General features: G+C 40.4%; 2 protein-coding genes and 1 non-coding gene across 3 annotated transcripts; 2 read left to right on the plus strand and 1 right to left on the minus strand.

The window, feature by feature from the left end:
* Positions 1–11,884: 11,884 nt before the first annotated feature.
* Cd200r1l (CD200 receptor 1 like) lies at positions 11,885–36,291 on the plus strand. Its single transcript, XM_032899648.1, has 5 exons — positions 11,885–11,948; positions 29,398–29,481; positions 30,248–30,565; positions 30,684–30,938; positions 35,724–36,291. Exons 1-5 carry the CDS (start codon positions 11,885–11,887, stop codon positions 35,837–35,839), a joined length of 837 nt encoding a protein of 278 aa, XP_032755539.1. The 3' UTR covers positions 35,840–36,291.
* LOC116899836 lies at positions 19,575–19,718 on the minus strand. Its single transcript, XR_004387833.1, has one exon. It is a non-coding gene; the product is annotated as a small nucleolar RNA SNORA48 (small nucleolar RNA).
* A 35,465-nt stretch (positions 36,292–71,756) lies between the features above and the next one.
* LOC116897886 (thymosin beta-10-like) lies at positions 71,757–71,888 on the plus strand. Its single transcript, XM_032899291.1, has one exon. The coding sequence runs from the start codon at positions 71,757–71,759 to the stop codon at positions 71,886–71,888; it is 132 nt and encodes a 43-aa protein (XP_032755182.1).
* The last annotated feature ends 201 nt before the right edge of the window (positions 71,889–72,089 follow it).

The raw sequence follows: 72,089 nt of genomic DNA on the forward strand, positions 1-72,089 counted from the left end.
GAGCAGAGGACTGAGGAGCTTTAGGAATGAATGCTCCCACAGATGACTTCATGGAGCCATTGTGTTTGATATAAACACATTGTTACTTTTAATTGAGTTATAGGATTTCTCTACCTATTGTACATATTGCTTTAGCTGACAAACCTGAAGTGTTTCCTCATATTTTTCTCTTTGTGCTTCAAGTTTCTCATTGATTTTATTTCTTCTTTCTTTTTTCTTATTGATTTTCAAGATACTTTCATTTTCATCTTGGCTGGATTTAGTATCACCCAGGAGACTGGGGTATCTGTGAAGGCTCACCTAGATTAACTGATAGGAAAGGTTCACACTGACTGGCATCCCAGCATTGACTGAATAGAGGAGACATGCACAAGCAAGGAGCATGCTGGTATTTCCCCTTCCTCCACTTCCGGACCCACTGTGGCCTGATGTCATTGATGGTGGGATTGTGACCATGGAGAATCTTCACATCGTGGAAGAGCAGGAAAAAGTGGGAGGCAGAACATGGGTCTGCTTATACCTGTCAAATGCCTGCCCCTACTGGGCTGGTTTTTCCAAGTAGACTTTTGCTCCTAAAAGCACTTAGACTCCAAAATAGTCCCACCAGCTAGGGCATAAAGCAACCAAAAATGAGCTTGTCGAGGACGTTTTAGATTTAAGCCACAGCAGTCCCTTAAACTGTCATGTACTACTTTGTGAATAGGAGATTCTGCTAGATAGTTATAGTGAGCATTTGGTTTTACTGTAGAAATATTTACCAGTAGTTCTTTAAGCATTTAAGTTTCTTATTTTTAAATTTTTTTTACTTATTCACTTTACATCTTGCTCACTGTTCCCTTCCCAGACACCCCATCCCATAATCCTTTCCCCTCCCCTCCCTTCTCCTCTGAGTATCCCCCCACCCTGGCACTTCAAGTCTCTGCACCGCTAGATGCTTCCTCTTCCACTGAAGCCAGACAAGGCAGCCCAGCTAGAAGGACATATCCCACATACAACAACAGCTTTTGGGACAGCCCCTGTTCCGTTGTTCAGGACCCACATGAAGACCAAGTTGCACATCTGCTACAACATGTGTGGGGAGGTGTCAGGAGCCATAATGGGACAAGCTAATAACTAGCAGGTGATCTCCCTGAGATGGCCTACTTCATATCATTATATAATCTGTGACAGGTTCACCCTTACTCAGCAAGACTGTAAAGGAATTCATTTTAGTACAGTTTTTCTGTTATTATTAAACATACATAACAATCATTAAGTAATAGTCCATCCCTTTGAAACAGATCTCTGCAGATTTATGAAGATGTACTGTTTTGTATGCTAGATAGACAAATAGAAGACTTCTTAAGTCTTAATTATGATCCTATAAAAGTTCCTAAAATTATATCAGTGATTATTAAGCTCTTTTACAGTGGGACTGCTATTAAGTCCTTTTCTGAGAGTCAAAACAGCAATGAGAACTCTGCCAGTCTCCCAAGTGTCATCAGTTAATTCCTCTTTAGATAGTAACCAGAATTTCTCCTACTCAGAGCACATCCCAAGAGGTTGTAAAACAATTAACCAAAAGTCATAAAAAGGGAGCTAACAATTTATTATTGGTGCTGGGACAGAAGATAAATATTGACTGGGTTTATCTATACAAAACTTTACTAATAATTATGTCACAAAAGGTGTTTTGAAACTCACCATGAATCTATTAAGCTGGTTTAGCCAGATAATTACTCCTAATGGATATGCACGTAAACATTCTTTGTTGTAAACTTCTATTTCAATTTATGATTTGATTTTTCATGTGAACTTGTCAAGAGACACAAATAGCAAAATATAGGTGTAATTTTTTTATTGCCACATAACTAGCTTTTTGAGATAGCTTAAGGTCTTATGACTGATCTTGTACCTCATGAATGAGGAATTTGCTACCTTGTGTTATGATATTCTATCATTTTAAAAATTTTTAAAAATTTAAAAACTTGTTCTTTTATCATTAAGCTGAGGTTGAGGTTTTATTATAGGTTGTCAGGCTGTCTAGAAAGGACTGAGGCTTGGGCTGTCTTATATGATCACGTCTGTGTTCCCATGAATAGTTGGGAATGTGGATGATGGGGGAGTCTATGCTTGAGTAGAGGGCAGAGGTATTAGAAATGCTTTTGTGTTTTCCACTTCATTTTACTATGAGCTTAAAACTAAAATATAATTTCTCTCTCTTCCTTGTTTCTCTCTAATGGACTTCATTTTAGCAGAAATTTTCTGGCCTACTGCATTATGTAAGATATTCAACAAATTTAAAAGAACCATGATAAACTAAGAGAGACATCTATATAAAACACCTATTTTAATGAGTCTGGAGTACTTCCCTCCATATGTTCTTAAGATTTATTTTTTTAAAATTAATGATATGTATGCATAAGTGTTTGTGCTGGAGTATTGCACATGAATGCAATTGCATGTAGAGGCCAAAAGAGAGCTTCAGATCACCTGGAGCTGGGGTTATGGGATGTTGTGAACTGACTGATTGGTGCTGGGAACTGAATTCGGGTCTTCTGCAAGAAGAGTACATACCGCTAACTGCCGATCCGTCTCTCTAGCTCCTATAATTTTGTTTTTTCCGGAGCTGAGGACCGAACCCAGGGCCTTGCACTTGCTAGGCAAGCGCTTTACCACTGAGCTAAATCCCCAACCCGCTCCTATAATTTTTAAAAAGAAAAACATAATTTTATTACATTGGAAAATGCTAAAGGAATTCTTTAAAACACAAAACTAAGATTGTGAGCCATAGTCAAAAACTGTCATTTTTTGCCATTACAAAGGTAACGTAAAATTGTTTTCACCTTTACCCTGTCCCTTAACCTCATTTCTAAAGATAAGAAGTTATCTTATTACTTTATGCATATGTGTATTTTGCCTGCATGTATGCATGTGCACCATGTGTATGTATCTGTAGAAACCAGAATAGGCTGTCAGGTCCTTTGGCATTTGGAGTTTCAGATGGCTGAAAGCCATATGATGTGGGTGCCAGGAATCAATCTCAGGTCCTCTGTGAAAGCACTACGTGCTCTTAAATGTTGAGCCACCAGTTTTTCCTATTTATTTGTTTGTTTATTTTAAAGCTGTATACTGTGTTGAGATCAGACAAAGCAGAGTCACCAGGACTAGTGCTTATTCTGAGTGACAGAAACAAAGTAGGCCCAACCCTCAGGAGCAAACCAAATTCTGACTGCTTATCATAACCATTTAGAGGTGTTAATAAGTTAAACATTATTTTTTGTCAAAGGTCAGGAAGACATAGCATCTTCGCGCCTTTGAGCAAATTTGCTTGTAGATCAGATGAGAAATGAACAAAGAGCTCGAGAGATCTCAGAGTGCAAATGATTATATGCTTTACACGTATGTGGTCTTTTAGCTCGTGCACTTAATGCTATTACACGAAATGGTTTGTTTTGTGGTGAAAATATCTGTGATAACATCAGCCCAAACAGGAAATCCATATCGGTAAGTACTTAAATGTTGAATGGGGCCCTATAGAGAAACAGGTGAGGAAGGGCTAAAGGGTTGTTCAGAACAGCGGGGGATGGTGATGCTGGTTGGCTGTGAAGGAGGGCAGAGACCAGAGAATCTGACATGTTCTAGAAGAAGAAGGAGAAGGTAAAGGTGTGGTGAAAGACTGTCACCTTGAAAATGAACAGGTTTTCTGTGTAGAAGATCATCTATCTATCTTCAGTATAAATAAGCAGAGTTTAGCTTCTGAGGTCAGGGGAGCTTCAGGGATTGGGGAAAAACGAAAATCTTTGTCAGAACCTGTGGTATAGAAATGTCTCAAACCATTTCAAAGCAAATTTACTGGGTCAAATCAAAAAAAAAAAAAAAAAAAAAAAAAAAAAAAAAAAAATGGTAGAGTCAATAGCTCTGGGGTGCTGCTCTTCCACCCTGGCAGTAACTAAGCCACCCCTAGGGAACATTTTCAGAACTTTGAGACTCAGTAGAACAATGAGAAGAGAGCTGCCAAACTTGAGGAAGAGAAGGGTTGGGATCTTAACTTGCCTACCACCCTCTTCATAGCTGGCTCGTGACACTGAACTATAAGCAAGCTCACCAGCCTTTCCTTGAAGAACTATCTTTGTGTTTTAGCCATCAGAGAGATGCAAATCCAAACCACTCTGAGATTCCAGCTCATTCCGGTCAGAATAGCTGTGATTATGTCAACGAACTACAAACACTGACATAAATGTGGGAAAGAGGAAACTTTATTCAGTGCTGGTGAGAGTGTAAACTGGTGTGCTAACTATGGAAATTAATATGGAAGTACAGCTACCATATGACTCAGATATACCGCTCCAAGGCATATGCCCAAAGGACTCAATATCCTAATGCAGATATATTGGCACATCTATGTTTATTGCTGCATTATTCACAGTAGCAAGGAGTGAAAAGGGTCTAGATTCTATTAACAGATTAAGGTAGTAAAAATGTGGCATTATTCACAATGAGATTTTATTCAACTCCAAAGACAAATGAAATTTTCTCAAACACGGATCTGGAAAATGGAATATTACATGAGGTAACTGAGACAAGAACCATGTTTTCTCTTATGTGCAGATCCTAACTTGTGATGTGCATATGTATGTAAATAAGAGTGTGCAGGGGTTGGGGATTTAGTTCAGTGGTAGAGCACTTGCCTAGCAAGTGCAAGGCCCTGGGTTCGGTCCTCAGCTCCGGGGGGGAAAAAAAAAAAGAGAGTGCAGAGACAGTGAGAGGCCAAACCTACTCCATCTTGAAATGGGCCTCCATCTTAAAAAAAACCCAAAAAACAAAACAAAACAAAACAAAAAAAAACTTGGCCCACAGCTGAACCCATGCTGCACCCAATTACCAGGAAGGACCCCACAGCTTGTCCTTGGCCAGAGCCTCTCCCTATCTATTTCCTAGCAACAGTTAATCAAAGTTAGCTTGATTGTTCATAATGTACTTTCAGACAGTTTAGGATTGCATACGGTCTTGCCTTAGAGCACTCACCTGTCTGCTTACAATAGTCATTCAATTAGATGCTTGCCAGGATAGATCTCCCTCCCCCCAGACCCCCACCGCCTCCATTTTCTATAAAATCTTGTCCGGATGAGAGTTCAGGGCTGCTTTACCAAACTGTCCTGTGGATTGGTAGTGACTAAGCCCAAACTCGAGTTTATAATAAAGAGACCCTAACGTGATTATGTCAGAACGGCTCCTTGGAGGTCTTTTGGGGTTCATGAACACTTCCTGGAACATTAGGACACCATGAGTAGGGAACAGGAAGTACTGAGAATGTGGATAGGGTGTCACGTGTGACATGGGAGTGGAAAGAGAACTACATAATGGGAATGGGAAGGTGAACGGGAGAGTGAGCAAGAGGCGTGTGGGGAGGAAAACAGCAAGACACATTTTTGTTTGAAAACAGCCATGATTAAACATAATTCTTTGTATGCTAATAAAAATAAGAAGCTGTATTTTTGTATTTGACCCATCTGGTGGCTTTCAGGGACCTGTCTTTGTTGCTTCTACTCTCAGGGCTGAAGCAGCCCCCTGGGTAGATTTGTAAAAAGCCACTTACAGGCAACTCTCTGGGTGAGGAATTTGCAATCTAGGATAAGCAGGAGGGAGACCAAAAACAGGGAAAGCAAGAAGCTGGGAACTGAAAATACAGCAGGGTTGTGGGGTGGCTATGAATTCTGAAAACTTCTCATACATGCTAGGGATTGAAACTCTACCTACATAACTAGGTCTGGACACACGCTCTCAAAAGAGTTGAGAAGGCCCTTATGGCTTACATTCAGGCAAGCAGGAAAGGAAGTATTAGGCAGATGTATAAACTCCCTAAGAGATATACAGGGCTCACCTGAAAAGTGGAAAATGCTTTTTTTTTTTTTTTTTGAGATACACTTGTCCAAGGAAACCATTGTCAAACCACTAGCAGATTAACAAACTAACAGACATGTTGACAAGCCCAAATAATGAGGAATATAAACTTTAAAAATTAATTTAGAAAACTCAGTAAACAACAAAGAACTGACCACTAGCAACAAAAATCTCAAGAGAGAGGTCTGGGAAGGGAAGAGAGAGAAAGAGAGAAGAATCTAAACTTGAGTCAGCTGCATTAGGGTACAATATGCAAATATTTATTTTTAACCATTAAAGAAACAGGGAAGGCCAAGAAACAGGAAATCCTGGCCTATATCCTGGGAAGGAGGAAGTGTAAAATGTCTCTATGGAAACACAGAGAACTTACCTAATCATTAAAAAGATATAAATTTAAGTATTTTGAGTATGTTCAAAGGGATGAAGAAAGCCACAAGTAGAGAAAAAAAAAGCAATTTCCACCAAATAAAAGATCGGGTGTGAGAGGAGAACCAAATAGAAATTCTGGAGCTGCGAGAACAGTAACCAAGTTCAAAGATTCCCAAGAGACGCTGCGCAGAGGATCTGAATATGCCCAGGGAGAGGGGAGCATGTAGAGGGGCAGGCTTGAGCTGATGAAAAATGAAAGAACCCTGGTTGCTGAGGGAAACCATCTGGAGAACCACGTTGTGCAAATGGTTAGTCAAAGGGAATAGACAGAGAAAAAAGGGCAGAAAGAAATCTGAAGAAAAGACAAAGTAACACACTTAAGCAATTCAAGGAACTCCAAATATTATAAGCACAAATAAACCTGTGTTACATTATAACCAAACTGTCCAAAGACAAAGGGACTCTAGAAAGTGTTACAGAGGGAAACTCATCACATGCAGGGTTCTATTACATAATAAACACACGCCATGAAGGCAGCAAGGCAGCAAGATGATGAATGTAGAGAGCTGCATAAACCGATAGTTCCATACCTGGAAAATATACCCTTCCACGTGAAGAAGAAATCAAGACATTTCCAGATGAACACTCCCCACTGACAGTTACTCACACAGAACTGGAGAAATAGCAATATCGGTGAAGACAGCAAGCATGTAAAAGTACCAGCTAAGAAGATAATTATGCAAAGAAACAACAGTAGTAAGTCTATGTTAAACTGGTGCACATGTAAAAACGTTATTTATTTCACTAATAACGACATGAGGAGACAAGATGAATTTATGCAGGAGCTGACGTTTTCGTAATTATTGAAACGAAGAAGCCATTAAGTCAAACTAGCTGGTTATGAATATGTACTATTAAGTTTTATTTTCTAATTAATATACATATGTATGTTGCCTGCATATAAGTTATGTATATATCATGTACTTACTGGTGCCCACAGAGGTCATGAGACAGTATCAGATTCCCTGGAACTGGAGTTACGGTGATTGGGATCAGCTCTGTGTGCGTGCTGTGACCTGAAACTGGGTCCCCTACAACAGCAGCTCCTGTTCTTAATGACAGAGCCATTGCAGCTAAATTTAATTTTTAACTACAAATTTCAGCATAACCAAAACCTCAAGAGGGGAATGAGAGAGAAAATTGCACTAGAATAAAATCAAATAAAAACAGAGAATGAACTGGAAGAGCTTGAAGGGGCTTGAGACCCCATATGTACAACAATGCCAAGCAACCAGAGCTTCCAGGGACTAAGCCACTACCTAAAGACTATACATGGACTGACCCTGGACTCTGACCTCATAGGTAGCAATGAATATCCTAGTAAGAGCACCAGTGGAAGGAGAAGCCCTGGGTCCTGCTAAGACTGAACCCCCAGTGAACTAGACTGTCGGGGAGGCGGCAATGGGGGGGGGGTGGGGGGAACACCCATAAGGAAGGGGGGAGGAGGAAGGGGATGTTGCCAAATGTACATAAGAAATACTCAAGTTAATAAAAAAAAAAAATAAAAAAAAAAAAAGAGATTTAAAAAAAAAAAAAAAAAAAAAAAAAAAAAAAGAATCACAATATAAATATGTATGTATTCTGATGGTCTTAGATGACCCCTGTGAAAGGACCTTTTGACCTCCCAAAGGAGTTACAACCCATAGACTGAGAACCACTGCACTAGAAGGATATTATAAATCTGTTTGACTCTGAATGCTAAATAAATTTAACCTGGATTTTTAAAAAAAAAAAAAAAAAAAAAAAAATCAAATAAAAAACAATGAACCAGGAGTTGGGATGTGTGCAACTGGTGTATAAGACAGAGAGAACACGAAAGAGCAGCAAGAATTAGTTTTTCCTGACTAAAGTTGTGCTGTTGATTAAACTTTTCATTAAAGTCAGAGGTTAACAGAATAGGGGGGCACTAAATGTGACCCAATTATGTGCTGGATATAAAAGAATAACTTTACATCAAAGATACAAAAATTGGTTGCAAATGAAGGGATGGAAATATATACTTATGTAAATAATAACCTTCCCAAAAGAAATAAGTAACTATAGCCCGTACCAGAGAAAATAAGGTTTAAGGGGGAAAAAAGCTGTGAAGGGACTAGAAAGGATGTTTCATATTGATAAAAGGTGAATATCTAAGCTATAAGTTATGATCTTGTAATTATGAACACACACGCATGCATATATATATACATATACATACATATACATATATGTATATATATATATATATATATATATGATGGCTAAAACAACTGGATAAACCACCACTAGGCAAATAAAAAGTTATAGAACAATATAAAATGATTAGCATCAATAGACAGAAACATAATTCCTCCCCAAAGAACAGAACTCAATTCTCTAATGCACATGCAATATAGTGCTCATAATATAGCATATATTCATCATAATGGTGATAACGACAGTGACGACCAGCATGTCAGCGACCAGTCTAAAGTGTTACCGAGCATGTAGAACTGTCTCACCTGAACAGAGAGGGAGCGCCTTGGAACACACAGCTCTAGATGGATTATCTCCATCAAATCCTTCCCGGCAGAGCTCAGGGAGCCTCATGGGAAGAGAATGTAGACAGAGAGCAAGAGCCAGAGGGAACAGAGGACCCTTGGAGAAAAAGGCCCTCTAATCAACTAAGCCAAGATCATCTGATCTCACAGACACTGAAGCAGCAAGCGCAAAGCCCACAGAGATCCGCAACAGGTCATTTGTGTATATAGTATAGCGTTCAGTTCAGTGTTTTTATGGGACTCCTGAGTATGTGAATGATGGTGGTGCCTGATTCTTGTGCCCCTTATTAGGACTCTTTTCCTTCTGTTGATTTGTCTTGTCCAGTCTTAATGTGTTGGTTTTTGTTCTATCTTGTTATATTTTATTTTATTATTATTATTTTTTTTAAAATCTCTTAGAAGCCGGTTCTTTTCTAATGAGACAAAAAGGGAGTGGATCTGGATGAGAGAGGAGGTGGGGAGGGACTTGGGGGAGTAGAGGGAAAAGAAGCTGTAATCAGAATATATTGAATGGGAAAATCTTGAGGTTTGGTCTATTGTTATGTTTCGTATTGCTAAATAATGCCTCTGGTTGCCTCAGGGACGTGGAGAGCCTCTTAATACATGAAGTGATGCAAAGTAACCTTGTCCTTTCCAAATTATCCCTGATTGGTCAATAAAGATGCCTACAGCCTATAGCTGGGCAGAAGAAAGGTAGGCGGGGCTTTAGTTCGCTGGGGTTGGATTCTGAGCAGAGATAACAAGGGGAGAGCAGGGAAGTGAAGAAGAGAGGAGAAGTCACTACAGGGTAAGTAAATCATGAGAACATGGCCTTGAAGGCTGGCCAAGTGGGTGAGAGTGGTCCAGGCAGAATGTGCCAAGTTATATCTTGGGGTTATTAACAGGGGAGTTGACAAAATAGCGTTGAGGGTTGATATCTGCTCAGGGCTATAAGGCTATTATAAGTATGAAGGTTTTAGTGTCTTTTCTGTGGGAACTGAATGTTCCAAGGTGGGGTAGAAACCTCTGGATAATTATACCATAACAGGAAAAGAATATCTCAAGAATCTCTCTCTCTCTCTCTCTCTCTCTCTCTCTCTCTCTCCTCTCTCCTCATCCTCTCTCTATCATCATCCATCTATCTATCTATCTATCTATCTATCTATCTATCTATCTATCTATCTATCTATCTATCTATCTATCTATCATCTGTTTATTTATTTGTTTATTTATATATTAATTTTTTTTTTAGTTCTTCAAAACGGGTTTTCTGTGTTGCCCTAGTTATCATGGAACTCCCTCTGTAGACCGGGCTGGCTTCAAACTCAGAGATTCATCTGATTCTTTCTCCTGCATGCTGGAATCAAAGGCATGTGCCACCACCACCCAGCAAAGAGTCTACTTTTAATGAAAGGGGTAAAATAACATCCTACAGATAACCATGCCTGTGAGCAACACCTTATGTAACATGCGGGGTTATTTAAACTATACAATCCGGGAGGCCACCCCTCCTCCCCCCCTGTTTTGCACACATCAGCAGTCCTCCATGGCTTCAGCTTGCTGTTTCCCTGTTGTTGGGTGCAAGGCTGTGGCAGCAGGTTTCTCTTTCTTTGAGCTATAAGTGAAGTTCTGCCTTTCAGTACTCCCAGTCTCTCTCCACTGTGGTTTGTCATTGCAAGAGTCTCTAAATTTTTTTAATACAGAAAGAAGAAGCTGGTTCTGGACAATTTTCTAACTTCTGGACGTATCTGTTGTTTCTTTACTTGCAGAAGAAGCACACCCCTGTCTTTGCCTTTGCCTTCCCATGAGCACTTTTGTACGTGCATGGTAATGCCCATTCTTATATCATATGGGTGCCCCTTACACTGGACAAGAGCCCAACCTATTCCAACACTGTATAGTTTCATTTTTTTTAAATATTTATTTATTATACATAAGTACACTGTAGATGTCTTCAGGCACACCAGAAGAGGGATCAGATCCCATTACAGACAGTTGTGAGCCACCATGTGGTTGCTGGGATTTGAACTCAGGACCTCTGGAAGAGCAGTCGGTGCTCTTAACCTCTGAGCCATCTCTCTAGCCCCGTATAGTTTCATTTTAACTACCTGCAGAGGAAACAACTTTATTTTTATAAAGACCACATTTTCCGGTATAAGGACAATGTTTTAAAATAAAAAGCAGATGGCAGGCAGGCAAGTTAACCCTCGACAGGAAGTATTTATTTAAAGCCTAATACTATACTTTTATTTGTAGATACGTACCCAAGAAAATGGGTATACATAGACGTCAAAAGCTATGTGCAAGTAAATAGTTATCATAGACGCTTTATATATGTTAGTCACCAAATAGAGCAATTCAAATTTACAGAGAAACTGATGAATAAGTTACCATATATTCTGTGGTAAGTCCAAACCAGCATACAGGGATGAACTCAGAAGCTCACTAACCAACAAAATGAGCAAACATTGATAGATGTTAGAGCCATGTTTGCTTCTTGAGAAGCAATACCAAAGAAAGGTATATTGGAAGCTTTGAGTCACAAAATGTCAGCACCTTGGCTTAGACAGTTTGGAAATGCTTGTCCAAGTTCATGTAGATGTACAGATTCATCAGCCGTACACATAAGGTTTGCTCATTTCCTGGCATATGGTTTACCCTTTTAAAACTGCTGCTTTAAAGGGGAATTGCCATAAACTGTATCTTAATTTTTTTTTTTTTTGGTTCTTTTTTTCGGAGCTGGGGACCGAACCCAGGGCCTTGCGCTTCCTAGGCAAGTGCTCTACCACTGAGCTAAATCCCCAACCCTTAATGTTTTAATATGGAGATGGGATGAATTATGCTTTGACTTCTTTCTTTATCATTCAGCAAATGTCACTGCCATTTTCTCCTGTGCAGGCCTAGTCACCCCTCTGGAGGCAGACTAGAGAAGAAGATAAAGCCAGGGAAAATGAGAAAGAAAAGTCACTCTTTCCTCTGGTGAACCGAGCATAAAGAAAGTTTATTCATCCAAGCTGGAATCACTGAGTCCACCCAGTGGGCTACGATTCGTGTATAACTAGATTCCACTCCAGATGCGTGCTTTGGGGAAGACTCCAGCTTTGACGTTACTGATCTTCATCACTATGTTGGTGACTGGTAAGTCTGACATTCTGAGAAGCTTAGGAAATGAAATTTTCTTTGAGGTTAATTTAGGACTCTAATAGTCCTCCTGTCTTTGCCTCTCCTGTTTCCTTGAATTACAGGCATACACCTATGTTGCAAGCTAATAGGACCACTTTGACACTCTACCATTTACTTTTAAGTTGATTATTCTTTTTTTTATTGGATATTTCTTTATTTACATTTCAAATGTTATTACCTTTCTCAGTTTCCTGTCCATAAGCCCCCTATCCTCTCCTGCCCCCCCCTTCTATAAGGGTGTTCCCCTCCCCATCTACCTCCCCTCTTGCCTCACCCCCTATATTCCCTTGTACTAGGGGTCCAACCTTGGCAGGACCAAGGGCTTCTCCTTCCATTGGTGCTCAACAAAGCCATTCTCTGCTACATATGCAGTTGGAGCCATGGGTCAGTCCATGTATAGGGTTTGGGTAGTGAGATAGTCCCTGGAAGCTCTGGTTGGTTGGCATTGTTGTTCTTATGGGGTTGCAAGCCCCTTCAGCTCCTTCAATCCTTTCTCTAATTCCTCCAACAGGGGTACAGTTCTCAGTTCAGTGGTTCGTTGCTAGCATTCGCCTCTGTATTTGACATGCTCTGGCTGTGTCTCTCAGGAGAGCTCTATATCCAGTTCTTGTCAGCATGCACTTCTTAGCTTCATCAGTCTTATCTAGTTTTAGCGGCTGTATATATATGGGCCATATGCGGGGCAGGCTCTGAATGGCCATTCCTTCAGTCTCTGCTCTAAACTTCACCTCCAGATCTCCTCCTATGAATATTTTTGTTCCTCCTTTAAAGAAGGAGTGAAGCATCCATACTTTGGTCATCCTTCTTCTTGAGCTTCATGTGGCCTGTTGATTGCATCCTGGGTAATTCGAGCTTTTGGGCTAATATCCACTTATCAATAGTGCATACCATGTGTGTTTTTTTTTGTGATTGGGTTACCTCACTCAGGATGATATTTTCTAGTTCAATCCATTTGCCTATGAATTTCATGAAGTCATTGTTTTTGATAGCTGAGTAGTACTCCATTGTGTAGATGTACAACATTTTCTGTATTCTTTCTTCTGTTGAAGGACATCTGAGTTCTTTACAGCTTCTAGCTATTATAAATAAGGCTGCTATGAACATAGTAGAGCAGATATCCTTGTTATATATTGGAGTATCTTTTGTGTATATGCCCAGGAGTGGTATAGCTGGGTCCTCAGGTAGTACTATATCCAATTTTCTGAGAAATCTCCAGACTGATTTCCAGAGTGGTTGTACCAGTTTGCAATCCCACCAATAATGGAGGAGTGTTCCTCTTTCTATACATCCTCAACAGCATCTGCTGTCACCTGAGGTTTTTATCTTAGCCATTCTGACTGCTGTGAGGTAGAATCTCAGGGTTGTTTTGATTTGCATTTCTCTGATGACTAAGGATGTTGAATATTTCTTTAGGTGTTTCTCAGCCATTTGATATTCTTCAGCTGAAAATTCTTTATTTAGCTCTGAAATCCATTTTTAATAGGCTTATTTTGGCTCTCTGGAGTCTAATTTCTTGAGTTATTTGTACATTTTGGTTATTATCCCTCTATCAGATGTAGGATTGGTAAAGATTTTTTCCCAATCTGTTGGTTACCATTTTGTCCTAATGATAGTGTCCTTTACCTTACAGAAGCATTGCAGTTTTATGAGGTCCCATTTGCTGATTCTTGATCTTAGAGCATAAGCCATAGGTGTTTTGTTCAGGAAATTTCCCCCTGTGCCCATGTGTTCAAGGCTCTTCCCCACTTTTTCTTCTACTAGTTTGAGTGTATCTGGTTTGATGTGGAGGTCCTTGATCCACTTGGACTTAAGCTTTGTACAACTTTCTTTTTTGATCAATTTTCAGTCTTCTGCATGCTGGCCTCCAGTTGAACCAGCACCATTTGTTGAAAATGCTTTTTTCCACTGGATGGTTTTAGCTCCTTTGTCAAAGATCAAGTGACCATAGGTGTGTGGGCTCATTTCTGGGTCTTGAATTCTATTCCACTGATCTACTGCCTGTTTCTGTACCAATACCATAGTTTTTTTTATCACTATTGCTCTGTATTACTGCTTGAAGTCAGGGATGGTGAATCCCCCAGAAGTCTTTTATTTTGAGTATAGTTTTCGCTATACTGGGTTTTTTGTTATTCCAAATGAATTTGCAAATTGCGCTTTCTCTCTCTATGAAGAATTGAGTTGGAATTTTGATGGGGATTGCATTGAATCTGTAGATTGCCTTTGATAAAGTGGCCATTTTTATTATATTAATCCTGCCAATCCATGAGCATGAGAGGTCTTTCCATCTTCTGAGATCTTCTTCAATTTCTTTCTTCAGAGACTTGAAGTTCTTGTCATACAGATCTTTCATTTGCTTGGTTAAAGTCACACCAAGATATTTTATATTATTTGGAACTATTGTGAAGGATGTCATTTCCCTAATTTATTTCTCAGCCTGTTTTTCCTTTGAGTAGAGGAAGGCTACTGATTTGTTTGAGTTAATTTTATACCCAGCCACTTTGCTGAAGGTGTTTCAGGTTTAGTATAGTTCTGTGGTGGAACTTTTGGGATCACTTAAATATACTATCATATCAACTGCAAACAGTGATATTTTGACTTCTTCCCTTCCGATTTGTATCCTTTTGACCTCCTTTTGTTGTCCGATTGTTCTGGCTAGGACTTCAAGAACTATATTGAATAAGTAGGGAGAGAGTGGGCAGCCTTGTCTAGTCCCTGATTTTAGTGGGATTGCTTCAAGTTTCTCTCCATTTGGTTTGATATTAGCTACTGGTTTGTTGTATATGGCTTTTACTATGTTTAGTTACGGGTCTTGAATTCCTGATCTTTCCAGAACTTTTTTCATGAAGGGGTGTATAATTTTGTCAAATGCTTTCTAAGCATCTAATGAAATGATAGTGTGGTTTTTATCTTTGAGTTTGTTTATATAGTGGATTACGTTGATGGACTTTCATATATTGAACCATCTCTGCATACCTTGGATGAAGCCTATTTGATCATGGTGGATGATTGTTTTGATGTGCTCTTGGATTCGGTTTGCAAGAATTTTATTGAGTATTTTCGCGTCGATATTCATAAGGGAAATTGGTCTGAAGTTCTCTTTCTTTGTTGGGTCTTTGTGTGGTTTAGGTATAAGAGTAATTGGGGCTTCATAGAAGGACTTTGTTAGTGCTCTGTTTCTATTTTGTGGAATAGTTTGGACAGTATTGGTATGAGGTCTTCTATGAAGGTCTGATAGAATTCTTCACTAAACCCATCTGGTCCTGGGCTCTTTTTGGTTTGGGGACATTTAATAATTTCTTGTATTTCTTTAGGAGATATGGGGTTGTTTAGATGGTTTATCTGATCCTGATTTAACTTTGATACCTGGTATCTGTCTAGAAAAATTGTCCATTTCCTCCAGATTTTCAAGTTTTGTTGAATGTAGGCTTTTGTAGTAGGATCTGATTATTTTTTTGAATTTCCTCAGATTCTGTTGTTATGTCTCCCATTTCCTTTCTCATTTTGTTAATTTGGATACTGTCTCTGTGCCCTCTGGTTAGTCTGATTAAGGGTTTATCTATCTTGTTGATTTTCTCAAAAGAACCAGCTCCTGGTTTTGTTGATTCTTTGCATAATTCTTTTTGTTTCTACTTGGTTGATTTCAGCCCTGAGTTTGATTATTTCCTGCCTTCTACTCCTCTTGGGTGTATTTGTTTCTTTATGTTCTAGAGCTGTTAGGTGTGCTATCATGCTAATGTATGCTCTCTCCAGTCTCTTTTTGGAGGCACTCAGAGGTAAAAGCTTTTCTCTTAGCACTGCTTTTGTTGTGCCCCATAAAGTTTGGATATGTTGTGCCTTCATTGCCATTAAATTCTAAAAAGTCTTTAATTTCTTTCTTTATTTCTTCTTGACCAAGTTATCATTGAGTTGAGAGTTGTTCAACTTCCATGTGTATGTGGGCATTCTGTCATTTTGTTGTTATTGAAGACCAGCCTTAGTCCATGGTGATCTGATAGGATGCATAGGATTATTTCAATCTGAGGCCTGTTTTCTGAAAGATTATATGATTAATTCTGGAGAAGGTACCATGAGTTGCTGAGAAGAAGGTATATTCTTTTGCTTTAGGATGAAATGTTCTGTAAATATCTGTTGAATACATTTAGTTCATAACTTCTGTTAGTTTCTCTATGTCTCTGTTTAGTTTCCATTTTCATGATATGTCCATTGATGAGAGTGGGGTGTTGAAATCTCCTACTATTATTGTATGAGGTGCAATGTGTGCTTTGAGTTTTAATAAGGTTTCTTTTATGAATGTAGATGCCCTTGCATTTACAGCATAGATTCATCTTGGTGGATTTTTCCTTTGATGAATATGAAGTGTCCTTCCTTATCCTTTTTTATAACTTTTGGTTGAAAGTTCATTTTATTTGATATTAGACTGGCTACCCCAGCTTGTTTCTTGGGACCATTTGCTTAGAAAATTGTTTTCCAGCCTTTTACTCTGAGGTAGTGTCTGTCTTTGTCACTGAGGTGTGTTTCCTGTATGCAGCAAAATGCTGGGTCCTCTTTACGTATCCAATCTTTTAGTCTATGTTTTTGTAGTGTGGAATTGAGTTCATTGATGTTGAGAGATCTTAGGGACCAATTTGTTGTTTCCTGTTATTTTTGTTGTTAGAGGTGGAATTATGTTTGTGTGGCTTTCTTCTTTCATGTTAGTTGAAATTAGATCACTTTTTTGCTTTTTCTAGGGTGTAGTTTCCTTCCTGTGTTGGAGTTTTCCATCTATTATCCTTTGTAGGGCTGGATTTGTAAAAATATTGTATAAATTTGGTTTTGTCATAGAATATCTTGTTTTCTGCATTTATGTTATTTGAGAGTTTTGTTGGATATAGTAGCCTGGGCTGGCATTTGTGTTCTCTTAGGGTCTGTATGACATCTGCCCAGGATCTTCTAGCTTTCATAGTCTCTGTTGAGAAGTCTGGTTTGATTCTGATAGGTCTGCCTTTATATGTCACTTGTCATTTTCCCCTCACTGCTTTTAGTATTCTTTCTTTGTTTTGTGCATTTGGCGTTTCGACTATTGTGTGACAGGAGGAATTTCTTTTCTCGTCCAATCTATTTGGAGTTCTGTAGGCTCTTTGTATGATTATGGGCATTTTTCCTTTAGTTTCAAGAAGTTTCCTCCTATACTTTTGTTGAAAATATTTACTGGCTTTTAAAAGTAGGAATCTTCGCTCTCTTCCATACCTATTATCCTTAGATTTCATCTTCTCATTGTGTCCCAGATTTCCTGCATATTTTTGGTTAGGAGCTTTTTATATTTTGCATTTTCTTTGATGGTTGTGTCAGGTTTTTCTAGGGTATCTTATGCCCTTGTGACTCTCTCTTTTATTACTTGTATTCTGTTGGTAATGCTTGTGGTCTATGTCTCCTGATCTTTTTCCTAGGTTTTCTATCTCCAGGGTTGTCTCTCTTTGTGATTTCTTTATTGTTTCTATTTCCATTTTTAGATCCTGGAGGGTTTTGTTCAATTCCTTCACCTGCTTGGTTGTGTTTTCCTATAACTCTTTAAGGGATTTTAATGTGTCCTTTTTAAGGGCTTCTACCTGTTTATCTGTATTGTCCTGTATTTCTTTAAGAGAGTTATTTACGTCCTTCTTAAAGTCCTCTAACATCATCATGAGTTGTGAATTTAAATCCAAATCTTGCTTTTCCTGTGTGTTTGGGTATCCAGAACTTGTTGTAGTGGGGGAACTGGGCTTTGATGATGCCAAGTAGACTTGGTTTCTGTTGCTTTTATTCTTGCCCTTGACTCTAGCCATTTACTTATCTCTGGTCTTGCTTTCTCTGACAGTGACTTGACCCTCCTGCAAGCCTGTGTGTCAGCATTCCTTGGAGACCAGCTCTCTCCCAGGGGTATCTGGGTACAGAGAACTGTGGCAGAGGATCAGCTCAGGGTGTAGATAGAAACTGGAAGGTTCCTGTCCCAGACTGTTCCTGAGTTCCTGTGTCCCGAGAGCTCTGGATGGGTTTCTCTTGGGCCGGAATGTGAGCAGAAATGGTGGTCTCACCTGTGTCTTGGGATGTGCAGCACTTCTGAGAATCCAGCTCTCTCTTGGCGGGATCTGGATACAGAGAGCTGTGGCACAGGGTCAGTTCTGGGTGCAGACAGAAACCAAAAAAGGAGAATTTGCTAATTCAGAGTCCTGTATCTGGGTCTGGATGGTAGCGCAACTGGTCAGCCCACTGCCTCTCCCTTATCCACACCACCAGAGCCCTCTCTCCAGCACTGCTTTGGCTAGGGTATTCAATGCTGCCATCAGCAGGAGGCAGGGTCAGCTTTCCTGCTCTCATGTCCCCATGCCTCCAGAGCCAGCTCCACTGTGCTGCCCTGTCAAGGTGCAGGGGCCCACTCTCCCAAGTACTGCAGATGGTGAGGGTCTGGGCCAACTCTTCTTCTCTCACATTCTCAGAGCTGACTCATCTGTGCCTTCACCATCAAGGCCAGCTCTACTCTACTGTCCAGGTGAGTTGCAGAGTTCATTCTCCTGAGTGCTGCAGTTGGTGAAGGTCAGGAACAGCTTACCTGCTCTCATGACCCAGTGTCAGTTGTTTGACTGTTTCAGGTTTACAGGAATGAGAGGGCAGAAGATGTGGCCTCCCCACCCCCAGGCCACCTCATGTTAGACAAGTGGTAGGGCCAGTTCTCCTGCACTTTTACCCTCAGAAAGGGTTCAACTGTTCCTTCACCAGCAGAGTCAGCTCAATCGTGCTGCCTAGATAAGGTGCAAGGCCTGCTCTCCTAAGTGCTGTATGTAGCTGGTGAGGGTCAGGGCTAGCTCTCCTGAGCTCATGACCCTGTGGGCAGCTTTCCTGACTGCTGGAGAAGGCAAGGGGCAGGAGTAGAGAGCACCACCTCTGTACCCATGCCACTCCACAGCAGACAAATGGCAGGGTCAGCTCTCCCACAACCCTGCCACCAGGGCCAGCTCTGGGTGAAGTGTAGAGCCTATTCTCCCCCAAGTGCTGCTGAGACCAGCTCTTCAGAGCAATCAAACCATGAAGGGTGGGGTCATGGATGCAAAGCCCCTAGATCTCCACATGGTCCTTGGTGGCTGCCTATACCAGGGGCATCCCAATGTTCTATAGTATAATATGGGCCAGGTACATTGACTTGTACTTCTGTCTCAGCACTGCTGCATTAGCCACAGACTCAGACATGGTCCTTAGTGACAGCTTGGGCTGAGACCTCCCCATGGTCCCAGGTGGCAGAGCTGGTCACTCACAACAAACTGTTCCCTTCCACCCTCATTTTCAGTTCCATCTCTCTTCGTGATACTCAGACTCCTCCTCTCTTCTTTCTCTCCCATTCAACCACAACATTTGTGATACTTGCGCATAGTGATGGCTTCCACTGAAGGCTGGCAGGCCCCTGGGTGACCTCCATCCATGCTACCAGGCATGGCAGCAAGCAGATGGGTGTCTATGGTCTGCCTGTGCTGTGTGCTTGAAGACAGGTCTGTGGATAGCATGGTGGTTCATAGGTCACTGTCTGTCTTCTCCTCCTGTGCTGTGCTGCTTGGAGTTGATTTGATTTGATTTTTATGTGTCCTAGGCATAAGACAGCTTTAGGCACCAAATCAGGCATCAAGCTAGGATGAACAAAGGGCTGCCGTCTGCTTTGCCCCTGACTGATATAAAAGAACAACACTGCCAAGAAGGTGTCTCTTGGCCCATTGTGGGGCTAATTTACATTCTCAGCAAAGGGTGAGGACATCCTTCTCTCTGTTGTTATTTACATGTATTGTGATTGTTATACTCTTCTTTTTGTTTAGTTAAACTTCTTATTTGATTAAAATATTATTGCTTTATTTCTCCCTACCTCTCCTACCTCCAGCCTCTAATCATTTTCTGAGTACTGTGAGATTTAATCTCACTATTTTTTTTTAATTTGTATTTCTCTGATGGCTAGTAATACTGAACATTTTTATATGTTTATTCATTTGTACTCATATTTGAGAACTGTCTACTCATTTCATTAACTTATTCATTAATTGGACTATTTGATGTTTTTGTTACTTTATTGAACTTTTGTATATTCTGTGTAGTTGTCTGCTATCAGATATGTAATTAGTAAAGATTTCTCTCCCATTCTGTAGGCTTTTTTAACTCAGTTGTTTTCTTTGTTGTACAGAAATTTCTTGATTTAATGAAATCTCTCTTGTCAATTGTTGGCCTTATTTCCTGAGTGCCTACCACATTTGTCTATTGATATATCTTGAATGAATATTTCCTAAGTTACTAAAGTCTTGCTTACTGCCATATCTTGAACTTTTCTTCCACTTTTACCTCTAACAGCATCAGGAGGTTTAGGTCTCAAATTAATGTCTTTGGTCCATTTGGAATTTATTCTCATTCCTCTACATATGGACAGCCAATTTTCAGAGCATGATTTATTGTTACCTTCCTCCAATGCATATATTTTAGCATCTTTGTTAAAAATCAAGTGGGTGTATTGGTAATGTTGGTTCATTTCCACAAAAAGATGATCAGGCTTCATTGCTAAAGACAAAACCTATGCAGTTCATGGAGCATGGAGAAGTTGGGCTGCTGCCTACCTAGAAACTTCATGCCTGACTATTGTTCATGGTACTGGAGAGTACTCTGCATGCTACCGTAGGAAAAAGATAATACTTCTAAATGGGATGTCTCCATCAAATCCCTCTTTCCAGGGAAAGTCTGCTCAGGGAAGTCTGCCAAAGAGAGGGTAGAAAAATAGTAAGATCCAGTGGGGATGGAAGATACCAAGGAAGTAAGGCCTTCTAGTCACAGGTTTGAGCCGGATGGAGTGCCAGTGGTGAGAGGGGAACTGAACAGAGGCTCAATCCTAACCCAGGAACTATCTCCAATTAATAAGTGCTCACAAAGGAAAAGAGTCTCACTGAGTATGTAAGTACACTTAAGGGCAGGCACCATGTCCAACAATTGATAGTCAACACAAAATGGGATCAGTGGTATTTTTGGAGTCATTTTGTGTTGTAACATTTTGTCTGGGTATTTTCTCCCCTTACAGGTCTTTTATTTATACATTATGCTTTCTGGTTTGGTGTTTTTTTTTTTTTTATTAACTTGAGTATTTCTTATATACATTTCGAGTGTTATTCCCTTTCCCGGTTTCCGGGCAAACCTCCCCCTCCCCCCCTCCCCTTCCTTATGGGTGTTCCCCTCCCCACCCTCCCCCCATTGCCGCCCTCCCCCCAACAGTCTGGTTCACTGGGGGTTCAGTCTTAGCAGGACCCAGGGCTTCCCCTTCCACTGGTGCTCTTACTAGGATATTCATTGCTACCTATGAGGTCAGAGTCCAGGGTCAGTCCATGTATAGTCTTTAGGTAGTGGCTTAGTCCCTGGAAGCTCTGGTTGCTTGGCATTGTTGTACATGTGGGGTCTCAAGCCCCTTCAAGCTCTTCCAGTTCTTTCTCTGATTCCTTCAACGGGGGTCCTATTCTCAATTCAGTGGTTTGCTGCTGGCATTGGCCTCTGTATTTGCTGAATTCTGGCTGTGTCTCTCATGAGAGATCTACATCCGGCTCCTGTCGGCCTGCACTTCTTTGCTTCATCCATCTTGTCTAATTGGGTGGCTGTATATGTATGGGCCACATATGGGGCAGGCTCTGAATGGGTGTCCTTCAGTCTCTGTTTTAATCTTTGCCTCTCTCTTCCCTGCCAAGGGTATTCTTGTTCCCCTTTTAAAGAAGGGTGAAGCCTTCACATTTTGATCATCCGTCTTGAGTTTCATTTGTTCTAGGCATCTAGGGTAATTCAAGCATTTGGGCTAATAGGCACTTATCAATGAGTGCATACCATGTATGTCTTTCTGTGATTGGGTTAGCTCACTCAGGATGATATTTTCCAGTTCCAACCATTTGCCTACGAATTTCATAAAGTCGTTGTTTTTGATAGCTGAGTAATATTCCATTGTGTAGATGTACCACATTTTCTGTATCCATTCCTCTGTTGAAGGGCATCTGGGTTCTTTCCAGCTTCTGGCTATTATAAATAAGGCTGCTGCGATGAACATAGTGGAGCACGTGTCTTTTTTATATGTTGGGGCATCTTTTGGGTGTATGCCCAAGAGAGGTATAGCTGGATTCTCAGGCAGTTCAATGTCCAATTTTCTGAGGAACCTCCAGACTGATTTCCAGAATGGTTGTATCAGTCTGCAACCCAACTCAACAATGGAGGAGTGTTCCTCTTTCTCCGCATCCTCGCCAGCATTTGCTGTCACCTGAGTTTTTGATCTTAGCCATTCTCACTGGTGTGAGGTGAAATCTCAGGGTTGTTTTGATTTGCATTTCCCTGATGACTAAAGATGTTGAACATTTCTTTAGGTGTTTCTCAGCCATTCGGCATTCCTCAGCTGTGAATTCTTTGTTTAGCTCTGAACCCCATTTTTTAATAGGGTTATTTGTCTCCCTGCGGTCTAACTTTTTTGAGTTCTTTGTATATTTTGGATATAAGGCCTCTATCTGTTGTAGGATTGGTAAAGATCTTTTCCCAATCTGTTGGTTGCCGTTTGTCCTAACCACAGTGTCCTTTGCCTTACAGAAGCTTTGTAGTTTTATGAGGTCCCATTTGTCGATTCTCGATCTTAGAGCATAAGCCATTGGTGTTTTGTTCAGGAAATTTTTTCCAGTGCCCATGTGTTCCAGATGCTTCCCTAGTTTTTCTTCTATTAGTTTGAGTGTGTCTGGTTTGATGTGGAGGTCCTTGATCCACTTGGACTTAAGCTTTGTACAGGGTGATAAGCATGGATCGATCTGCATTCTTCTACATGTTGACCTCCAGTTGAACCAGCACCATTTGCTGAAAATGCTATCTTTTTTCCATTGGATGGATTTGGCTACTTTGTCAAAAATCAAGTGACCATAGGTGTGTGGGTTCATTTCTGGGTCTTCAATTCTAATCCATTGGTCTATCTGTCTGTCTCTGTACCAATACCATGCAGTTTTTATCACTATTGCTCTGTAATACTGCTTGAGTTCAGGGATAGTGATTCCCCTGAAGTCCTTTTTTTATTGTTGAGGATAGTTTTAGCTATCCTGGGTTTTTTGTTATTCAGATGAATTTGCAAATTGTTCTGTCTAACTCTTTGAAGAATTGGATTGGTATTTTGATGGGGATTGCATTGAATCTGTAGATCGCTTTTGGTAAAATGGCCATTTTTACTATATTAATCCTGCCAATCCATGAGCATGGGAGATCTTTCCATCTTCTGAGGTCTTCTTCAATTTCTTTCTTCAGTGTCTTGAAGTTCTTATTGTACAGATCTTTTACTTGCTTGGTTAAAGTCACACCGAGGTACTTTATATTATTTGGGTCTATTATGCAGGGTGTCGTTTCCCTAATTTCTTTCTCGGCTTGTTTCTCTTTTGTGTAGAGGAAGGCTACTGATTTATTTGAGTTAATTTTATACCCAGCCACTTTGCTGAAGTTGTTTATCAGCTTTAGTAGTTCTCTGGTGGAACTTTTGGGATCACTTAAATATACTATCATATCATCTGCAAATAGTGATATTTTGACTTCTTCTTTTCCGATCTGTATCCCCTTGACCTCCTTTTGTTGTCTGATTGCTCTGGCTAGAACTTCAAGAACTATATTGAATAAGTAGGGAGAGAGTGGGCAGCCTTGTCTAGTCCCTGATTTTAGTGGGATTGCTTCAAGTTTCTCTCCATTTAGTTTAATGTTAGCCACTGGTTTGCTGTATATGGCTTTTACTATGTTTAGGTATGGGCCTTGAATTCCTATTCTTTCCAGGACTTTTATCATGAAGGGGTGTTGAATTTTGTCAAATGCTTTCTCAGCATCTAATGAAATGATCATGTGGTTTTGTTCTTTCAGTTTGTTTATATAATGGATCACGTTGATGGTTTTCCGTATATTAAACCATCCCTGCATGCCAGGATGAAGCCTACTTGATCATGGTGGATGATTGTTTTGATGTGCTCTTGGATTTGGTTTGCCAGAATTTTGTTGAGTATTTTTGCGTCGATGTTCATAAGGGAAATTGGTCTGAAGTTCTCTTTCTTTGTTGGGTCTTTGTGTGGTTTAGGTATAAGAGTAATTGTGGCTTCATAGAAGGAATTCGGTAGTGCTCCATCTGTTTCAATTTTGTGGAATAGTTTGGATAATATTGGTATGAAGTCTTCTATGAAGGTCTGATAGAATTCTGCACTAAACCCGTCTGGACCTGGGCTCTTTTTGGTTGGGAGACCTTTAATGACTGCTTCTATTTCCTTAGGAGTTATGGGGTTGTTTAACTGGTTTATCTGTTCCTGATTGAACTTCGGTACCTGGTATCTGTCTAGGAAATTGTCCATTTCCTGTAGATTTTCAAGTTTTGTTGAACATCGGCTTTTATAGTAAGATCTGATGATTTTTTGAATTTCCTCTGAATCTGTAGTTATGTCTCCCTTTTCATTTCTGATTTTGTTAATTTGGACACACTCTCTGTGTCCTCTCGTTAGTCTGGCTAAGGGTTTATCTATCTTGTTGATTTTCTCAAAGAACCAACTTTTGGTTCTGTTGATTCTTTCTATGGTTCTTTTTGTTTCTACTTGGTTGATTTCAGCTCTGAGTTTGATTATTTCCTGCCTTCTACTCCTCCTGGGTGTATTTGCTTCTTTTTGTTCTAGAGCTTTTAGGTGTGCTGTCAAGCTGCTGACATATGCTCTTTGCTGTTTCTGTCTGCAGGCACTCAGCGCTATGAGTTTTCCTCTTAGCACAGCTTTCATCGTGTCCCATAAGTTTGGGTATGTTGTACCTTCATTTTCATTAAATTCTAAAAAGTTTTTAATTTCTTTCTTTATTTCTTCCTTGACCAGGTTATCATTGAGTAGAGCACTGTTCAATTTCCACGTATATGTGGGCATTCTTCCCTTATTGTTATTGAAGACCAGCTTTAGGCCGTGGTGGTCCGATAGCACGCATGGGATTATTTCTATCTTTCTGTACCTGTTGAGGCCCGTTTTTTGACCAATTATATGGTCAATTTTGGAGAAAGTACCATGAGGAGGTGAGAAGAAGGTATATCCTTTTGCTTTAGGATAGAATGTTCTATAAATATCCGTTAAGTCCATTTGGCTCATGACTTCTCTTAGTCTGTCTACGTCTCTGCTTAATTTCTGTTTCCATGATCTGTCCATTGATGAGAGTGGGGTGTTGAAATCTCCCACTATTATTGTGTGAGGTGCAATGTGTACTTTGAGCTTTAGTAAGGTTTCTTTTTACGTATGTAGGTGCCCTTGTATTTGGGGCATAGATATTTAGGATTGAGAGTTCATCTTGGTGGATTTTTCCTTTGATGAATATAAAGTGTCCTTCCTTATCTTTTTGATGACTTTTAGTTGAAAATTGATTTTATTTGATATTAGAATGGCTACTCCAGCTTGCTTCTTCCGACCATTTGCTTGGAAAGTTGTTTTCCAGCCTTTCATTCTGAGGTAGTGTCTGTCTTTGTCTCTGAGGTGTGTTTCCTGTAGGCAGCAGAATGCAGGGTCCTCGTTGCGTATCCAGTTTGTTAATCTATGTCTTTTTATTGGGGAGTTGAGGCCATTGATGTTGAGAGATATTAAGGAATAGTGATTATTGCTGTTATATTCATATTTGGATGTGTTATGTTTGTGTGCTTTTCTTCTCTTTGTTTTGTTGCCAAGACGATTAGTTTCTTGCCTCTTCTAGGGTATAGCTTGCCTCCTTATGTTGGGCTTTACCATTTATTATCCTTTGTAGTGCTGGATTTGTAGAAAGATATTGTGTAAATTTGGTTTTGTCATGGAATATCTTGGTTTCTCCATCTATATTAATTGAGAGTTTTGCAGGATACAGTAGCCTGGGCTGGCATTTGTGTTCTCTTAGGGTCTGTATGACATCAGTCCAGGATCTTCTGGCCTTCATAGTTTCTGGCGAAAAAGTCTGGTGTGATTCTGATAGGTCTGCCTTTATATGTTACTTGACCTTTTCCCTTACTGCTTTTAATATTCTTTCTTTATTTTTGTGCGTTTGGTGTTTTGACTATTATGTGACGGGAGGTGTTTCTTTTCTGGTCCAATCTATTTGGAGTTCTGTAGGCTTCTTGTATGCCTATGGGTATCTCTTTTTTTTAGGTTAGGAAGTTTTCTTCTATGATTTTGTTGAAGATATGTACTGGTCCTTTGAGCTGGGAGTCTTCACTCTCTTCTATACCTATTATCCTTAGGTTTGATCTTCTCATTGAGTCCTGGATTTCCTGTATGTTTTGGACCAGTAGCTTTTCCTTTACATTATCTTTGACAGTTGAGTCAATGATTTCTATGGAATCTTCTGCTCCTGAGATTCTCTCTTCCATCTCTTGTATTCTGTTGGTGAAGCTTGTATCTACAGCTCCTTGTCTCTTCTTTTGGTTTTCTATATCCAGGGTTGTTTCCATGTGTTCTTTCTTGATTGCTTCTATTTCCATTTTTAATTCCTTCCACTGTTTGATTGTGTTTTCCTGGAATTCTTTCAGGGATTTTTGTGTCTCCTCTCTATGGGCTTCTACTTGTTTATTTATGTTTTCCTGGAATTCTTTCAGGCATTTTTTCGATTCCTCTCTGTAGGCTTCTACTTGTTCTCTAAGGGAGTTCTTCACGTCTTTCTTGAAGTCCTCCAGCATCATGGTCAAATATGATTTTGAAACTAGATCTTGCTTTTCTGGTGTGTTTGGATATTCCATGTTTGTTTTGATGGGGGAATTGGGCTCCGATGGTGCCATGTAGTCTTAGTTTCTGTTGCTTGGGTTCCTGCGCTTGCCTCTTGCCATCAGATTATCTCTAGTGTTACTTTGTTCTGCTATTTCTGACAGTGGCTAAACAGTCCTATAGGCCTGTGTGTCCGGAGTGCTGTAGACCTGTTTTCCTCTCAGTCAGTTATGGGGACAGAGTGTTCTGCTTTGGGCGTGTAGTTTTCCTCTCTACAGGTCTTCAGCTGTTCCTGTGGACCTGTGTCTTGAGTTCACCAGGCAGGTCACTTGCAGCAGAAAAGTTGGTCTTACCTGTGGTCCCGAGGCTCAAGTTCGCTTGCGGGGTGCTGCCCACGGGCTCTCTGCGGCGGCAGCAACCAGGAAGATCTGCGCCGCCCCTTCTGGGAGCCTCCGTGCACCAGGGTTCCCGATGGAGTTTGGTGTTTTCCTCTGGAATCAGTAATGTGTGCAGAGAGCAGTCTCTTCTGGTTTCGCAGGCGTGTCTGCCTCTCTGAAGGTTTAGCTCTCCCTCCCACGGGATTTGGGTGCAGAAAACTGTTTATCCGGTCTGTTTCCTTCAGGTTCCGGCGGTGTCTCAGGCAGGGGTCCTGCCGCTCCTGGGCCCTCCCCCACGGGCACCCAGAGGCCTTATACCGTTTCCTCTTGGGCCAGGGATGTGGGCAGGGGTGGGCAGTGTTGGTGGTCTCTTCTGCTCTGCAGCCTCAGGAGTGCCCACCTGACCAGGCGGTAAGGTCTCTCTCCCACGGGTTCTGGGAGCAGAGAGCTGCTGCGGGCCGGGATCCGCGGGTGTGGGACTTCCGGTAAGACCGGTGTTTTTTTTTTTTAATGGGGTTTCTTTGTATGAGAATGTGTGTCTCTGTCTACATGTATTCCTTGTGGTTTTTTTTTCTCCTTTTGTCCCCCATTTGTTTTTAGTTTATCTTATTTTATTATTTTTTTTAGATATCTGCTGCTTGTTTTCTAATGAGAGCGCGCGCGCGCGCGCGCGCGCGCGAGAGAGAGAGAGAGAGAGAGAGAGAGAGAGAGAGAGAGAGAGAGAATAAGAAATGGTGTGGATTTGGGTATATGTGCAGGATCTAGGAGGAGTTGGGGAAGGGGAACTACAGTTATAATCTATTTTATGAAAGAATCTATTTTCAATTGAAATCAAACAGCTGTAGCTTTGTGGTTTATAATACACCCTCTATTCTTAAGAAAGGAAAGAAAGAAGAAATGTCTTCTTCCATCATCAGCCTCTCCCTTGCCCCCACACCCTTCCCAGTCCACCATAATCCCACTTCTCTCAGGTCTTGGGTTCATTTGCTTTCACATGCAATACCCTGGTCACTTACCTCACTGTACCTGGCTTATTCTGCTTAATAACATGTCTCCTGATTCCACCCTCTATCCATATAAAGACAGATTTTTGTTGTTTTGTCCTTTAATGTTCTTAATTGAAGATTTTCTGTACTTTTTGTTTTGTATCTCCTCTGATATTTAGCATAGGCATTCTTCTGCTTTTGTTTGAAATATGCATTTACAATTAGTCCAATTTTACTATTAAAAACACACTAGCACTGCATAGTAGTGTAGGCACCTCAGGCTGACTAACAGGTCTACTTTCTTTTTTTTTTATATATATATATATATATATATATATATATATATATATATATATATATATATATATATAAAGCAGTGTATGTAGTCCAGGCTGGCCTCAAATTCACAATATGGCCAGCTGCTCTGACATTCATGATTCTCCTGCCTCCCGTCTGTGCAACCACGTCTGGATTTGGAGCATTATAATTGTGAACGATTCTACAGAACTCAAGGAAGGGATGGAAAGAGGAAAGGGCTCCCATTCTTCTCCTCCTTGCTCTGCTTCATTTCTATTCAGTCACAGGTAGAGCGCCTGGAAGGAAGCGAGAGGATGAACTCTGTGTGATTATGTTTCCACACTTTTTGACAATGGTTCTGTTTCTTCATCTGTAGGAAGTGTCCATTATTGGACCAAATGGCTTGTTTTAAAGTTTATTTATTTATTTATTCACTCTACATCCCAATTATTTATTCAATTTACATCCCAACATCAGCCCCCTCATCCCAGTCCCCTCTTGCAGTTCCTCCCCCAAACCCCCTTCCCTTCTCCTCTCAGAAGGAGGAGCCACCTGGGTATCGCCCTCCCACCCCCTGACATCAGTCACTACAGGACTAGGTGCATCCTCTCTCATGAAGGCCAGACAAGGGGCCCAGTTAGAGACCTGGATCCACAGGCAGGCAACAAATTCAGGGACAGCCCCTGCTCCAGTTGTTGCAGGACCCACATGAAGACCAAGCTGCAAATCTACTACATATGTTTGTGTGTGTGTGTGTGTGTGTGTGTGTGTGTGTGTGTGTGTGTGTGTGTGGTCTAGAACCATGTGGCTTTAATTAGGGGATGACATCTGAAGAAAGAGTTTAATGAAGTCAGCTTAAGTGGTATGCCTATAGTGAACCAGACAAGGAGGTGGAAGAAGAAAGACAGGTCTACTATACAAAATATTTGGAAAAATAAGGTGATGCATAAATGGGAAATGATTGTTTAATATCTTATAAATTTTCATGATGATGGCATATCAATGATGATAAAACTTTAAATTCCTGCTTACAATCATTTAAATATTTAAGCACTTGTATTTAAATATTTTCTAGAGTCAAGCTGTCCTGATAAGAATCAAACAATGCAGAACAGTTTATCAACTATGACAGAAGGTAATATTCTTGCTTACCTTGTGGGAATGGAGAGCTGATCTTGCTTAGAAACAGGAACTAATGCTCTGACTGCTGGACGGATTGGGATGGGTAGCAGAGTCTGGTGATGGAGTGTTATGGTGTGAGGGACCCTGAACACTTGCCTTTAAACCTTTGCCATCTTTGAGTGATGGGAAGACTGTGATGGCATTAGTACCCTCCCAAGTCTGTGATGAAGAATTTCTTTCTTCATCTGATTAGGTGACCTTTATTTGGATGTGGTTGTGAGGACTTGAGTACTCCAAAGAGGCAAGTGATATTGAAATAAGACAATGGAGATGTTAATGCAGTGTTTACCATAAGCAAGCCTTATTCTCATCAAGGTCTGCTCCTGTTAAAGTGATGGCATTGCTGACTGTTGTCACAAGTGATTGTGACAGATAATTTTGTCAAGTAATCACACTTATCAAAGTTGTATCCTTCATGGACTCTTTATATCACTGTACAAGCAATGTGAGGATTTATGGTGCAAGATGTGTGTAGCCCACATGCCTGAACCTTTACTTCAGAACATGAGTAATGTATTTAATTCTGATAGATTAAACATAGGAAAGTAAGAAAAAAGTCTACTATTGTTGGAAAACAATCATTAGTCAAATAGTGTTCTAGTGTAACTTTATATAACTTACTGTGGATAGACCTAACTTATAATGTTCTCTCTCTCTCTCTCTCTCTCTCTCTCTCTCTCTCTCTCTCTCTCTCTGTGTGTGTGTGTGTGTGTATCCAGTTAACACTACAGTGTTTGTACAGATGGGTAAAAAGGGTCTGCTCTGCTGCCCTTCTAGTCCACTGACAAAAGCAGTATTAATAACATGGATAATAACCCTCAGAGGACAGCCTCCCTGCATAATAGCCTACAAAGCAGACACAAGGGAGACCCATGAAAGCAACTGCTCGGACAGAAGCATCACCTGGGCCTTCACATCTGACCTCTCTCCCAACCTTCAGATCAGTGCAGTGGCCCTCCAGCATGAAGGGCATTACTTATGTGATATAGTAGTACCTGACGGGAATTTCCAAAACATCTATGACCTCCAAGTGCTGGGTAAGTGACAATGTCATGTAGCCTGCTCTTTCAGTATTACAGGTCATTATTAGATAGAAACAGATGTCTTTGTAATTTGTGACAAGACTGAAGTTTTATTTCCTGTCCATCTCTACAGTGCCCCCTGAAGTAACCCACTTTCCAGGGGAAAATAGAACTACAGTTTGTGAGGCGATTGCAGGCAAGCCTGCTGCACAGATCTCTTGGACGCCAGACGGGGATTGTGTCACTAAGACTGAATCACACAGCAATGGCACTGTGACTGTCCGGAGCATGTGCAACTGGGAGCAGAGCAATGTGTCTGTTGTGTTCTGTGTTGTCTCTCACTTGACCACTGGTAACCAGTCTCTGTCTATAGAACTGGGTAGAGGTGGTGAGTACCTATTTTTTTAAAGAAGAAATAAGTTATTCTTAAGTTATTCTTCCATGGAAGATAAATATTCTAACTTTATTCTGTTTATGACAAATAGGGTAGCCAAAAACTGCTTAGGAGAAGAAAAAGGAAAGTCAAGACAACTGAAGCATAAACCAGGAAGCTGCTGGCTAGCTCCTCAGACCCGTGCTAACCTATCTCACCTGTACAGAGATTGGTGCTGCCCACAGTACATTGGCCTCTAACATGGCTCTTGGCTGTGTCAGGTTGACAGAATTACCTAGGACAACAAACCCACTTCAGACATTGGTAACAAGTTTTTGTTATCACCTACACTTCTTATCAACTAGCTATAAATTATGGAGGTTTCCATAATTCATGTAGCAGGTTCAGTGATTTGCTAAAATGATTCACTGAACTGAGGAGGACATCTTGTTTACTATCCTGGTTTCATATAAAGAGTCCATCTCAGAGATAGACAAATTGAAGAGGTTCATAGGACCCTTTATGGAGGAAGGAGTATAGAGCTTCATGCCATCTCAAAGATTTCTGTGCTTCCAGTTCCTTGATGGTATCCCCATACAGAACTCCTCAAACTGCATTGTTTAGGATTTATATTAAGATTTTTGTTACATAGTCCTGAGGGTCAATCATTAAACACTGGTAATTAACTCAATCTCCAGCCATTTTTTCTTCACAAGAGGTTAAGTGGTAATGATTGTGGCAGTATAGCACTCCAAGTCCTAACTCTCTCATTACAGTTGAGACTTTGTGGTGATAGCCCCAACCATGAAGCTCTCTAAGAGCTTCTAGACACCAATAATTTTATTGGCATAATAAAGATATTTTTATTATGTTGCTAATTCTTTTGGAAGCTATGTTTCAGTAGATGAAAAACAAAGACCATACATGAATTTATTTTTTAATATTTAATATTTTTTGATATATTGTCTCTATACATAGTCCTGGCTATCTTACAACCTGTAAATAGGTTCTGATTATCATAGATCTGATCTCCATATTTCCCTTTTAGTGTTCAAAATAGGATGCAGATTAATTCATTCTCAGATGTTTTCTCAAGTTGCTCCTTTCCCTCGAAATGTCCTCTTCCATCAAGGCCATCAAGGAACTATCCTAAACCCACTTCTCCCTGATGTGCAGCTAGTGCTGAATAACATTTTGATTCTCTTGATGTTTTAGGGCATTTTATCCTTACTTAGCACCATTTGTTGGCTTGTAAGTCATCTAAAACAATCCTGACAACAAAAACACCACTGGAATTGTCATCAGACCCAATTTCAAGTTGTACGATGTAGGCAACACAGCAAAGCCAGAATGGTTTTAGTACAAATACAGGCATATTGATCAATGCAGCCAAGTCAAGAACCCACATAAAAGTCCATGCACCTATAGCTACCCATTTTTTTTATTAGGATCATGAAAATATTCACTGAAGAATAGATAGCATCTGAAAAAGTAAGTCTTGGGAAATTGGATATTAACACATAGAAGAATGAAACTTGATTCTTCTCTTTGCATGGAAATAAATTCCAAATAGGTTAAGGATCTCAATGTCAGATCTGTAACTCTAGAGCTTCCACAAGAAAGAGCCCTAAGTATACTGAGTACACTGTGGAGAGTAGGCTCAGGTAACAACTCTCTGAATAGCAATCGCTCAGGAAATAAGATGAAAAATTTAGCAAGTATGACTTCATGTGATTACAAAGTTTTTATACTGCAAAGGAAAACTGTTAACTGACTGAAGAGGCAGCCTCTTGGGAAAAAATCTTTACAGATTTGATGGAGGATTAATATTTAGAATATGCATAGTATTACAAAAGCTTAAACAACCAAATTATAAATGAGCAATGGAATTGAATAGAGGGTACTCAGAAGAAATGCAAATGGTTAAGAAATAGTCTAAAAACTGTCTGCTATCCTTAGCCATCAGAGTAGTGCAAATTAAAACTGCTTTGAGATTTTTAACCTTAACCCATGAGGAATGGTTGATATTTAAAAAAAAAAAAAAAAAAAGCTGATGGATGTGGGTAGCAGGGACCTTCATGCACTATTTGTGGAAGGACAATTGATGCAGCTGCTATGGAGACCAATGTGGCTGTTCCTCAGAAAATGCGAAGTAGATGTCCTGTGTGACCACATAGATAATGTGCCCATCTTTATTCAGAGATGCTGTAGTCCTAATAACTAGAACATGGACATAGCTAAGATGTCCATCAACTGATGAATGAATAATGCCCATGGCCACTAATCGCCTGAAAATTGTAAAGGTTGCTTATTACTTTTGCTTGGATTTAAATCCACCTGATATACTAAGTGTGTCTAGGATGGGGAGCTCACTGTCTATTATTCTACAAAATGGACATAGAATAAAGCTACCCTCTCAATTTGCATCGCTTTACCCATATTAGTGCAACTCTCATATCTTTTAGAGAAAGTTCCCTTTTTTCAGTGAATATTGGTTAAAGCAAAACTCTCAACTGGACAAGGAAGAAAAAGCAGAAAGATTGTAAAAGTTACCAACCAGAGAAGATCAGAGAAAAAAAAAAGCATTTGGACATGACAGGAACTCCAAACTCACAAGCTTATAGCAATGGAGTTTTCTGTACAGGACCCAAACAAGATCAAACCAGTCAATCTTCCAACACAGAATGGAAAGGGACTCTTTCCATGGAAAGAGAGTCCCTGCTCTGCCAACTGAGGAGCTATGGACAGTTTAATAGTTTCTTGAGGAGAGAGTATCAGTTAGCTTTCAGGGTATTGTTCCTGGTCGGCTCCAACCCAGGAGTATATGGGCAACATCACCTGAAGCCAGTGGGCTATTAAAAAACAGATTGATGAAGCTTAAAAAGTACATGCTGAAAGGTACCAGATATAGATCTCTCCTGAGAGACACATCCAGAGCATGTCCATTTCAGACATACTAGCAGCAAACCACCGAACTGAGAATAGGACCCCCTTGGGAGGAATTAGAGGAAGGATTAAAAGAGTTGAAGGAGCTTGCAACCCCATAAGAACAACAATGCCAACCAACCAGAGCTTCCAGGGACTAAACCACTACCGAAAGACTATACATGGACTGACCCTGGGCTCCAACTGCATAGGTAGCAGAGAATAGCCTTGTTGGAGCACCAGTGGAAGGGGAAGCCCTTGGTCCTGCCAAGGTTGGAGCCCCAGTGCAGGGGAATATGGGGGGGCAGGAAGGGAGATGTATTGGGGGAATACCCGTATGGGGGAGGGGAGGGGATGGGAGCTTATGGACAGGAAACCAGGAAGGGGAATAACATTTGAAATATAAGTAAAGAAATATATCTAATAAAAAATTTTAAAAAATTATAAAAACATAAAAAAAACAGACACAAAGTTTGTGGTGTAATAAAGTGGAGTTTGGGTCTGGTAGGAGTTAGAGGAGGAATTAGAAATGAATGTGATCACAATACTTTGTATGAGATTCTTACTTTTTCAAATGAAAAGGAAATTATTCTTTTTAAAAGAATTTTTTGCACAAAAGATGCATCATAGATGCACTTCAGACAGAGAACTTAGAAGACATTAGTTGATTTCATCTGAAAACATCTTCCTCAAAGAATAACTTTTGTAGTAGCCAAAGAGGCTGTGCAAGTTGACCAAAGTGGGGAGCAATGGGTAGTACCACACAGCTGTGAAGCTTATGAACCATAGCAATGTCCAGCAAGTTCGGTCCCTAAGGTGTGATAGTGGCAGTCATATCTTGGCAGCAACCAATAGCTGCCCAATTATGTTTAAGGCTCACTCAAGAGGAGGAAATTATGGCTGGTACAAGAGATGTAATGACTGAAAGTGTTGATGAGGGCATTGATATCAGAGGGGAATCTGTCACAGCCCTCCTCTATATGCTGTAATACCTATCTAAATTTTAAATACCCTAAAGAACCTTCTCTTTGCAATAGAAAACATCGCAACAAACCACAGATAGTCAAATTGCAGAGAACACTGATCATGGGATGCTCAGCTCCCATGGGTACATCTACAACACAATTCCTACATGTAATGAATGCTCAGGGAACATTGTTGAAAAGGAAGAAGAAATGTTATAAGAGCCGAAGAACCAAGAAATCTGTGGGAAGATTGTGACTCCTAGAGATGTCAGGGAAGCTTCACCCATGAAACCTCCATAATCTGACTGCCTAAACAAGACCAGAACAATAGATATGCAAACACGGAAGGGGGAAATCTCATTGGCCCTCACCCTTAGACAGAGAACTACAGTTAACTAAAGGTGCTGAGAGTGGGAAACAATCTTCCCTTAGGAATGGCTCTCAATTGGTATTTTCATATCATGTAGAAATGTGCAACAATAACAATTTAGAAAGATGAGGCTAGGAATTTGAGAGGGAGCATTGATAGGGAGGGACCTGGGAGAGGGTGGAGGAAGGAAGAGGAATGGATGGAATGATGCAATTATATTTTCATAAAAATAAAATAAAATTTGCATGGGAAATTTTGCCTGTTTTCCCCTATTTAACTGTATGTTTTATCAATATTTAGTGTGCATTTCTTCACTTTAAAATATTTGCAAATGCCTATCAAGCACAAAAGCTAGACTTAATTCATAAACTTGAGCCTGAAATAATGGTATCTGAATTATATTTCATAAGGTTTTATGATTTTAATATTCTCTAAAACTTTAGGATGATTTTAAAGGATTTTAAAGTGGTTTGCCTTTAATTTCTTGCTTAGAACTATTATTGAACTGACCCGACATTTTACCCTTGCCTGTATTTAAAGGTACCAGCTCCCCACCTTCCTTGCTGACCATTATCTACGTGAAAATGGCCCTTTTGGGGATTATTCTTCTCATCGTAGGATTTGCTTTCTTCCAGAAGAGAAATTATACCAGGTAGGAACTGAAAACTAACATATTAAGACTCATTAGAAAGAAAACATTGTTATAAGTTGGAATTCACAGTGGACTGGGAAAATATGTTATATGCTCCCGCCATGGGTATTCGCTTAGTCCTTCTTCTGCATCAAGATTCTGTGAACAACAGAGCCCAAGCACAGGTACTCTGGCAAGTGACTCTGCCTTGCCACAGTTCTGACCTAGGAGGGACCTTACCCTGACCCCACCATTGAGGATTCCGTAGCAGAAATGAAGTTGCTGAAACATTATAAATGTTTGTTTACAAGTTTATTGACTTCTGTGTGCTTCTGTTTAACCTGACTTAATTGTAACATATGTAATTTGGTTTTGTGTATTTCTCGAACGTGAATATCCAGATTTCTGGGAGCCAATTAGTCTGATGGCACAGTACAAGAAAACAGCTGTTTGTAATAAACTTTCTCATTGAAATCCAGATTACCTGTCCCTGCTGTCTTCATATTTGTTAGAATTCATCCTACAGTTGGCAGCTGTGCGGTATGACCATATAGGCAAAAGTTTGGTCCTTACCGTGAGTTATGCTGTGAATGACTCATCCACTCTCTTCCTTCTCCACTTCTCAGGTCAAAGAAGAAAATGGCTTAGCAAAGGGTGCTGGGTGGCTTTTCTTCACCTAAGTCCCCTAGGAATGGCTTCCATCAACTTCTTGTTCCCTGATTCATTTTACATGATCATGAATATAACATTGTTAGGAACCATGACAAGCAACACCTTCAAGTCAGCCACTAGCTGGCCTTCTTGCTTGCCTGCTTGCTAGCAAGTAACAGGACAGTTGCCTTTTGTTTTAATCATTGAATACACGACTAAGATCCATTTTTAAAAATCAGTATCTCTGGACTTTTGGAGAAGTTAAAAGTTTTATCCCAGAGAAGGCACTGCCTGTGTCATGAGGCTAACACTGAGACTCCCCTAACTACGTGGAGCCCTAGTGTCTAGATTCCCTATGCTGTCTGCATTCTGACTTATAGAGGGTGGGATGAATCAGTGAGGGTAAGGGTCAGACACTGGTGGACTGTAGCAACTGTAAATCTAGACCTCGTCTTCACTGGATACACATAGTATTCCTAGAATAAGAGTGTGCTTTTAGTTAAAAGAATTATATCTTTTAAAGTGGCAAGTGATTGGGTTATTTTATTTTTGGTAAACACCCAGGGTGAAAATGAGTGCCTGATACTAGAAGGTACTGGGATGGTACCCTCAGATGTTAATTAAAATTCAGCCCATGTCATACTATACTGTAGTGGATGGTGTCAGGGAAGTTGATAAAAGTGTGTTGTTCTAAGCTTCTTTTTTATTCTATGGCTCTGATCTTAGAACACTTTCCAGGTGACTAGGGAGAGTAGTGGATTGTATGTGGATACATATGGACCAGGCCTGGAGTAATAAACATATCTGCTCAGATTCAACTGACTAATTAATACTTAGTCATATGACCAGAGTAATTAGTAGGAAGCCTGAGCACTGTGGGCTGGTTGACTTGAAGAAGAAGAAGAATGAGGTGTACACTTAGCAAATCTCTGCACATGATAAAGAGCAGGAACAGTATGAATACCAAGCTTATTGCAGGAAATCACAGTATATCAAGAAGTAAATAAATTAGCAATTGCCACTCAAACACAGATAAGGTATGATCTCTTTTTGCCTTGTCTTGTATTGTAATGTCTGATGTTTAAGTCAGGACATAAAAAGGGGAAGAAATCTAGTAATATAATTCTGTATCAGACTTGAAAAACCTGAGGCGGAGATTGCAAACTGTTGGTTCATTGTCTCTCTTTCCTGTTCTACTTGTGAAAGACAATTCTCTTCATCCCATCTCTCTAGTCATTAAAAAAAAATAGACCTCAAGTTTCTTTCCATAAAGTGTTTATGGACCCTGTGTATCTACTTCAAACAGTTTTCTTTGGCCAATAAGAAGCTACATAAATGGCAGTGTGCCAATTTTGCTTTTGTCTCTCAAGAGGTCCTGAGTGTTTCTACTTTTCCTCCTATGGGAATATGGAAGGCTGAACCTGCTGGAGATCATTATAGTTCATAGATGATCCATGTCAGTCTAGACTGTCATCTCTCTGTTGAGGCCAACTGAAGGAGTCAGCTTTCCCTTAGATGCTTGAGCAAGATGATCAGACGTGAGCCTGTGCTGTTCCTAGCAAACGAATAGTCATTGCCATACATCTCCTCGACTGCTTATGTAGCTCATTTGCAGTATTAAGTAACTCAGACATTGCTCAATAACTTAGCCCCGATTTTGTAAGGATAGATTTAGCTAGTAGCCTATTTCGGTTTACCTTGCATCTGACCCTAATGATTTGCTCTGGCAAATGAGATGTGTGAAATATTTATGACAACCTTTTAAAGAAAAGGGAGGGTTTTCTTTTGCTTTCTAACTTATCTGTGGAGCTGTAGAACTGATGTAGTGCTTGGAGGTCGCGGACCTAACCTGAGGCATGGATGACAGTGAAGATGTCAGCTACTAATTGAAGTGGAAAAAAAGGAACAAGAAACAACTTGATCCTGATGACCATAGCGTTGCCCCACCATTCCTAGATTATCTGTTGTCTTAATGTGATAGAAAATAAACTTTGTTTTTCACACAACTGCTATTTTGGGTTTTACTTTGTACTTAGCTGAGTTTAATTCTAGTCAAAATCAATACTTAGCTGGTCAATTGAGATCCATTTGTCGATTCTTGATCTTAGAGCATAAGCAAAGTTTACTGTCATAAAACTTGATTTTGCAGACAAAAAAGGAAGTCAAAGGGATACAAATTGGAAAGGAAGAAGTCAAAGTATCACTATTTGCAGATAGTGTACTTAAGTAACCCCAAAAGTTCCACCAGAGAACTACTAAGTCTGATAAACAACTTCAGCAAAGTGACTGGGTATAAAATTAACTCAAACAAAAGAATCAGTAGCCTTTCTCTACTCAAAGGATAAACAGGCTGAGAAAGAAATTAGGGAAACGACTCCCTTCACATTAGCCACAAATAATATAAAATACCTTGGCATGACTCGAACCAAGCAAGTGAGAGATCTGTATGACAAGAACTTCAAGTCTCTGAGGAAAGAAATTGAAGAAGATCTCAGAAGCTGGAAAGACCTTCCATGCTCATCATGGATTGGCAGGATTAATATAGTAAAAATGGCCATTTTGCCAAAAGCAATCTACAGATTCAATGCAATCCCCATCAAAATTTGAACTCAATTCTTCATAGAGTTAGAAAGATCAATTTGCAAATTCATTTGGAATAATAAAGAACCCAGGATAGTGAAACGTATCTTCAACAATGAAAGAACTTCTGGGGGAATCATCATCCCTGACCTTAAGCAGTATTACAGAACAATTGTCATAAAAACTGTATGGTATTGGTACAAAGACAGGCAGGTAGATCAATGGAATAGACTTGAAGACCCAGAAATGAACCCACACACCTATGGTCACTTGATCTTTGACAAAGGAGCTAAAACCATCAAGTGGAAAAAAGATAGCATTTTCAACAAATGGTGCTGGTTCAACTGGAGGTCAGCATGTAGAAGAATGCAAATTGATCAATTCTTATCACCCTGTACAAAGCTTAAGTCCAAGTGGATCAAGGACCTTCACATAAAACATAGTCCAGATACACTAAAACTAATAGAAGAAAATGTGGGGAAGATTCTCAAACACATGGGCTCAGGAAAATTTCCTAAACAAAAGACAATAGCTTATGCTCTAAGATTAAGAATTGAGAAATGGGATGTCATAAAACTGCAAAGCTTCTGTAAGGCAAAGGACACTGCCATTAGGACAAAACAACAACCAACAAATTGGGAAAAGATCTTTACCAATCCTACATCCGATAGAAGGCTAATATCCAATATATAGAAAGAACTCAGGAAGTTAGACTCCAGAGAGCCAAATAACCCTATTTAAAAAATGGAGTACAGAGCTAAACAAATAATTCTCAGTTGAGGAATATCAAATGGCTGAGAAGTACCTAAGGAAATGTTTGACATCCTTAGTCATCAGGGAAATGCAAATCAAAACAACCCTGACATTCCACCTTATACGAGTCAGAATGGCTAAGATCAAAATCTTAAGTGACAACAGATGCTGGCGAGGTTGTTTAGAAAGAGGAACACTCCTCCATTATTGGTGGGATTGCAAGCTGGTACAACTATTCTGGAAATCACTCTGGAGGTTCCTCAGAAAATTGGACATTGTATTACATGAGGACCCAGCTATACTACTCCTGGGCATATACCCAAAATTCCTCCAACATACAAAAAAGACACATGCTCCACTAAGTTCTTATATATTATAAGGCCTTATTTATAATAGCCAGAAGCTGGAAAAAACCCAGATGCCCTTCAACAGGGGAATGGATACAGAAAATGGGGTATAACTACACATGGTGTACTATTCAGCCATCAAAAACAATGACTTCCTGAAATTCATAGGCAAATGGATGGAACTAGAAAATATCATCCTGAGTGAGGTAACCCAATCCCAAAAATCACACATGGTATGCACTCCCTGATAAGTGGATATTAGTCCAAAAGCTCAAATTACCCAAGATACAATTCACAGACCACATGAAGCTCAAGAAGAAGGATGACCAAAGTGCGGATGTTTCAATCCTTCTTAAAAGGGGGAATACAAATTTTCATAGGAGGAGATATGGAGACGATGTTTGGAGCAGAGAATGAAGAAATGGCCATTCAGGGCCTGCCTCACCTGGGGATCCAGCCCATATATATACAGTCACCAAACCTAGACAATATTGATGAAGCCAAGAAGTGCACGCTGACAGGAGACTGATATAGCTGTCTCCTGAAAGGCTCAGCAGAGCCTGATAAATCCAGAGGTGAATGCTAGCAACAAACCATTGAACTGAGAATGGGGTGCCCATTGGAGGAGTTAAAGAAAGGACTGAAGGAACTGAAGGGGCTTGCAACCTGATAAGAATAACAATACCGACCAACCAGAGCTTCCAGGGACTAAACCACTACCCAAAGAGTACACATGGAGAGAGCCTTGGCTCTAGTTGCACATGTAGCAGAGGATGGCCTTGTTGGGCACCAATTCGAGAAGCCCTTGGTCCTGCCAAGGCTGAACCTCCCAGTGTACGGGAATGCCAGGGAGGGGAGGCATGAAGGGGGAAGTGGTTGGGGAGGGGGAATACTCTTATAGAAGAAGGGGGAGGGGGACTGGATAGGACTGGATGGGAAACCAGGAAATGGAATAACATTTGAAATGTAAATAAAAAATATCCAATAAAAAGTAAAACTTGATTGTGTTCTACTCATGTAATGTTATCAGATATTCTTCTCTTAAAGGTGATGAAACAATTTTAGCAGGAAAGAATAATGAGTTAAAGAGTGATCTCCAGGAAAATTTTGGGAGAATTATTGCTTATATAGGGTTAAGGAAGCCTTTATGTGTGAATACAAGGATGTGGAAAGATGATCCAGTAGTTAACTGATCCCTAGACATTTGCAGACATGTCTGGGTTGCAGGATTGGGGACAATAAAGAGCACCATGTGCCCCTAGGAAGGATGTGAGTAGGAGGGACAAAGGAATTGAAACCAGCTAGACTCCATCATTTGTCAGAATGACACATGTTACTTCTCTACTCATCTCCCACTGCCACGGTTTTCTATGTGGTATTAGACCGAAAGAGTAAACAGTTACACAGCTGTCTTGTACAAACCCCCATCTTCCTATCTCTACACAGATATGAAATAGTTTCCTCTTTTGAACACACATGCATAGATCCACACATATGTTTGTATATATACACTCATTTATGGTTATATAATGTGATGCCTCCATGCCAGAAATTACATGAACATGCTTATGTCTTTCCACAATACCAGATTTTACTAAATAACAATACATTTATAAAGTACACTGTTCCATTGGTAGTAATTTGCCAGTTACTATCAATTTCCTTGATAACTGGATGAGGCAACTCAGTTTACTTTGTTCCAATGTTAACTACTAATATTGACTCTCAGATCATATTTTACATATCACACAGAAAATACGTCTACTATCTATGTATCTATGTAACTATACCTATGTATCCGCCATTATCATCTAACTACCTGTCATCTATTATCTACCTATGTAGGTTACAGAATGTATTTAAAAGGAATAAAAATCTTCAGCAGACTTTAAAAAAGTCTAGTTGATAAGCACTAACCAGAAATGGATAAAGATATGAGCAGGTTCTTCAGGGAGAGTAAGGGTCTAATAACTAACCATCAAAAGCCTGTTGGAGATGCTGCTATGGCTGCTGTAGGATCAAGTAGAGGGACAGAGTTCAGCTGCCTGAGTCAAACTATCTAAGCATGGTGCAAGTGCAGACCAGGGAGGCAGTAGAGGCCGGTGGTCTAGAGAGATGAATGGACAGACTGATGGCAACTGGTGTGGACCATATGAGCACCGAGGAGCAAGTCAATCTGACATCACTGGCATAGTCAGGAAATGACACCCAGGGTGGTCAGATGACAAGTCGGTAAGGCTGCTGCCATCCCAGTGTTAGACGTTCTTCTCCTTATGTGGTCCATGTGAGGATGTTTTAACCTTCCCTACGTCTGGTCCATTCAACAAATCCTTGGTCCTGGCTTTCCTGATGTGACTGTAATAGACTCAAACAGTCCCAATTGGCTTTGATAAATGCATAGGATAGTTCTGCTCTTTCTTTTGGGCATGAGTAGGGTACTCTGATCACAACACAATAATTACACACAAAACCCAATATGGTCTCTAGTTGAGGGATATTGGGAGCAAAACACAGTTGAGAACCACTAGATGGTGCTTTGACTTAATCCTTTCGAACATTTTGAAGCAAACTAAAATTGGCATAGCCTCAGGCAAAGTGATCCTGCTATCCTTTATTTTTTTTTCCCCACACAACAAGCCTATGTCTTGTTAACTCTGGCTTTTCTTGGGAGGTGTTTGGAATAGCTACAAAAAGAGGCAGAGCTAAACCGCTTTAAGGAGAAAAATATCTTTTCAGTTTCTAAATGTAACTGCTATTTTCTCTTAACTTTTGTAGAAGCATTTTGCTTACCAAATGAGCTGGGAAGGGATACTAACACGAGAGGGAAGGAAGGTCACTAAACTGTCCTCATGGTGAAGCCAAGATAAGTACTCATTTCTTCAGATAGAGAAAATTCCTTGTCAGTGTCAGTGGCTTCAGATAAAATTAGGCTTCCTCTTCTCCACTTCCTAGGCCCTCCCCCATCATATCTAGAGGCACACATGGTATTCTAATGCTGGAAGGAAGCTACAGATAAATTAGGTCAACTTCCCCTTTTTCTAAAAGAGGAAACTGAGACTTTCAGATTCGGTGGTCATGGGGTGTCACTAACAAGTCAGATGCCCTGCTTTACTTCTTACCAAGAGAAGGGAGCTACTTTTCAAAGGTCAAGCCATACAAGAGGAAGGGGTTTTGGTCAGCTCTACTTTAGACCATACCTTACTCATGCTGCCCCAAGCCCCCATCTCCCTCACCTCTCTTGTCTGATTAGCCAAGTTCAAGTGATAGCTCTTTAACTAATTCATGGAAAAGAAGAGGGTAAGATACATTTACTGATTAGACAGACCTCCAGTAGAGCTGGGCAGAGCTGGGCAGAGCTAGGCTTAGGATCTATCTTTTGCCAGGAATAGGTCCTTATAAGAGAGAAGCCCATGGAGACCTGGTGTCCTGTGAAAAAGACAGAACTAGAGGACATGTGTGAATCCTTGCTGATGAAGGGAAAGATGGTGGAACTGAGTTAAAAGATACATGAAAATCAGACAATGGGCAAGATAAGGGAAGAAAGGCATAGCAGGAAGAGGAGATGGGCTGTTTGGGTCAGGGTAGGTCTCCATCAAGGTGACAGAAGCTGTGTTATTTCCTCACATACACCTTGCATTTCATTAGGGAACAGAAGACAACTATTAAGAATGCCAGCAAGATTGGGTAGATCTAGTTAATCTTGATGAACTTATAAAGTTCTCTGAACAGAATGTCCAAACTTAACTGATTCATCCAATGCTGATTTGCAGATCAAATGAGGAACCAACAACATTGGCTTGTGCGTAGTGAAGAACCAAAACAGGCTTTCGAAAGGGAGTGGGTCTGATGGATGAGGTTGATAGAGGGAGGGACTTCCTCTCTCAGCTGATGATGTCAGTATTGACCAAGTACGCCTCCCTGTTCTGGTTTCCCACTATGGAAGAGAAATATAATTTTTACTATTAGGCCAGCTGAAGAAAAAGTTTTGAAGATAGTCTTTATCTGGTTATTAATAGCCCTCCAAAGGATGCTACAGAACCCTAAAATCTTACTTTTCAACCCAGTCTATCAGCTTCTAAAGGGTCCTTGTATCTTTACAAGCACACAGGAAAACACTTCAGTGCTTTTTTCCTCATCTCATGTCTTCCTCCTCCTCCTCATCTCCCTCCTCCTCCTCCCCCTCCTCTTCTTCCTCCTCCTCCTGCTGCTTCTTTTCTTCCTCCTTTTTCTCCTGTGTAAGACTCAGAGAGCCCACACACAGATAAACATAGACAGGATCCCATTCTTACTATATCTCTCCACTCAAAAACTCCAGAGCTTTAGTCATCATGAAGGAGAGAAGAAGCAAGCATCCAGCACTGCAGAGGGAAACTCTGGGGTGAATGGAGAATATCTACAACTCTGATCAGATGAAGAGAGAAAGCATTCACAAGCTCATATACACACATAGTAAACAGAACACATTACATCAAAACAGGATAATTCATAAAGTCAACTAAATATTAGGGCTTTTAGTGAAAGATAAAATAAAACACATTTCAAATTGCTGGAATGATTTGCCTGCCAGTAAGAATAGGATCCTGAACGGGAGACAGAGTTAAATAAGAGAGACCAGTCCTATCATGTTGCCTGTTAACATGATGTACATGTAGCCCAAGTACATCACACTTTCTAGTTTCTCTTCTGAAAACAGAGTGCCAGACGGCTCCTGAAGAGAGTGGTCTGTGGTTAAGATGAGATTTGCCACCATTCTGAGAAACATCTTGTCTACCATGCAGCATCCTGAGGTTCTGTGAAGCAGGTACAGAACCTATTACGAAGACAAATCTGATATGGTTGCCAATCCTATCAATGGACATGAGTATTTCTAGACCTGAGTGAGGTTGTACTGGACCAGGCTAGGATATATATATATATATATATATATATATATATATATATATATATATATATTTTACTTTTCTTTTTTTGGAGCTGGGGACCGAACCCCAGGGCCTTGCGCTTGCTAGGCAAGTGCTCTACCACTGAGCTAAATCCCCAACCCCTAGGTTATATATTTTAATTTTTGCTGCAGGACCTCATGGTTTATTTACAAATTCTAAATTCTTTCACTTCCAGTTTTAAAAACGTTTGGCTTGAGGCTATAATCCGAAGCATAACACCTTTAAAGAAACTCTCCCACAGACCTTGGTTCCATGGAATGGAAAATTGCAACATCATTTACAAGACAGTGAAAACCAAGGAGCAGCCCAAGATATCAGCTCCAGAAAGCTACAGTAAATGTCTTGGGACTAGAAAGGATGATTAAACAGTTCCCAGTCCAGCAAGAAGCGTCTGTCTTTTGTCTTTTTCCCCATGCAACATAAAATGTGCAGAGGAAGGCAGCCATGCTAGCAGGGGTGAGGGAGGTCAGTTGTTGGTAACATTTTCCACTGTTCTCTTACAACTAGGACTTCAAATCCCATTACTGTCCAATTGCCTGTCAGCTATGATACTGACTGATGCAGGCCAAAGTGACCCATCCCTTTCCATTAAAAAATTAGGCAAAAGCTGAAAAGGCACAGTTTTACAAGATAGGAACCATAAACACATGTGAAGTAATATTCGGCCTACACATTAATAATCAAGATAGTGGCAAATTTAAAGATAATTTTTATAAATCAAATTATACTATTAATAATTTCGGTGGAATGCACAGTTGAGAGTAGAAAACAGACACTCAGCATCTGATGAAAATACAGGCTAAGAGAGCAGAGAGCAGTCTGGGCCATCAGTCCCACCTTCAGTATATTCTGAATGCAACCATTCACATGCACTAGAGGTAAACGCTATAGCATTATTTATAACAGCAAAAGAGGGAGCAGCTGGGGTTTGATCTCAGTATCACCTGTATCATTTATTAAAGAAGAATGTAATGTTATGAAGTAACCATAAATTATTTTCATTGCTACTTTGTAACTAATTTTGCTACTATTATGAACTGTAATGTAAATATCTGTGATTTAGGTGATCCCTATGGAAGGGTCCTTCAACCTCCAGGTTGATAGTCAATGGGATGGAGACTACCAAGGGAAGACTTCAAATAGAGCAGATGTTGCAGACTGATATGACCTACAAGAAGCTATTTTCTTACTTGAGTGTTTTCTCCACGTAGGTCATTCTCTGGTCTGCCTACACATCTATTTAGCAGCCTAACAGTATCAGAACTTATGAAAGTTTGTAATTAAGATTTAATTAAAGGCATATGAGAATAAAAATGAAGCATCCAAGATCTGCCCTGGATATGTTTCCTTAATTATTTTGGAAAACAACATAAAGTCTGATATTTGTGACTAGCTCATAAACTTTTATATCTAGTTTTGATTCCAAGCACATTATAGTGTGTACAGAATTAATTCTATGTTCTTCACGAACATAGAAGGCCTTAAAAATTAATGTTTCTTCTCTGTTCTAGATGTCTCTGTCTTTTGAAGTTCAGGAAAGATTTTAAAGTTATTTTACCATGATAATAAACATTTAAGTGTGAAGCTACAGAAGGGGAGTCATGGAGACTGTGGTCCATTTAGTTTGTACATCACTAACAACTGAGAATCCCAAGTTGTTGGTACCCATTGATGCTCCTGCCTATAATGGGTTAGAGTCTGTGCACTTTAATCTTAACCTTTCCATATCAAAACTCATCTTTTTCTTTCCCATTAAGTTGTGGCTTAGAAGGCAGATCTGGTCAGTCAGAATGAGGCACTTCCTGTTAACATCAGATATTTTGACGTCTCTGACTCTCATGTGACTTTTGCTCCACTTCTTACAATGCAGTATGCATATAGTGATACTTTGTTGAAGCAACAAGAATCTTTTTTTGAGGAATATTGGATAGCTCAGAGGATTTCAGTCACAGGAAATAAAGAGGAAAAAAGTAATCTACCGAAGAAAGGCACTAATGCCACAAGTCCTGGGCCACAGGCAAAGCCATAGATTACAATGATGCCAGAGTGCCATTGGGTACCGGACAACTTCCCTCATCTTATCATGTGTATCCTTATCTCTTGACTCAGGGTCCTAGATGGGCAAGTGCCTGGAGCACTTGTTCAAACCCCAGCTCTCTGAGAAATGTGCTAAGGAAGTAATTGTCTTTCCTGTCCTGGATCCACTTCTTATCAACATCAAGCAGTTTCCCCTCCTCATAACACAGAAGGAACATTCAAAGGCCAAATATTCTTAGAATTCCAATTATGCCTGTCACAGGGATTAAACACATAATTTTTGAACACATGATTCTGGGAGACTTGTAAATAACAGCTCTCTAAACACTGATTTTAGTTTTTGACCTGAGCGTATTAGTTCTCTATTGTCGAATAACGGAGTAACCCTAAACTTAGTAATCCAAGGCAGGAAAATTACTTCACACAGGTTCAGGAATTCAGGATCTGCTCATCTGATGCTTCTGAGCTCCCTTAAGACATCAGCTGCAGGGTTGGGGATTTAGCTCAGCGGTAGAGCACTTGCCTAGCAAGCGCAAGGCCCTGGGCTCGATCCCCAGCTCAAAAAAAAAAAAAAAAAAAGACATCAGCTGCAGTTACATGAAGGCATAGATTGGGCTTCAGGACCAGTTCTGAAGATGGCTCACTCACATGCTGTGTAGCAATGACCCGTGCTCCTTCCCATACGTTGCTCATCCCAAGCCCAAGTGCCTTCAGGCTTGGAAGCATTTAGTGATCCGGCAGTGAGCAGGGCAGCTGCTGAAATGTCTTCAGCATCATTTCAGCAGTGTTCTGTTGGTCATACAGCTTAGTACTGGTCAGTACTGGATGGGACTGTCCTGGGACAGTACATCGACACAGAAACATGGGTTTGATTTCATAATCACAGTGGGAAGTCAGATTGATCCACCAGCCATATGTCTCTGAGATATGTAGACTCAGTTGTGCTGAGGTAATCGTTTTAAACCAAAAAGGCTTCTTGAAGAAGTTAAGTTTGAAGGATTAGATAAACAAAGCCCAGAAACTCAGTTATCAAGTAGACTCAGGAATCTTTCTCAGCTGAAGTCAACTTGGAATCACTTCACTGAAAGATCACTTTTATGACTCTGCCAGAGCTGTCAGAATGAAATGAAAAATTAGAAAATTAAGGAGACTTGCAGCATTATTTGGCAGATCAGTAAGCTTTTACAAAACTAGATTCATTTTGCTTAAAATTAAAAGGGGTCATGAGGTTTAATAAGGCACAGGTCTTAAACCACAAAGACCATTATCTTTCATGCTCTGAGATTCATTTTCACTCCTGTTTCTATGTAACTCCACTCAGTTTGACTAAGTCACTATAAATTCTATTGCTGTTATAAAATCAGTGGGGAATGAAGATAATTTGTGTGAATTTTTCTTTAGTTCATTTGAGCTGATGTTATAGAGTAGCCCTAGTTATTACAAATAAAATTTTTTTATATAGTTCTGATTGCCAAGGATGTCTCGAGAGTCTCTCTCTCTCTCTCTCTCTCTCTCTCTCTCTCTCTCTCTCTCTCTCTCTCTCTCTCTCTTTCTCTCTCTAAGAGGCTCCACCTTTATAATCTGATCAATTTCTTAGTGCTTTCTTTCTAAATCACTTTTGGGGGTGAAAATTTCAACATATGGTCGTGAGGTGGTAGCACACAGCCACGACTTTAATCCCAGGATTTGGGAGGCACAAGTAGGTGATTCTCTGTGAGTTCAAGACCAACCTAATCTACAGAGTTTAGATCTAGGATAGCCTGGGTGGTTACACAGAGGAACCCTGTTTCAACAAACCACACACACACACACACACACACACACACACACACACACACACACAAAGATTCAACCTATGAACCTTAGGACAACACAGTTCACAGTACACATCTGTTTGGGTTTAAACAAGCAGTGTTGCATCTGATATGGGAAGAAAGAAAGAATGAAGGAAAGAAGAAAATACTTCTCAATCCTCACCCTCACATGGGCGTAGACAACGGAATCCAAGTTGAAATGGCAGGCAGACTTGTTTTCTAGTCCAACAAGGGAAGGGGGATTTATTGAGATCAAGGGTATGCCAAACATTTCAGCACTTCAAATCAACTACCAAACTAGGGGTGATCCTAAAGCTAAAATGGGAGTATACTAGAATGTCCTGTGAAATTTCATGGTGGTTATAGAGTACAAGGAGACCCTCTTGAAGGATGGCTTAGCTGGAATGTGCATCAGCCCCATACTACAAGGTGTTCTTCCTAGCTTGTGGAGTCTATCATTAAGTATTTAGACAAGTCTGTCTTTGCCTTATTATTAAATCATTGGTATCTGGAAATAGGACATGGTGGCAATAGTTACATCATCTTGACAGCAGAGCTCTCTATTCATCTATCTCAATAAAAGAGTCAGATAATCAACATATCATGTGAAACCTGCACCTTTCATGATGGGGACCCTTAGAAAATTTCTGGTATGGTATAGAGTTCACAGCATCAACATGGTAAAGGGATCGATGAGGAAGTCTGAGCTTCATCCAGAGACAGAGCTCATTAGCCCAACTTTGAAGGCAATGTTCTCAGAACAGAGAGAACCAGTCCAGTTAGACATTAGAGCCAAGGAACCGCTTCCAAAGTATGAAATGTGATCATAGACCAGAACTAAATGATCTACAACCCTAAAGATTAATTAGGAAAGGGAGACAGAAGGCAATGTTCATAGACACGCCTGTTTAATCTACCTTAATCATATCATTAATCTGATGAGGCCAGATGTTTACATCTGCTTCACAATCAAGAACACTGAAGTTCCAGTAGAAGTGGTAGGGTACAGGCTGGGGCACAGTGTTCTTCTGCAGTACCCTCCCCTTCTAGGTTTGCTTCTTCAAAAGAACTGGGAAGAAGATGAAGAGGAAGCAGAATTGTTCTGAAATCGGAAATCTCCAGAAGGAACAGAAAAGTGACTTCACAATCAGTAAAGAAAGACCTAAAATTCATAAATCATAAGACTCCACTCCTGAACACACAGTACACCTCAGATGCACCACACAGAGAAAGCTGTCTGGGACTAAGTTAGAATCTTCCTCACTACTGGCTAGGGTTCATAGTCCCAGAACGTCTGATATAGTGTAATGGGGGAGAATTGTAACCTTGTAGAAAACAAAGAAACCTTTTTGTGAACCACTATATATAGCTGATAGGTTATGTAGCTACTCTAATATATTAAAGAGAGGCCCAGAGAAAGTTGATGATGATTTCTCTTCACTTTGAGACTGACTAAAGGGAGAAAGGATGCTCCTTTTTAAACTCTGTTTTATTCCTATGACCTCTTTTGAACCTCTAATTCTTCAAAATGGCAGTCTCCTGGCATGCAAGAAGGGCACTGAGGGCTAGCATCACATGCTCCTAGAGGGGAAAATCTTGGCCCCCTTCTTTAGTATGTCTTGTGACGGCCTGGCGTACAGAATGGACAACAATTACTTTTTTTTTTTTTCAGAGCTGGGGACCCGAACCCAGGGCCTTGCGCTTGCCTTGCTAGGCAAGCGCTCTACCACTGAGCTAAATCCCCAACCCCAACAATTACTTTTTAAATAAACGCGTTGAATAGGCATCTAAAGTCTCTGCTAAAAATAAAAAAAAAAAATCGGCCTTGTCTCTGTGGGCCTACCTCTGCAGGCTCACTGTGAGCGTATGTTTCATATCTTAGGCTATTTGAGACATGTGGTCTGGTTTAATATTTTTAACAAACTGAAATGGAAAAAATGCAACCAGAAACCTTAAAGAATTTGTCTAAGAACTGCAGTTGCACACATGCAGGCTGTGAGGCGACCAAACTGCAGACTCAAGAATAAGTAGGATTTATTCAGTGAGGGTGTGCAGCCCATGACTGTGCAGTGGACTCTTCTTGCTATATATCTTGCCCAGAGAGGAACCAAGACCATGTTACCAAATATTGTTAGAACATTTAGGTCCCCCCCCCATCCTTTTATGGCTCAAAAATTTGAGGACATCAAAGCCAAGGTTTCCCATCATCTCTGTCTTGAGTAGATCCAACTCCTATTAGTTGACGTTTAGGATACAGGTAAAGCCTTTGGTCCTTTGTACTGGCTAAGAAAGGTACTGGCAGACAAAATGAGATGACTCTTCAAATCCAGAGTTTGAGTGTTGCTTAGCTCTGAGTGCAGAAAAGTGCGGTGTAAAAACAAAATGAGCAAATCGAAGGAAAGCTTGAAGCCCTTCTAGGGCTGAGAAGGTCACAGCAGCTCAATGAAAGCATGTTCACTTAACTGTACTTAGCATCGCAATGCCATCTGTGTCACTTTCTGTAGCAGTGATAAAAATCCCTAAGAAAATCAACTTAATGGTTTATTTCAGCTCCCAGTATCAAAGGGTTTGATGGTCACTGGCCCTGTTGATTTGGGCTTAGGACAGTATCACAATAGTAGGACCATGAGGTAAAGGAAGACTCTGTACTTACGTTAGCAGGGAAGGGGGGGGCAGGAATCCTTAATTCTTCTTCACGTCCCCTCTTGAATCCAATATGCTCTACCTTTTAAAGGTTGCATCACCTCCAGTAGCACCACAGCCTGGGAATTAAACATTTAGCCTATGGACCTTTGAAGGTGCATGTTGAGTCAAACCATATATGACTGTCCATGAAATACTTGCCTACCAAGCAGGTGGACAGAAAATGTTCAGAATATATTAATGACCTCAGGATGTTTTAATTCTCCTTATTTTCTCATAGCATAGCATAAATATGAAGAACCTTCAGTTTAATATATGTCATCTTAAATTACTTTATGAATAAAAAATGCAGTTCTGACAATGGTTTAACAGTAGCCCTCTGTTCTTTTCCTTTTAGTAGATTATCAGGGGAAACTGCTAGAATTTGTTTACAAAATACCGCCACCACAGAAACTACATAGCCTAACTCAAGGCACCTCAATTGAAACTCCAGGTTGCTCTATGCTCCATCCAAGTCTGCTGAGTTGTGAAGCACAGAGGTTAGATGAACCAATTCTTACCTAAGTCACTTCTTCTCCGAGGATCTAGGCTTTCATGCAAACTGAGTAAGATTACAAATATTCACCTGGGAGGAAAATCTGAACCCAAAGGTAATGGTATTTATGTTTGATTTTTATATCTGGGATGATGGTACATCCCTATAATCCCTAGACAGGGGAGGTGGAGAGTGAATTTGAGGCTAGCCTGGACTACACAGGGAGACCCTATCTCAAAAACAAACAAACAAAACAACATAAACCCTGACTTCAACATTCATTTCTTCAGCTCTATAGAGTGTCTGTTACTTAATAACAACAGGGATAAGAGATTAGATATTTCTGGGCATTTTTTGATAACATATGTGCTGCAAAATACTTACATTATTATTTGTCGGTTAAATAAAACTAAAAGTGGACAAAGGCTCCTTTCCCAAGATTTTAATATATTCAAAAGGTTTAATTAAACAAATAATAGCTTCTATGTAGGAGCATGCAAATAATTTAAAACAATAAAGTGGAAAAAGGACTTACTACATGTTAAAGGGAAAAGTGCAATATGAGAGTAAAAGTGCAAATAAGATTTTTTCCTTTCAGTTTGTTTATATGGTGGATTAAATCGATGGATTTGTGTATATTAACCATCCCTTCATCTCTGGGATGAAGCCTACTTGATCAAGGTGTATCATGTTTTTGGTTCTTGGAATTGGTATGCTAGCATTTTATTGAGTATTTTTGGCATCAATGTTCATGAAGGAAATTGGTCTAAAATCCCTTTTCTTTGTTGAGTCTTTGTGTGGTTTAGGTTTCAGAATGACTGTGGCCTTGTAAAATGGATTGGGTAATTTTCCTTCTGTTTCAATTTTGTGGAATAGTTTGAGGAGTATTGGCATTATCTCTTTGCAAGGTAAATGGTATCTATCAAGAAAATCATTCATTCCATTTAGACTTTCCAATTTTGTGGAGTGCAGGCTTTTGAAGTAAGACCTAATGATTCTTTAGATTTCCTCAGTGTCTGTTATTATTTTTCCTTTTCATTTCTCATTTTGTTTATTTGATACCGTCTCCCTGTCTTTTGGTTAGTCTGGCTAAGGGTTTGTCTAGTTTGTTGATTTTCTCAAAGAACCAACTCTTGGTTTTGTTGATTCTTTGTATTATTTTCTTTGTTTCTAATTGATTGATTTCAGCCCTGGGCTGGGTTATTTCCTGCTGTCTACTCCTTTGGGCGTGTTTGCTTCTTTTGTTCTAGGCTTTCAGGTGTGCTGTTAAGGGGCTAGTATAAGATGTCTCTAATTTCTTTTTTTATTGGATATTTTATTTATTTACACTTCAGATGTTATTCCCCTATCTGGTTTCCCCTCTGCAAACCCACCATCATATCCCCACTCCCCCTGCTTCTATGAGGGTGCTTCCCCTCTCACCCACTCACTACCAACTTAGCACCTTAGCATTCCCCTACAATGAAGTATCAAGCCTTCACAGGACCATCAGCCTCCCCTCCCATTGATGTCAGATAAGACAAACCTCTGCTACATATGCAACTGGAGCCATGGGTCCCTCCATGTGTACTCTTTGGATGGTGGTTTAGTCCCTGGAAACTCTTGGGGGTCTGGTTGGTCGATATTGCTGTTCTTCCTATGCAAACCGTTTCAGCTCCTTCAGTCCTTCCCTGAACTCCTCCATTGGGGTCCCTGTGCTCAGTCCAATGGTTGGGCGCAAGCATCAGCATCTGTACTGGTCAGGCTCTGGCAGAGCCTCTCAGGAGACAGCTATATCAGGCCCCCTGTCAGCAAGCACTTCTTGCCATCAGCAATAGTGGATGGAACTAGAAAATATTATCCTGAGTCAGGTAACCCAGTCACTAAAGAACACACATGGTATGTACTCACTGATAAGTGGATATTAGGCAAAAAGCTTGAAATACCTATGACACAACTCACGGTAAAGCTCAAGAAGAAGGAAGACCAAAGTGTGGCTGCTCCAGCTCCAGTCCTACTTAGAAGGGGGAACAAAATAATCACAGGAGGTAGAGGGTTGGAGGCACTTGGGAGGAAGAGAGGAAGGGGAGGGGGAAGAGGGAAGGGGAAGGGGGAAGAAGATCAGGTATGGGAGGAATTGGGGGACATGTACAGAGGGTCAGGAAATTGAACAGAGGTGTGTAGCAATGAGGGGTGGGGAACTGGGGCTAGCCACTAGAAACTGGATGCCGGGAAAGCAAGATACTCCCAGAACTCAACGGGGATAACATTAGCTGAAATAACCCAAAAAGGAGATAGAGAACCTTTAGAGACCATATCCAGAGGTTAGGCACCAGTTGAGGGATGGGGACACCCACCCACCTCCAAAATTTTAACCCAGAATTGCTCCTGTCTAAAGGTACTAGAGGGACAAACAGTGGAACAGAAACTGAAGGAAAGGCCATCCAGAGACTGCCCTACCTGGGGATCCATCCCATGTGCAGTCTCCAATTTCTTTATGAAGGCACTTGGTGCTATGAACTTTCCTCTTAACACTGCTTTCATTATGTCCCATCAGTTTGAGTCTGTTGTGCACTCATTTTCATTGACTTCTAGAAAGTCCTTAATTTCTTCATTTTTTTCCCTTGATATATTTGTCATCGTGTAAAGAGTTGTTCAGTTTTCATGAGTTTGTATGCTTTCTGTTGTTTCTGTTGTTGTTGAAGTCCAGCTTTAATCCATGGTGGTCTGTTAAATACAAGGGGATATTTTTATTTTCTTGTGTCTGTTGAGACTTGCTTTGGGACCAAGTATATGGGTCAATTTAGAAGAAGGTTCTATGAGGTACTGAGAAGAAGGTATATTCTTTTATATTTGGGTGAAATCTTCTGTGGATATCTCTTAGATCTATTTAATTCAAAATGTCTGTTAGCTTCATTATTTCTCTGTTCAGTTTCTGTCCATTGATGAGAGTGGGGTTCCATGTGTGATTTAAGCTTCTGTAACATTTCTTTGCATTTGGGTCATAGATATTCAGAATTAAGATGTCATATTGGTGGATTTTTCCTTTGATGAGTATGTAATGTCCTTCTCCAGATCTTTTTATTAATTTTGACCAGAAGTCTTTTTTTTTTTTTTTTTTAGTTATAAGAATGGCTACTCCAGCAGGCTTCAAGGAGGTAAACACTGTGTCTTACAATCCTGCACCTTAAAATACTGTACACTACAGGCCAAAATGAATAGAAACCTCTATAGCCACAGGCCTTTTCAGATGATTTTCTTACTATTTTCTCATAGCAATAGAAAATTGATAAATGAAGGCCTGATTTAAAAAAAGACAGTACCTACTATGGGTACTATGCCTACTATGGGGCAGGAAACAACAGTTAAAAATCAAAGGTAGAAATCCATACAGTGAGGTGTAACAGTCTCTAAAAATATGACAGAGGGGAAAAACCAGTTCTAAAATCACTTAAGTATTTTTGATGAATACCCATTAAAACGAACATCTCTCACATTATGTGTATTGGGAACAAACATTTTGGAAGGTTTACAATTAATTTGTAACAGTAGTCACATTTGAGAAAGTAGAGGCAATGAAGAAGACTTGAGCTTTATTTGTCGCATTCAAATTTTTAGTAAAAATGAATTCATGGGGTCGGTGAGATGGCTCTGTGGGTAAAAGCACTTGCCATATATGCCTGGTAACCCAATTTCGAGATCCAGAACCTATGTAAAAAGCTGTGTAGTAGTGTGCATCTGTCGTCTCAGCATACTTATCAAGGAAAAAGGTACAGGAAAATTGCACAGAGGTTCATGGGTCACTTAGCCTGGAATATGCCACATGGCAGAAAAGAGACTCTGCCTCAGGTAGAGGGAGAGAACTGATTGCTAAATGTTGTCCCACCTCTACACAGCCACCATGGCACAGAGACCTTCATTTCTCTCTCTCTCTCTCTCTCTCTCTCTCTCTCTCTCTCTCTCCTCCCCTCCCTCCCTCCCTCCCTCCCCCTCTCTTTCTATGTGTATGTGTTGCATCCCCCGTCTCTCTCTCTCACACACACACACAAATAGTAAAAATTAAAAAGAATGTATGATGTTTTTACTTAGACATTAAGGAAGGTTGCTTTAATTTTTTTTAATAATTGAAGATCATAAGGTCAATTACCTCAAACATTTACTCTTCAATGACGTTTAATGTGAGTTATTTTCTTACAGTCTATATTATTTAAGCTTTATGCATATCCCATGCTCTAGATTGCTACCCAGATGGTCGATCTGAACTCCTGAAGAACCCAGGCTTTCCTGAGTCTTATCATTTAATTTACCCAACAATGAGACAGTGACCTTGAAATTCTTCAACATCTCAAGTATTTAGAAATTGTGACTCATACTCTGCTCTAGTGAAGGGAGTTTGAGGATGTGTATGGTGGCAAAATTCTTTTATCTCATTAAACTTAAAAGCACAAGGTTAGAGAAACCACTGCCACTTCTCCATAGGTGGATATTTACCTTAACCACCATTCGAGTATGTACAGAGCAGATTAAAATCCCAGAGCCTGGCTACAATTCTTTCACTGGAATTTGTTAAAAGTCTATCCTTTGCATCAGATGTCAGCAATTTAGGAAAACATGACCACAAACTTAACAGTGGTTGCTACTTTTAGCAACAGAAAAAAAATAATGACAAAAAAGAAAATGAATGTTAACAACACAGTGTCACCAAAAAAAACAGAAGGGAGAAGATATTTTGCACATTAAGAAAATAAAAATCACAGACAGTGAGATGGCTCAGTGGGTAAAGATGGATTGCCACCAGACCAGAAGTCCTGAGTTCTAGCCCTTAGACTGAGTGTTAGAAAAGGAGAAAAGTTGTGTTCTCTCTCTCTCTCTCCCTCCCCTCCTTCCTTCTTTCTCTCTTCCCCTCCTTCCCCCTTCTCTCTTTCTGAATAAAGAAACAAACACACAGAGAAAATTAATGTATGCATAAAATTTTTATAGAACAAAAGAGTTGGAGAAACTTGTCTGAAGATATATCTCAATTTAGTTTTCCCTTGATTTCAAGTCTAACACCTTCTCACAGTTGGCTATGATCTCTATCCTCTTGAAACTAAGGGCTTAAGTTTCAAGACACATCCAAGTTCATCTACTGGGTCAGTTAATATGCTGCCTAATATTTACTTTACCAAGCATCAGGCTCTATTCCACATTCTTTCATAATATTTTCGTAAATCCTATCAGAACCCTGCCTCTCACATGAAGGAATGAAGCAGTTTGCTTATGTTACCTCTCCAGGAATTAGTGGAGTAAAAACTCAAACCTGTAACTTTCAGTTCAACTGTCTGTCCTTCTAATGTTGGGGTTTTACCAACACCAAGGGTTCCTTTCCTTCAGCAGACAATGCAACCCTTGAACAAAGTTCACCCTCAAATAGACACACACCTTTCAGTCTGGGTTAACTGGTCTTAGGATATTTGTCAAGCAAATCAGTATGGTTTTGGGTGTTTTTATATAGGACTGGGAGCCATCTGGTCACATTAGGAAAATAAACCATTTCTAAATAATGTCATGTGTGAGCCAACAAGCGGTCCATTCTCTCACTCCTTCTCATGCTCCTTCCAGCCTTTTCTGCTCCCCCTTTATTGCCCTGAGTAATTTGTTTTTAATAATGTCTGAGCATGCTGAGGTAATGGTCTCCCCACTTCAACTTGTACTTTTAAGAAGGAAAGAATAATTACTCAATAAAGCATACTCTTTTATTTTGACTTTTTACGTCTGGAAAGAACTAGAAAAATTGACCAGGCATTGCATAAGACTGTGGACTGTCATATGTTGCAGGAAAACAAACTAAATGCAAATACTTAATAACAGGGTAAATCTAAAAGTGGCAGATATCTGGGAAGTAGAAAGAAAAGAAAGAATACCAGCACAGATTGTGTTTTAGAATGTGATATACAAAACTCCTGACTTTCCTGTGTATAAGAGCTTACTGTGTGTAGGCATCTCACATGAGGTAACTAATTCCATCCTTATTCAAAAATCCTCCTTAGGACTGTCTTGTTAGTTTCGTTGTATAAATAAATACTCTAAGGTTAAAATAGAATTCAAGCCCAAATCTCATTCTGTTTTTAGGGGAATAGTGTTCCTCCCCCTTCTGGAGACTGTGGTGCTCAGTCAGTGGCTTCCCAATGCTGAGGAAGCAAACCGTAGTCTGGGCATCTGGAATCAAGACTACAGCTACTGCCTAACTCGGATGCTCACAATTTATTTCTTGGTCATCTGTACCTACTACCATCAACTGTATCTGGATAGCTTTTCCTGACCAATGGTCAAGACCATTAGGGTGGAGAAGTTCCATCATTTTCTAGATGTTCAAACTAATTTTGAAAAGATTTGTTCGGTTTCTGATCTCTGGTTTCTGCCTCAGAAATGTGACAGTTGCTAACTTTGTCATGACCTTTACTAGAGGTTAGGAGAGATTGTATGTCAACAGTGCCTTTACATTTAGTTAGTGGTCATTTGTTAGTCATGGTATGGCCTAACAAAATCCTCTTCCCACCAAAGAGTGCTTTAACATGTTGCGATTGAAAATATGCCTCCAACCTTTGTTAATAGAGGCTCTTCTGGAAGGCCCAAAGATTTCTCTGGAAAAGTTATAGATCTGTAAAGGAACTGTCATTTTCTCTTCCCTTTTTCCAAATAAAACTGTTGGTCTGACCAGGATGCTGAGCTATGTGAGAACATGCTACCTTAGGCTGGGCGCTGAAAAGCAGTAGAACTGGAAAATATAACCTGTTCCCACTGAGAAGACAGAGAGAGCTAACCCAGGTTGCCCCTGGCAGAAAACTTTGTTTGGCCACAGTGTTTTTCAAAGCTACAGAACACTCTAGCCCTTCTACTTTATACAATGTGCTTATTCTTGGCTTTTCCCTGCCCCATATTAAAGAGCGTCTATCCCACAGACACCTCCAACATACACACACCTAGAAACACACCCGATATACACAGTAGTGCTTAAATTGAGCTAGTCTGTAAACAGGAAGTGACTTTTTATAAAATAATAGAGACGAGTTTAGATTTTATTTTCATCTATGAACTACTTGGTTCTGTAGACCAACTTCTAGAATTTCCCAAATACCTAGTTTTTTCTGAAGAGGACTCAGAGCCCCCGTATGTTAGGACATTGTAATACTTCTCTTCCATTTAGCACTGAAAGGTAAATCTAAAGAGGTCTTAGTGAGGTAGACACACAAAAAGGCTGTCGATGGTCACAGACAGCTAGAGATCTGAGCTTGGAATGATGAAATAAACAACTCACCATTTGAGAACCTGATCCAGTCCCTCGGATCCCCAGTTTATATATAAGAAGAATCTGAGAACAGACTCTTGAGACGAGAGAGTAAGGGCCACCGTTGACTGGTACAAAGGGATGCTAAGGAACAATGATGCCTTATTAAAAAAATAGAACCTGAACCTGGGGATGTAGGCCAGATGGTAGAGTGCTCTTTCGACATGCATGAAACTAAATCATGGAGATGATGGCATATATATAATTCCATAACCCCACTACATGCCAGAGTTTAGGTTCCAGAGGGAGAAGCACAGTAAGTGAATGTGTCCCGTTAGGGACGTCATGTCACAGGTAACCAGTGCCTAGTGGTGAGGAAGCAGCAGTACTTGGTGACCTCATTTTCCCTTCTCTGGGCTGCCTGTAAACAAGCAGCAGGAGGTAAGTGTGAGGTCCAGCCGGTGCCAGGGCTCCTGCTCCTCCCTCCCCTTGCTGCTATTTTTGCAAAGGCCACTGCTGCTTCTGGCAGGAGTCAGGTAGACCAGGGATGCCTTTGGTTTGCTGACCCAGGATTATTTGCTGACCGTTTTCTGGAGGATGATGGGTGGGGCAGGAAAAGGTTCCCCAGATGTTTACTTCTCAGAAAAGCTTTGAGACCAGATTCCTGGCAGGCTAGTCCCAGCTCCCACCAGGTGGGCAGGGTGAGTGGGGACACAGAACAGCCCAACAGGGAAGGTGGGCATATCCAACTTTAGGAGGCAACATGAGATCCCAAAGTTGCCCTGAAAGTTGGTTTCCTCATGGTGAGAAGCTCATCTTGGTGTTCTACTGACGTGGAGGGAAAGCATTGGGAAATGGTGAGAAGTGTGTCTCTAACAACAGGCATGGGCTCAATATTTTCTCAGGCTCACTGTGCTTCAAACTTTAGTTTCTATGGAGATGTCACTGTGAGACCAGAGAAGGCCAGGGGGCCCATTTTTGAAGATCCTATTGTTTAGAGTTGAAATACCAGCATTGTAAACAATCATTGCCATACATGAAGGACCCTGTTAAAAGCGTATATGGGTGTTATGCTGAGACACCTTCATGCTTTCTTTGCATATCTTTGTTTCTCCCAAAGGAAGGATTTACCTGGGTAAAAGAGTGCCCTGTGGATGCAGAGAGCAAACATTACCACCAGCAATGGCTCTTTCTGGCTTTTGTGCCTGGACATACTGAGGTGCTTAGTCGGGGGCAGTGTATTATAGGGAGGACTGTAGGTTGGAGAGAAGCAAATATTCTTTAAGAAGAGGAGCTTCTGAGACTACAGGCACATATGCTCATTCCCCGCACCATAAAGAGATACTAGAAGGAACAGGAAATTGTGTCTGAGGAGTCTAAACACTTACACAAGCCTTACCTCAGCTCTTAATTCTCTGTCAACAGACACTCCAGAGATACCTCGACATTGTTAACTGGGCAGAGTGTCCTAGAACCAAAGCTTGGCTTTCCAGACTGGTAGAATATGGCTGGAGATTACAGAGCATCTGCTTCCCTCCTAATCCAGGGTGGACCTAAAGACCTTGAAGAAGTTACATCTCCATTGACTGAGCACAGTGTCATGACTGTAGAGAGATGGATATAGAATGAAGCCAACATTTTCGTAGGCCATCTACACTAGCCATCTACTTTCAACCTCTGCATCTGACCACACATTCCTGAGACAACTGGGCAAAGCTCCTGGAGTGTACTGCTAAGCTTAGCAGACCTCTTGCCTCCACCAAATGCAAAGGCTAAGACTGCTACAGCATCTGGGATGTTTAGAGAAGATTCACCTGATTTTTTGTAGCCCAGTTACCTAGTGTTCCACCAACGTATTTGTGAGTAAAAGTTCATGTCCCTTCTTCCACAATGGAGCATGGTATTCAGGGCAAACTGAATCTGTGCTCCAGACCTTTGGTCATTTACATATGTCTTAGCCAAAACAATCTATTCATTTGAAGTGCAAGCCATGTTTTAGTGTCATCGTCAGTTAACAATGGTTCTTAACTTGTGTGTCTTGAACCCTTTGGGGGGTCACATATCAGATATTCTGCTTATCAGATATTTACATTACAATTCATAGCAGTGTAAAGTTACCGTTTTGAAGTAGAAACAAAATAATTTTATGGTTGAGGTCACCACAACTTGGGGAATTATATTAAAGGATTGCAACATTAGGAAGATTGAGAAGCGCTGCCTTAGAGGTACACCTAGTAAATATTATTACTGTTTGAAAATGGCTTAAATATCTTGCTTGCTCTAACCTACTCTCAAATTTTTTCTTGTCTGTGGTGCATTTTCCCATGTATTTGGGCAATATCTAAGAAGAATGCTGGTCAATACAGCCCTACCCCCTGCCTCGGTTGATTACATACAATCCAGCAAAATATCAGTATCACTTGCTGATTCAAAATACCAGGATGTTGGAAATTTCAGGGGTCACATGCTTCAGAGAAGGTGTTTTTTCTATGAAGGTAAACCGAAATTTCTCATTTCCTTATATTCAGAGATAGCCTAAATCACAATATAATTAAGCACACAGTGAGACCACATCTTTCTTAGAGAGTTAAAAGCACAAAGTAAGTCTGGAGATGGGTGATCAAATTCTTCATGGGAAGGGGCGTTTACTATTCTTTCAGAAGAGTCAGTTCTACAACCTCTTTTCTTGGCAGTGTCTCCTACAAAATTATCTGTCATTGTTTGCACTAGAGAGATGGAACATGGATGTCTAAGGGTGTCAATGAACAGAGAATGCAGAGAGGTCTGATTACATAGAGTAGATTTTTTTCTTTCTTTCTTTTTAAATATTTTTTTTAATTTAATGTATGTGATTGCACTGTAGCTGTCTTCAGACATACCAAAAGAGGGCATCAGATCCCATTACAGATGGTTGTAGGCCACCATGTGGTTGCTGAGAATTGAACTCAGGACCTCTGGAAGAGTAGCCAGTGTTCTTAACCTCTGAGCCATCTCTCCAGCCCCCAGTAGACTTCTTTAAGATCACAATTTTTATATACAAATAGGAAGAATTTTGATTTGGCTTGGAGAACTGGAGTAATTATATGGACCTGGGCCATCTCTTGTACTAACTTGGTCTCTAGAGGACAAAGTTCTTTAATCTGTGGAGATTTACATTAGATATGCTGTCCTAGCATTTGCTGCCTTTTTCAAGCAATCTGAGGGGGAAAAAAAACTCACAAATACATCCACAGTTGAACTCACTGCGCCAAGGAATTGTATTAACTTGACAAATCTTTCTGCTTGCTTATTCTGCTTCCTGCTACAAAGGGTAGTTAAATATCTCATTAAGTACCCATGGAAGCACTCTTTGTGTATTATTTAATTATAAGTAGACTCCACAAAGAGGACAGATTTAATGATAAAATATGTATGTGTATGTGCATGTTATGTAAATTTATAGTGTTTTATCTTCTAATGAAGAAAGTTCAGAATTTCCACTTCTATCATGGTTCAAAATTTCTGCATACAGAGGTCGGCACTGTTTAATATTAGAATATTGCTTTCTTCCTAAAGATAATATAATTCCAAGTGACACTGAGCAGGCTGTTTATATTTCCACATAACTGAGGACTTGAACTTTATTTAATGGGATCTCTGGCCTCAGCATACTGTGGGGGGATGGATACTGTATCTGGAAAAGCTATGTGTCAGCTTTACAAAATAAACTTTGGATAAAGCTGCAGTCCCTTTGTTGTCTTAACCACAATTAGATATTAGACTCTAAAAACATCCGCAAAGTATTTTCACATAACATGGACATGAACATATTCATAAGGAAACTTGGGGAGATAAATTGGTCTCTTTGATAAATACACTTTAAGATTGATTAGACCTGCCTCTAATTCTGAAATAATTGAAAAATTTGTCTATTCCTTATCCTCTGAGTACCGGAAGTTTGTAGATGGCATATCAGTCAGGAAGGAGATAATATATTTTTCATGTCAATCTGGATTAAGGGATAAAATATGGGACTTCCATGGTTTGGTTATGGACTTGGATTAGCCCAATTTAACATCATGCCAACAAAACAAATAACAATCCACATTGTGTCCACATATTGTGGAAGGATGGACAGGTTTTAATAAGATAGGTGCTGGATGGAAGAAGGCCTGTGGGGGTTCTATGGGATCACAGAGAAGACGTCAATGCTGAGTTACGACCAGAAGGAAGAGAAAATGAAGTGGATGGGAATCCTCTGGCTTTTCCTTTCCTCACTTTCTCTGGTGATTACAACTAGGTGAAGCCATTTGACCACAGAATTTGTAAACAATATTTTCAGGCAAGAGTGCAACATCAAATTAAGGAATGACAGAGAAATGAGACCTTGGATTATATAATTTATTTTTCCTACTTAATAAGGTAGACACGTATCGATGTTTTAGTGTCTGTATACATTAGCGCTCATTTACTGTAACAAAGTACCTGAAAAATAACAGTATTTGAGTTTTAGTCTGTGGTTGGTTGGTTGGTCCATTGCATTTGAACCTGTGGTGAGAGTGGGGAGCAGATGAAGTCCTGAGAGGATGTGTACTGTTGGCGTGCGTATAACTCTGTCAAGTACGCCAATGCTGATGACTCATGGGAATTCAAGGCCTTCCTCTGGTCTCAGTGTAGATGTTGACAGCATGGTCAGAGAGTATTAACCACAGCTTCTTCTTCCTGGATGTTTCCACCTACTCAGGTTCCCTATAAAAATCTTAGATTAGCTAATCTGAGGTGAGCGGAACGTGCTTCCTTGTTGAGCTGTGTGCAACAAACCTGCTTCAATTCAGAGTTTTCCTGCTGGTGGCTGGTGCATCTCCATCAGAGTGCATGCGTGCCCACCCAATCCAGTTTTCTGTCTGTGTTTCATACTCTGCTGGCTGGAAAGAAAAAAGAGGACTAGATTGACATCCCACCATCTCCTTTCAGAGATATCCCCAAATACCTAACTTATTTTTGCTATGTTCCTTGCCTTAAAGTTTCTAATGTCTCCCAAAATGCCATGAGGCAGGGGTTTAGCTATTGACACAGGATCCTTTGAGGGACATTAAAAAAATCCAAACTAGAGTGGTGTCCTTGAAGCAAAGACATGAGATCCTGGCCATTTCTTTTGGCATCTGATCTGGTGGAGTACTATGTTTATATTTCAGATAGAAGCAAGAGAGACCGGACACTCAAACTGTGTTTACTCCCATTGTGTGTCTGTGGCTCTGTGACTGCACATGCTACAAACTCAATGTACCAGGCACTGCTCTAGAAAGTTGAGATAAACAAGTAAACAAAACCACCAAGTATTAAACCCTTTATGTTACTTATTAACACAGACAGACAGACAAATAGAAAATAATTAGTCTGTTGGGAGAAGATGGGTGCTAGAGACAAAGCACATAGAGCTAAGTGGACAGAATTAAAATCCTCCAAAAAGGCAACAATGTCTGTGATTTTATACAAAATGATCAGTATCCAGATAAGGATAAACACTTGATTCTATTCCTTCTGTAAAAAGTCAATCTAGACTTCTTCATATCGCACAAGGTCATTCACCTCCTAACTGATCTGGTCAAACCCATAATACTGTATTAGGTTTAAAGCTTCCCTCTCTTTGAAGGAGTAGTAATTTTCTGCCTTTAAAGACTTTGTTTCAGACTCTTAATCAAAGCTAAATTATTCAGAAAAAAATTAAGTTGCTTATATCATTATTAACAGTTTGATTAATTTCCATGCATGCGTATTTTCTTTGAACTTTAAGAAAACCATTAACAATTCCAAAGATAGATATGCTAATGCAAAATCAATATGTAGCTGAAGACTTTCTCTCCATTGACTTCATACTAAATTTGTGCTTAAGCACATAATCCTTCTACTTCAAATCTGTTCTGCTAAATCCTATACAGTTTTTCCAAAAGGAAGCTCTATATGGAGACAATGTCCATTGTGAAGACCACCCTGCCGTCTTTGTGCCTTGTTATCTATCCTTCCCTCTCATGTTCCACTGGCTTTCCAGTCAACTCTACCACACTACATCATGCATCTTGTTCTTATTCTCACTATTCTCACAACAGGTCCTGAGCTAGGCCAGAGGAGCTGCCCCACAGGCAAAACCCATGAATTCTTAAAAGGATATCCTGGGTTGAAGGCCATTGTTCTTTTTCCTGGAGATAAAAAGTGATCTTTACTTAAATCTAAACCAGAATATCCTCTAGTTCCCTTAGGTGTGTACTTAGAGAATAGCCACTTTCTCTAAATTTTTTCTTAAGATTTATTAACTTTATGTGTATGAGTATTTTGCTTACATGTATGCCACAGACACACAGCATATCCATGGAGGTCAGGAGAGAGCATTAGATCCCCTAGAACTGGAGGTACCAAAGTCTGTGAACCACCACATGGATACTAGAAAAACTTGAGTCCTTTGCCAGAACAGCGAGTGCTCTTAACACCTGAGCCATCTCTCTAGAATGAGAACATCTCCTTTTTAGAACTTATTAAGAATTGTATTGGTTGGGACTGGAGATGTAATTCAGCAGTTAATCCTTGTTGCTCCCGCAGAGGACCTGGGTTCAATTTCCAGAACCCATACAACAGCTTGCAACCATCTGTAACTCCATTTCCAGGGGGATCCAAAGCCTTCTTCTGGCCTCCAACTGGCAGCTAGGCATGCATTTGTTAAACAAACACATTCAAGCAAACACTTATACATGCAAACCAATAATTGTATTAGTTATCTTTCACAACACTATGACAGAATGCCTGAAAGAAGCTGCTTAAAGAAGGAAGGATATATCTTGATTCATGGGCTCAGAGCATATAAACTTATTAACAGTGGGGAAGATACAGTACTATAGTACTGTATGCTCTATGGGGCAGGATTATATGTGCTATACCTTGGAATACAGGAAGTAGATATCTTGAGGTAGAATTGCAGAAGCTAAACCATATTATAACCTCAGGTCCTACCCACAGTGACCCTCTTCCTCCAGTTATGCAACCCCTCCTACAGGTTCCACAATTTCCCAAAGCAGCACTACCATTCATGGACAAAGCTTGGGGACAAAGTATCCAAACACATGAGCCTCTGGAGGACGTTTCACATTGATGACATAACAGGAACACTGTTCCCACGACCCTAGTAGTAAGTCATGGGGGGAAGGTGGTACTTATGCATTTGATGTAAAATGGAGATAAAAATCAAGTTAGCACAGAAACGTACCTGCTGCTCAAGCTTTCCATCACTGGATGCTGATGATAGAAAGGATGTTGCTGTCTCCACTGGTCACAGACAAGATAAGTGGAGAACTCAGCGGTGAGCTTGTGAGTACTGCTTCCTACAGTACCTAATTGTGAAATATGAGAAGTCATTGACAGAGTATTGCTTCGAGATGCAAGAATTTTTATATGAATCAAACGGCTAGAAAAAAAGACTTCTGGAAAAAGGAGGTGGGAGAGACAGGGATCAGCAAAGTGCCTGTGTGTGATACTGTGTACCATGATTCTGCAGTATTTTTTTCTGTGGGATTTGTGGAAGTTATGGAAAGAGGGACATTTTTGCTGGAGTTCATGTGTATATTCTTAATAAATAATTGTTGTCTGATTAATAGCAGTTCATTCCAGGTTTTACTAGAAGACATAAATCCATCATTATGATGATCCAGCCTGTGGAATTATAGGCAAAATAAAGCTGTTAGTTAATGCAAAGACTGAACTCAAGAACGAAGGACTTGAACCGAATATGATGCTTCAAATGCTTTACAGGATGTGAGGATGAATAATCAATAGGTCCCGATTTTGAGAAATTTGTGATCCAGGCCTAACGTGCCCCCCTTTTAAATCTAGATGTTCAATAGATATATGTAAATACATCCATCTATGAAATACAAAACTGTCACCAAAACTCCAGTTGTAAGAGAACACCACTAGCAGTAAGAAAATGACCATTAATACTGTCACCTTCTGTGGTGGTTTGAATAAGAATGCCCCTCCCCCTACAGGCTCAGGTATTGTCATGCTTGGTTCTCAGTAGGTAGAACTGTTAGGAAAGGAACAGGAAGTGTGGCCTTGTGGAAGGGGTGTGCCACTAGGGGTTAGGCTTTGAGGTTTCAAAAGTCTGAGCCATTCCCAGTTGCACTCTGGCCCCGCCTAGTGGTTGTGTCTCAAGATGTGAACTCTCAGCTATCACTCCAGCATTACGTCTGCTAGCCTGCCACCATGTCCACTTCCATGAGGCCCATGGACTCGCACTCTTAGACCGTAAGCCCCAATAAACTTTTTCTTCTATGAGTTGCTTGGCCATGGTGTCTCATGGTATAAAAGTAAATAAGACACATTCGATCTTCAATTAAGTCTGTGCAATGTTTTAATTTCAACATTTGTTAAATTCACTTCAACTCTTTCTTTTTTAAAAGTAGAGGAATCCACATCACTTTATTGCACTTACTTTAGTTTCCAGTTTTTCAAATTTATAATTCTCTTCGGTTGTCTTATTATTCATGTATCTAGTATTACTGATTGATACTAAGTTCTAAGTCCTGAACAAGGTTTGGGAAACAGAAATAAACAAGCAAGTTTCAGTCTCATGGACTTAGCCTATCTTAATCACTGTCCTTTGCGAATCATTGTTGTAGCTTCCTACAGGAATAGGGAATACCATCCTCTGACAATGGAACTTTGCAATATAAAGGAGCAATTTGCTAGTGCCTTTCAAACTGTAATCCCATTTACCAATTTGACTTTTAATAATGCTCTTACAGCATCATCCCTACTCCTGAGAACCCCTGGGGTGAAAAGAAAAACTCATCATGTAGAGAAGACATTTAGTAAGTGTTTCTTATAAGCCACACCTCTCATTACCACTCCCTTGATGTCACAAGTTAGTTCCAGAGCAAAAGACATTGTTGATCCTGGCAGACAAATGTTCATAGATCATCAGTGTCCACTGAAGCAAGGGCATTGTAACATGAATTGTTTTCTACTCTGAGAGACATTAGAGTGGCCAAGGTGCTAGAGAAATGGGAATCCTCTTCAGCAGATATAGTGTTTCCAAATTAATACTGAAGCCTACCCATCAGCCTGTAGTGCTATGGGGAAGATGATCTAAAGTGAAGGGAGGTCTGGGTAGACTCTGTGCCCTGGGGCTGGATTAACTAAGGCAGCACATAGGCTAATAGAAACCTGGTGTCAGGGCAGGGAAGGACTTTTAATAGCAGCATTTGGTTAAATCCTGTGTCCCTACCCTCCACAGGAAGCCAGAATTCTATCAACCCTAGCTAATGGACTTTGGGCATGAATCCTCTAAACCTAATTTAGTAGAATAGATGAGCTATGGATCTATCACTTCCCCTACTTGGTGGAAATAGCTACAGTTGGAACCCATAAAGAAATCCAAGTAAGGTCCCTACCTTTGAACACGAGCAACAGTTAGGGTAGGCATGATTGAGTATGAAGAAGGCAAATGAATGCAGAGCACTATTGACCATCTACCATAAGACAGGAACTGAGCTATTGGTTGTCACGGTGTTCACCTCATCTAATCCCTTAAAACTCTGTAGAGTAACACCCCTCCTTCTTTGGCAAGTGATATGTGTGTCAAAGAAGTCAAGACGATATAGGTGTCAAACAACCATGTTGTTCAAACTCACAGAAAATGAAATGCAATATCCTTTGTGGCTCCAACTGTATTAAGTTTAGACCCTTGAATGTGTCCTATCTTCTTCAATCTTCTATTCCTTTCTACATCAGCCTTCCATGTATACCACAGACCTCTACTCAGTTCAGTTCTACTTGTCTTTTGTATCAGGGTTCACTTTCACTTCCTCAAGGAGTCTTTCCTGTCCCACCCACCTTCTTACCCCCAGTGTCAGTTAGCTGCTCTCTCACATGCCTTCCATTTCCCCATCACAGCATCTGTTATCGTATGGAAACTATGTACTGGATGCTCTCCCTTGGCTACAATCTCCATGAACCCAGAGCCAACACCTTATTTTTTAACTTCATTTTCAGCAAGTATAAGAGGAACTGGTTCACAGCAGAATTCCATAAAAGGTTTTGTGTTGACTGGGACTCAGTGTTCAGAATTTAGGGCTAAAGTAAGAGATAGACTATAAGCTGTAGTTAATGGTGCTAGCTCCCAGGTGGCTGGCAGGGCCCCCTTATTCCTGTTTCTTCTGAAGCAAGGGAGGACTTTGTGTGGGAAGTGAGAGTCTCACATTTGGACAGCTGTGGTGGCTTGAGTCCATCAAGGCTGGGCTCCCAAAAACCCAGAAAGATACATTTACTGCAATCAACTTGATGCTAGGTAGGAGGACCAAATTTTAGAACTACTTCCCTTGGATGTCACAGGATGGAGCAGGATAAGTGGGGAGAGGCCATAAGGAAAACCTTCCATTGTGTACTCTAGAATCAAGTCAGAAACCTCAACTTCTTGTTATTTGACTGATCATAACCTCTTCTATCCTCATTATATGTGATCCCACCCTAAACTTTATCTTCAACATTGTCTTCAACCTTGCCACTCTACTGGGTGCTCCTTATTAAATTTATCCTTTCTATAGCAGCATCTTTTCTTGCTTCCTCAATGTTCTTTGAGAGCATCAATGTTGCCCAGGGTATCCTACCTCCTGGTACCAGTTCCCAAGGCTTCTCCCTCTGTTGAAGTAGCTATTAGTCCAGCTTCACAATACTCAGATGCCATGCTGCCATGCTTCCGACCAGGTCTTCAGCAGAGGCTGCAGAGCCCCGAGTTGCAACAAGCTCAGATCCCAGCATGCCTCTTAAATAATAGATATCCTGTAAAACGAAAAGACTATGTGGGAAAGTGAAGAAGTTTCAGCATCGGTGCAATCTGCGAAGAGTAAAAAAATCTCTCCTAACTACTCACTCACCCTCGATGTGTTCTAAGATGTAAACTACTGGGTGTAATTGGATTGGTCCATCTAAAAATTACCAAGAAGAAAAAGTAACAAGAAGCCAGCTGTGTTGGTACACATCTATACGTCCATCTGCTGAAGAGTTGGAGGAGGAGGGTTTAAGTTTGTGGTCAGCTTGAGTAACTAACACAGACTGTCTCAAAAGAAAAGTGTAATGAGAAAGAGTGGCAGGTCTTAAAACCGAGCAATCGGCTAGTACTTCAGACGATCGGTCTTCATTGTTGACTAGGTTGGATTTATATTCACCCAGGAGATGCATTTCTGGATATATCTGTGATGGTCTCTCAACATTTTAGCTAAGAAGAGAATAACTTTGGATATCATCAATATGGGTGGCACAATTTCCTGAGCTTGGGTCTTGGAATGAGGACTACATGAAAGAGAGAGAGAGAGAGAGAGAGAGAGAGAGAGAGAGAGAGAGAGAGAGAGAGAGAGAGAGAGAGAGAGAGAAATCAGGCAGAGTGATGGTTCTCAACCTGAACAACCCTTTTACAGGAGTTGCATAACTGAGATCCTGCATATCAAAAGTTTACAATTCATAACAGTAGCAAAATTACAGTTATAATGTAGCAATGAAAATAATTTTATGGTTGGGAGTCACCATTACATAAGGAACTGTATTAAAGAGTTGTAGCATTAGGAAGGTTGAAAACCACTACAGAAGATCATACAATTCACCTTTGTCCCAGCCCACTAAAATTCAAGAAAGCAGCCACATAAGGTCTGCCACCACAAAGCAACATCTCACTATGCCTTCTCAGCCACAATGGACTGTACCCCCTCAAACAGTAAACCAAACTAAGCTTCCCATCCCTTAAGTTGCTTACCAGCAGTCATTTGATCGCAGCAATGAGAAAAGCCATCTATGTATCCTGCTATTTGAATTTCCCTCCCCTATCTTTTGTTGCATTAAAGATTTTGAGTATGTAGCAGATAGCCTTCAGATGACAGCACAAAAGCAGCCAGAAGATACACAGAAGTCAGGATGCCTCACAGGGTTACTACTTAGAGCCTATGTCTGTCCATTATCTGGTTCAGGGCTTCATTCTCTGCTCCTGTCAGCCCTTAGATTTCTACACGTCTTCATGAATCTCAGTTGATTTCCATTTCTAACAGCTTTAGCACAGCTGTAGTTTGTTTTGGGAGTAGAAACTCACTCTGTGTGAGAACGGCTCAGTGGTGAGTAGGGAACAGATGATTAATTTGGTTTCTACTTTTAAAATTCAATGAACTATTCTGGAAAGACATATAGCCTATGTAATTTTACTGACTCATTTCTCAAGAAAGAGAGCATACTTGAAGTTATTGAATCCTGGACCTAGGTCTTAGGCTCTTAACGGCCCTTATACTTAGTATTTAAAAGATGATTGTGGTCTTTTGCTGCAGCAATGCAAGTGGGAGCACCTGGAGCGCGAGCTCCGAACGCGAATCCACAAGTTGTAGGAAAATGGCGGACAAGCTAGACATGGGGCAAATCTCCAGCTTCGATAAGGCCAAGCTGAAGAAAACCGAGATGCAGGAGAACACCCTGCCAACCAAAGAGGCCGTTGAACAGGAAAAGAGAAGTAAAATCTCCTAAAAGCCTAGGAAGATTTCCCCACCTGACCCCTTCATCTTCAAAAGCCCCTCGTGATGTGGAGGAAGAGCTACCTGCAAGATGGACGCAAGTTGCACTGTGAACCCGAGCACTCCGTGCTGATGCCGCAGGCCGTGGGTCTCTGAAGGGGACCCCGCCACACAAATCGAACTGTCAAATTTCACTGATTTGCCATGGGATATT

Source organism: Rattus rattus, chromosome 4 (assembly GCF_011064425.1).
Source record: "Rattus rattus isolate New Zealand chromosome 4, Rrattus_CSIRO_v1, whole genome shotgun sequence".
Lineage (NCBI taxonomy): Eukaryota > Metazoa > Chordata > Mammalia > Rodentia > Muridae > Rattus > Rattus rattus.

Bases quoted from the DNA above. Each gene is read 5' to 3' on its own strand.
- Cd200r1l (XM_032899648.1), top strand. From the start codon at position 11,885: ATGCGTGCTTTGGGGAAGACTCCAGCTTTGACGTTACTGATCTTCATC. The intron at 29,482-30,247 runs GTAATATTCTTG...GTGTGTATCCAG, and splicing joins TTTATCAACTATGACAGAAG to TTAACACTACAGTGTTTGTA. The intron at 30,939-35,723 runs GTGAGTACCTAT...CTGTATTTAAAG, and splicing joins TATAGAACTGGGTAGAGGTG to GTACCAGCTCCCCACCTTCC.
- LOC116897886 (XM_032899291.1), top strand. From the start codon at position 71,757: ATGGCGGACAAGCTAGACATGGGGCAAATCTCCAGCTTCGATAAGGCC.